Source organism: Notamacropus eugenii, chromosome 6 (assembly GCF_028372415.1).
Source record: "Notamacropus eugenii isolate mMacEug1 chromosome 6, mMacEug1.pri_v2, whole genome shotgun sequence".
Lineage (NCBI taxonomy): Eukaryota > Metazoa > Chordata > Mammalia > Diprotodontia > Macropodidae > Notamacropus > Notamacropus eugenii.
In genome coordinates, this window is record NC_092877.1 from 108,030,943 (window position 1) to 108,084,449 (window position 53,507).

At 40.9% G+C, this 53,507-nt stretch overlaps 1 protein-coding gene across 4 annotated transcripts; it reads right to left on the bottom strand.

Moving 5' to 3' along the window:
* Positions 1–4,211: 4,211 nt before the first annotated feature.
* Positions 4,212–42,090, bottom strand: HOPX (HOP homeobox). Of its 4 annotated transcripts, none has more exons than XM_072620844.1 (3): positions 42,000–42,090; positions 15,737–15,894; positions 4,212–4,969 (listed from the first exon to the last, which is right to left on the bottom strand). In XM_072620844.1, the coding sequence occupies exons 2-3, from the start codon at positions 15,878–15,880 to the stop codon at positions 4,892–4,894; spliced, it is 222 nt and encodes a 73-aa protein (XP_072476945.1). In that variant the 5' UTR covers positions 15,881–15,894; positions 42,000–42,090; the 3' UTR covers positions 4,212–4,891. The 4 variants fall into 4 exon arrangements, with proteins under 4 accessions (XP_072476945.1, XP_072476947.1, XP_072476943.1 ...); XM_072620846.1 differs by lacking the exon at positions 42,000–42,090 and adding an exon at positions 37,605–38,044; XM_072620842.1 differs by lacking the exon at positions 42,000–42,090 and adding an exon at positions 16,170–16,562.
* Between the last annotated feature and the right edge of the window lie 11,417 nt (positions 42,091–53,507).

Genomic DNA, 53,507 nt, shown 5'->3' on the forward strand with positions numbered 1-53,507 from the left:
AGATCTGGACTCCCCAATTCCCTTTTATTTGAGTGTAGAGAAAGTTAAAAGTTAAAAGAACCTCTTTGATTTTTTTTCAATTGTTACTTCCATGTGTATATATGACAATGTGTTCTCCTGGCTCTGTAGGGGAAGGGAGTGAAAGGCATGTGAGCAGGGTAAGGAGATGGGAGAAAGGGGATATGGGGAGGGGGATTGAGGGGCAGGGAACTATATTGTTGCTTAATAAGAGAAAAATATGGCACTTTATGTTTTGTAAAGTACTTTAGATATATATTTTCTTATTATAAAATCAATACTTTACTGCCATCCATGTATCCTTATCCCATGTAACTTTTTATTTGAGATAGTTTTCATATCTGGCTGAACCATTTGTACATCAGTGGCAATAAAAGTTAAATAAGGAAGAAGTTCAAGAAATTAGGACTCAGGAGCCTAGGATTGATGAAAGCGAGTCTTAAATGCACATGAACAAAACCAGAGCTCTGGAACATAAAGTAGGAATGTTGTCATCCACAAAGCCCCAAACAGCATTCATTTTAATGATGCCTTATTTGGGGGCCTCTGTCCCATTATCATTTCCTGTGGAAGGAGGAGGAGTGGAATTCCTAAGGCATATAAAGACACTGAATAATAACAATAATGATGATCAAAATAGCTAATATTTTATAATTTGCCTTTGCAAAGTCCTTTACACATTTCACCCTCTTGATCCTCATGACAACTCCATGAGTGAGGAGCTATTGTTATCTCTATTTTATAGATGTGAAGAATGTCTGAGAGAAGTTAAGTGATTGGCCCAGGGTGTCATGGCAAGATTAGAACACAAGTTTTTCTGATTTCATGTTCAATGTTATTCTTACCATAGCAAACCTGGTGAAATAGGTAGAGGACATCTCCATTTTTCTTCTAAAGAAAAATGAATTCACAATTTGGGGAATTAACTGGGAACCATCAATCTTTTGTGTTCACTTCTACTATTTGACCCCAGGAACATGTAGAAATTTCTACCCCAGACACCAATATGGAGAACATTTTGCTCCTCGAGTTTACTGACTCATTTTACAGCTTCTGTGAGAAGCAGTATGGAATGGATGTTGCTGTTTAGTTGTTTCACTTGCGTCCAACTCTTCATGACTCCATTTGAGGTTTTCTTGACAAAGAAACTAGAGTGATTTGCCATTTTCTTCTCCAGCTCATTTTATAGATGAGGAACTGAGGTAAATAGGGTTAAGTGACTTGTCCAAGGTCACACAGCTAGTAAGTGTCTGAGGCCAGATTTGAACTCAGGAAGATGAGTCTTGCTGACTCCAGGCATGGCACTTCATCCACTTTGCCACCTAGTTGCCCCCACAGTATGGCACAGTAGATAGGAATTCTGACCTTGGAATCAGGAAGACCTGGTTTTAAATCCTGCCTCTTCTATATACTAGCTGTGTGACTATGAGTGTCATTTAACCTCTCATAGCCCCATGCATCTCTCTAAGACTAAAATTTATAGGTGAGTTGTGAATCTGCATCAGTGGAGGAGTTTCCACACCAGGAATTCCCCTACACCAATAAAATCACAGTTTGGATCAAAAACAAAGAGTGTCTAATGCAGATTCCCATTCAGAAGCTGTTGGTCAGGGGATGCCAAATTTTCTCCATTAGACAATACATCTGGTCTCCAGGTGTGTGTTCTTAAGGAACTGTTCCAAGTGAGTCATGCATTTTTTTAAAGGCAGGTGTAGCAATTCCCTTGGCTTTGCTTGACAAGATTAATGCAATAGAAGTTTCATGTGAGCTGTTGGATGAGTTAGGGAGTTAGTTATGTGACTGGGTTGGGGTGCCATGCTGGGTTCCTAGTGCTCTCTATGACAAAATACAAAAACAAGGCAGTCCTTACCCTAAACGAGCTTTCATTCTCCAGGAAAGACAACACATATAGGAGAATGATAGCCTGCTAGATGATGCAGTGGATAGAATGCCGGGCCTGGAGTCAGCCTCAGGCACTTACTAGCTACATGAACCTGGGCAAGTCCCTTAACCCTGTTTGCCTCAGTTTCTTCATCTGTAAAAATGTGCTGCAGAAGGGAACCATCTCCAGTATCTTTGCTAAGAAAATCCAAATGGGGTCACAAAATGTCAGACACCACTGAAATGACTCAACAATGGCCAGGGAAGGAAGTCTGGGTCTGGGGAATCATGGGGATAGTGAGTTGATACTCAGGGCAGTTGATTAGCATGTCTTTATAGAAACAATAGTAGTAGTAATTTGATTTCAGTGCTCAAAGCAAGAGGTAGAAAGTGTGGGTGGTAGAAGGAAAATGGGGGGTGGCAGTAGGGAAGATGGAAAATTGGCCAACAGGCAACTGGACAAAATGTGAAGAATGCTCTTGTTAAGGGTTGGCTATCTAGAATGGGGTAGGTGAATTTATACTTACCCACTCACCAGTCAAGACAACTCAGCCCCGGGATGGGTGTTCCAAAGCTGAGTGGATTCCACTAAATCCCCAAGGCGTTTTCCACATAAACTCTTGTCTAGCCCTATCTCTCCCATCCTATCCTTGTGCAATTCATATTTTCTCAAGTATGACTGCTACCTTTATTCTACTAAATTTATTAGCATCAGCCAATCATTGTAATCTGTCAAAATTTTTTTAGAATGGTTTGCTCAAACAGCATAAGTTTTCCCTCCAAGCTTTGGGGCTTCTACAAATATGATATGTAAACTATATGTACCCTCCTCTAAGTTGTGATTTACTAACAATAGGACTTGGGACAGATCCCAGGAGCCCTCCACTATAGACTTCTCTCTGTTACAAAGGGCCTGCATTGAAGTGCTCCTTCCTTCCTCATCATGTGCCATCCCAGGGCATAATTCCCAGACCCTTCTACTCAAATTAACAAAGCAAGCAAAGATTTGGTGACAAAGGATGCCCTTCCTAAACTGTAATGCTCTGCCTAGCTTTCTCCTCTCCTCATTCCAAATGCACATCTGCACTCCCAACTAGAGGGCTGGACGGTGGTGGAAAGCATTCTGGCTTTTAGACCATGTCTTTGTGTGGCATTTGGCCAATCACTGAACCTGTATATACTTCTTTTTGCCACATGGGGATCATAAACTTTGCCCTCTATAACTCACAGGGTTGCCATGAGGCCAAGATATGTGAAAGTGCTTTGGAAATATTAGATGTTCTCTAAATACCAGGTGTTTGTTGGGTTCATTCTGTTCTTATCCACAACTCCATCACTCTCCTGTTTTCTGCAAAGGGCACGCCAGGGCCCAGCCCTGTGCACAGACAGATGGTCTGAATACCACTAATGGGGTTGCACAGGGAAACATGCCAGATCTGAGGTTCTATTCAATTTAAACCCCACTGCTCTGTACATTTGTTTATGGATGAATTACTTGAAGGCATACAAGCTAAAAGCACGCCAAGCATGCTTAATAAGGTCTTGTAAACATTTGTATTCTGTTTAAATGCAAATGTTTGGTATTTTCAGTTTTTTTAGTCTAAATAACTGGAAACACGGTCTGTGCATGCTAAATGGAGGTTCAGAGGTGTGCTGGGGGCTTCTTAAAACTCCACAACATAAAACAGGAATCCTCGTATGTGGGGTTCTTTCAGTTACGTTTGACTGAAAAACCTAGAAGTTGAACTGTCTCTTGGTCAGCACGTTAGTGGCAGATTAAACACCCAAAGACTCCCCAAAATTCCCAGGTAGAAAGATACATTGCCCCACCCCCCAAATTGACTGAACTAGCCGTGGAACTAGCTAGATAAAGAGTAAGCCCTCATCCTAAGAAAGTTCCTAGAAATGTCTTAAGGGTCAAGGAAATGGAGTGCTAAAGTCTGCATTTTTGTCAATTAATTTCAAGTCCAGGTTCTTGTGAAGTGTGCATTGTCTCACCCACAACACTGCTCTGGAACCCTCAGTTGTCAATCCTTTCTGGCCTCCCAGATTGTAGGATGGGACTTTAAGGGACAGCAGATTCTGATTTCTATACCACAAGTTCAGGACCATGAAAAGGAAAATTCTCCATTGAGATGGGCCCAGGTGAAGAACTTCATTTTGACCACCCTGAAAGGTCACCCTTTTCAATGATTCCAGTCTTCTCCTAGAGCTCCACAAACACATGTACTTAATTGTGCCATTAAAAATGCATACAATGCTACAAGACTCAAAGGTGTTCTCAACAAAAAGTTATGGTTTTACTAATAATATTATTTCAGGAAAAAAGTTTATTTTATTTAGCTAAATAAATCTAATCCATGCATTTAAATAAAATTAATTTGGGGCTACTCTCAGTTTCCTTCTAGTTATTTCTTTTAGACTGCTATGGGCTTTCTGGGCTCTTCCCACCTAACTGGGCCTTGTCCAAGTTAATGTAGCCAGTGTCCTGGAAGCTGCTTCATAATCTAGGTGCCTTGAGAATATTTAACTGTATCCACTTAGTTGAACTGAACATACGGAAAATTAATTTGTAAAGCAGAAGACTTGGAAGGCATTCCTCTCCCCAACCCCAGCTCTTTCTTTTCACCAGAGGCACTGGTGGGAGGCCAATGCTGGTGCTGTGAGGTATAAGTATAGCATAGACTGCAAACAGTGCACTGTGGGAATGATCTGTCCATGAGCTATGGAATTGGAGCCCACCTACAGCATTACTTTGCCAGCTAAGCCATTTGTTACATTTAAGTTGCAGAGAGCTTTATATGACTTTTTTTCTATTCTTATTATGTACATTTAAAAAATAAAAGATCATGTTAAATAGTAGGATGTCTAACATTTGAACATACAAAACTAAACTGCAAAACAAAAATAACTTGACTAAACCTAGGGGGGGAAATAATAGACAGTCTTCATGGTGTGTTCGGAGAAGACGGCAGCCTCCTATTCATCTTCCTTAGTCTGTAACAGAGCGGCATTCTGAGGGGAGTCCTTCTGACCTCCTCCACTGAGCCAAGCGCTGTTTGAACCATTCCTGGGGAGAAATGCACAAAACTATAGTTATCTTAAAGAAACGGGGAACTATTTAGAGTCATTTCCAAAAAGATGGTGACTATAGGTCTGGATGTGGTGGAGGGCTATATTGATAATGCATTTCTGTTTGTCGTTAATGTAATTTTGTTTCTTAAAGAGAAGATCTTTCCCATCCATTAACAGGCCCATGTGACCTAAATAAGTCACATGGAAGCCTAATTCACATGAGTCAAGTCACATGGAACAAGAAGGGGTAGAGCAGGAGGAGTGGAACGGGAAGAGGCAGAGTTAGAGCAGCTCTGAGAGGAAGTTAGAGAGCAATCAGGGCTGGGAAAGGCAGCAACATTAGTGAGGGAGCTTCTATGTGATTTGTTTAAAAGAGCTATTTGTGGGAAGCCTAATAGAGGGAAGACGTGGGGCTGGTCTTGCCCTCTGCACTGTTATTGTATATCGATTTTTGTTAGTATGAGGGATTTGGCTTTCTGGTGTCTGAATAAAAGTTTTGGTTCTGTCTTCCATGTGCAGAGTCTGCTGTATTTTGTGATTCAGAATTGTGCCGGGATATTCATGGCCACTGTAGACGCTGTGAATATTGCATTGGCACCAGAAGGGGGAATAAGTATTCATGGGGCAGCCTCCTTTCCCTTAACTACCAAAACATTTAAGATCTGTTATTTGCAGGCAGATCAATTTAATTCAATTAAATTTATCATGTGGCATTTGGCCAATCACTGAACCTGTATGTACTTCTTTCTTCTTTTTGCCACATGGAGATCATAAACTTTGTCCTCTATATCTCACAGGGTTGCTATGAGGCTAAGATATGTGAAAGTGCTTTGGAAATATTAGATGTTCTCTAAATGCCAGGTGTTTGTTGGGTTTATTCTGTTCTTAACTATGACTCCGTCACTCTCAATCAGGTGAAGGGCTAGGCAGCGATTTCCAGTGGGTTGAGTCCAGAGGGACAGAGGTGAAGTGACAGCTCAGGTATCCCTGGTCTTCACCAAGATAACAGCTTTAACCTGAAGCCGAAGGAAATTTGGGAGTGGAGCTGAGACCCTGACTAGGAAAACAAAAACAAACAAATAAAACACACCTTGGGGTCCCTAAGAATCTAGCCAAAAGAGAACTAGGCCTGAGCTTGGAGTGTAAGAAGGAAGTAGAAGAGTGACCCTTCAGTGGTAGAGAAGAGCCCTGGGAGCTGGAGGGATAGGCCAGGGGAAATGAGAAATGTGTGGAAGCAATTCTTGAATGCTATAAACCTGTGCCAAAGACTGACATGCTAGTTTCTGTTATGCAGAGCATATAAAAATTATGAACTGCTTTACATACGTCATCTTATTTAATCCTCATAAGAATACTGTTAGGTAGGTGCTAACATAATTCCCATTTAAAAAAGGGGAAACTAAGGATCTGAGAAGGCAGAGGAATTGGTATCACACAACTCATCAGTGCTCGAGGCAGGATTCAAACCCAGATCTTCCTGAGTCCAAAGTCATTCACTTCATCCACTGCAACTTTTATCAGAAATTTGTGCCCATCTAGTCTGTACCCCAAAATTCTAACAGTGTAGTAAAGATAGTTGTATTTGTGAACTCACTTTGTTGGCTAACCTACAAAATGGGGTAATAATGTAGGCAAAAGGCTCCATGAACTCAGGGCTTAGGACTTTGTCTCTGGAGTGGCTTGCCTCTTGGATATACAGATTTAAAAATAATCAGACACAAGAACAGCACAGACAGACTAGGTGGGGATGGGCTGCTATCTGCAGATACCTGGGGAGAGAAGTTGATCAGGAATCAGTGAAGTAACTGGAAAATGAACCACAGTAAATGACTCCAGTCCTCTGTTTTGGATTGCTATAGAGGGCTGCCCGATCTGTTCCATTCAGTTGAACAAACATTTATTAAATGCCTATTGCCTGGGCGGCATTGTACTAAGCCTGAGGGAAGTACAAAAGTAGATGAACACAGATGAGTCACTAATCTGAATGCCTGAAAGGGAAAAGCTCCTAATGAGACATCTCCCAACGCATTTCCCAACTCTTAACTAGAATTTCCATTGCCCAAGCGAATCCATAAGATACTTTCCTTCAAGAAAATGGGATGCCTTTATTAAATTATAACACCAAATGTTAAATTTTAATTAAATTAATTTAAAAATTAAATTTAAATGTTAACATTTCTTGCTCATTCCATGCCCTAATCTGAAACTAGAATAGCCCAGTTTCCTTGAAATAGCTTTTTTGTTTTTTCAGGAGTTTGGGGAAGGGTTCTTTAATAGAGAAGGCCTAATTAAATTAGACCTCAAGTAACTGAAGCTGAATAAAATGACCAAGTTTTACAGATGAAGAATGATACCTATGCACACACAGAATATTAAGTACTGGGGGGGCTGGAGGATCCTTTTTCATACCATGACCCACTTTAATACAATGAAGTTTAATTAGCCTTCTTGTAAAGAGCCACCCTCTAGGCTGTCAACCCTCTTACAGCAGACTATGACCGATTTGCATTAACTAGTAGCCACTTCAGTATGGGCCAGAGTTGCAGTTCTATTAGCTGGCCACTGACTGTACAAAAAAAAAATATTACAGAACATTTTTAGTTCAATACCAAAACTGTTATGATGGTGTATCTCGAAATCAAGTGAGTTTGAAATTTAGTAAGCTAGCTGTAGTCCCTCAAACTCTGTCCCTAGTAAAACACCCTGTGTGCTTCCCTTCCTCCCTGCCTAGAACAGATTCAAATTACTTGAATTACTCACTTACATTGATCCTGATTGTGGTTCCTGGCCTTACCAGACTATTCTGTGTTCCATCATCCCCTGGGTAAGGAAATCTATCCCTTGATTGTTCCTAAATGCATGTCCTCATTACCCTTAGCCATTGATAGGGATTTATTTACTCTAAGGAAGAGAATTAGAGAAGGAACTGTAAAGAACATTATTTTGTTTTCAGCTAGCATCTTACATCTCACTAGCTAACATCTTTTTTTTCCTAAAAGAAGAGCTTTGTTTCTCGGCTCTTGCATTGATGAAACTTCCAAATTCACTGAGCTCTGGGACTGGGCCCAAAAGTATTGAGAAGAGTTTTAAAAAAAAATACTGGGCCCTTCTCTAAAGGACAATGACAGCTACACTGGGTTTGAGTTGGTAATAAAAGAAAGATCAGATCTTTTCTACATCCCAAGGGTCTGCTAAGAATTCATTTCCTAGCTTTTTCTCCCCATACCTACTTGAAAAAAAGAGAAAGATTGGGTTACTGGATTTGGGATTTTGTGAAGTTCCACTTGATTTAATCCAGCAGGTTTTAACCTAGATGTTGGTGTTCTTATTGAGTGTACGTGTTGGATGGGGGGGATGGGTATCATCTGGACTTAGAATTCGTAGGGAAATCCCAGAGTAGAAACACCCCCGCCGATGCAGATGGACAACTCTTCTTAATTTGTAGACTTAAGAGTTTCAAGGGAGTAGTGCAAAGTTAACTGACTCACACCTACTTGTTGCTGTAGGCTGGGGACTCTGTGTCACACTGCCCTGTAGATAATCTAAGCAAAATACCTTTACAAAAGCCCTCTGACAAGAGGTAACCTTCAAATTCATCTAGAAAACAAAGCCTTTCTTATTTTCACGATGATAAAGTGGCTCTGATTTCTTAGAGTGAAATAAGGGCATCATTTCTTCCATGGAGATTATGTGGAAATGATAGTCCTAATTACGTAGTTAGGACCACTGAATTTTTAAGTAAAGACTCTTATGTAAGGCTCCTTTCTCCTCTTATCTCTCTCATCTCCCATCATGGTTCCTAGCTCTTCCCCTCACCCTGACATTCCTACAAGCAGTTGGAGGAAGCCTTTTGGAGAGATAACTCATGGGAACACAAAGTCCTTCCTTGCCCTCATTAAAGTAGTACTTCTGGCCCATGATGACGATGTAGCAAGGGACAGCTTTGCAAGAGAGGAAATAACATAGAAAAGGAGAGATAAAGAATAAGAAATCTGTAATTCGTCAGGGCAATTCTCAATCTTTTTTGTATCATATATCCTTTTGCCAGTTTGGTGAAGACTATGGACCCATTCCCAGAATAATGTTTCTAAAGTATGATATATAGGATTATAAAAGGGAACCAACTAGATCATAACATAGTTATTAAGCTTTTTTTAAGTGCATAGTTCCCAGGTTAAGAACCCCTGCTCTAGTGCTGATGACTCAGTCATAACCCAGTGTTCTGTTCTCTGGGATAGAATGGATCTGGGCTAAGAGCTGGTCCTATGGTTAAGCTGAGAGAGCAACTGCCTTTACGGTATTATTTGTAGACTCCCAAATGCTTGCTCTGTGCTCAAGGCCAGATCAGTAGATACTCAGTCACCTTAGCACTGTTTCCAGAAGCTACTTGTTTTAAAACTCAAGTGATAGGTGGAAGGGGATAACTCATGAAACCATGAGCCTGAATTAGTTTGTCAGACTAAATAGTTATCTGAAATAGCACTTCCTGAGGAAATGGGACCTACTACAGAAAGATGGCATGTGTTAAGTCATTCAGACGTGTCTCAGATTGGCTATTTTACTAAGAGTGTTTAAGATCCTGGGATTTATAATCTTTTCCCATCCTGAAAAGGAGCTGTTGTACATGTATATTGGGAAGGAAAACAAAGGAAAGGTAGATAGTATGGGGTGAGGAAAAAAGCATTGGCTTTGGAGTTAGAAGGTCTGGCACTGAATCTCAGCTGTGTACTTAGTCCCGAAAGACACTGGACAAGTTTTTCTTAACACTGCTGTTTTTCTGGGCTTTAGTTTACTCATCTGTAACATGGGATAGTGGTGGCATAGATCAAGAAGGTCCTTCACCTAAAACCCTGGAGGGAGTATGTTAAATTTGGTGTTAGAAGAACCTGAGTTCAAAATCTGCTTTAATGAATTCCAAGCTGTGTGATTCTGGGCAAGACAATTAATCTCTTTGTCTCAGTTTCTTCAACCTTAAAATGGGGATAATAATAGCACCTACTCCTCAGGGTTCTTGTGAAGATCAAATTGGATAACATATGTAAAGTGTTATTACCCCAGGAGAACAGCTGTTGACAGACCTGTCACCTTGGCCAGATTTTGCTCTGGGCTCACCTGTATCGGAAGCTTCCCTTGGAAAAGAGAACAATCAGATAGGGAGGGAGTCCTCCCTATCAACAATCAGCCTCCTTGTGCCCACTATCCTGCAGCAGCAGGAGCTAGAAATTCTTCCAGAAGGTAGTAGGAAGGGAGCCTGCCTAGGGTACTGGGCCTGAAGGAAGCCAATGACCAAAATGCTATGTTATCCTTACTTCTTAACAATAGCTAACGTTTCTATTGCACTTTAAGGTTTGAGAAGACCTTTAAAGACAAATACCATCTCATTTGAGCCTCACAACAATCTCTTAGTTAAGTGTTATTGTCATTCCTATTTCACAGTTGGGGAAACTGAGGCCCAGGGAAGTTAAATTACTTGCTCAGTAACACAGAGAAATATAACACATTTGGTGGCCCGTTACTCCTTTCTGGGACTGGGTCTCTTGAACCCATCCATACTCCTTCCCTCCCATTCCAATTCCTCTTCTCCCCTTTGAGTAGAAGGTAAAGAAGGAACAAAGACATTTCAGCCTGCCTAGACCAATGGAACTACTGTTTCCGATTTGGAGGCAGAGCAAGGCCAAGGCCTAGGAAGTGGAACGGTCTTTCAGCAGATACATACAATGTAGTAGTGTATGATGGACACAGACTTACTTCATAGCACATGTTTGTAAGTCGACCATTCATCTGGAACACAACAAAGCAAAGGAAAATGGAGGAGGGCTAAAAAAGAAGTGGGGTAGATGGCATTTGATATGGGGTCACACACACATATAGAGCTTAAACATTTGCAAAATTCTCCTGTGCATATATTAGGTTGTAAAGGGAGTAAAGGGGTTCTTGTTTGGGCAGGACTAGGGCTGCAGGACTTCGAGGTGCTTTCTAACTCTTAGATTCTGTGATTTTATACATTATCTTCCTGGGATATCTGATGAAAGAAATCATGCTCCCTCTCCTCTCTCTCGTTTCATTCCAACTCACCATTTTCAAGTATGTTTTGGGACTTTTTAATAGCCAGGGTTGCCAGTTATCCTACATGTAGGAGCTGTGAAGGAGAAAACTGTAGAATTTGCATGCAGCACGTGTTTGGGTGCAAATATCTGTTCTCCTTATTCTATGATGAGGACAAATGTTTCTTGGGCTGGTAGTAATCCTAGGTAGGAAGCTTTCAATTAAGCCTCCATTATCAAAGGAGAACGCCCCTCCCCCCACCTTTTTTTTTTTTTTTAATAACACACTTCTTCCTTTCAGTCAGTCGTAAACATTTGTTAAAGGCCTACTATGTGCCAGTCACTATGCTAAGCACTTTCTCCCTCATCCTTCTTGGGGAGCCAATTCACCAACCCTTCCAGATGACCATTTAACTATCTCATCTTTGGAGAATGTTTTCTATTACTCGGTCACTTATTGCCACCACTCCTCTGAGGGATAGGAAATGGTTAATTTATTTTTATCTTGCCAACCGGTTTACAGGGCAGGGGGTAGAGAAAGGGGGCCAGAAGATCCTCGTTCATTTCTATATAGCATATTCTTTTGACAATTAGTCTTCATCAAACTCCTTCCATTTTTCCCATACCAGGAAGCTGGGACACAAGAAAAGCTCACATTTACATAGCACCTTAAGTGCTTTGCCAAGTGTTACCCCAGTTAATGTTTATAAAACCCTCTGAGGTATGTTCTACAATTATGCCCACTTTTCAGATATACAAACTGAGGCTGAGAGAGATAAAATGACACCATAACTAGTGAATGTCTGAGAGAGATAATGAACTTACATCCGACTCTAGGTCTAGCATTCCTTCTACTATACCAACCTAGATGCTTCCAAACATCCTGTATCCTTTATAGATAAGGTAAGTGATGTCTAGGGAGGAGGTAATAGAAGAATGTAAACCTCTTAAGGCATGTGCCAGTGGGTCACTTACTTCATCTTAATATCTCCAGAACCTAGTGCAGGTCCTAAATAAATGTGTATTTGATTGAACTGACAGCCCAAAAGAATAAGTGTTTTGGGGGGAAGTAGCATAGACCATTTAATCTGAGTTTATTAGAGATGGGAAAGGTACCTCAATCATTACTCTGTACAGACACAGACCCAGAACCTATCTCTAGGAGAAAGGAAAGACCTTGACCCCACAGTAATCTTTTATTTCTAACCTGAGTTTATGATTGAAAAAGCTGCCTAATTTCATCAGGCTACTTCCCAGGAAAATACAAGCTTTTTAGCCTGTGTTATTATATCCCCAATGCTTGGCCTACAGTAGGGACTTAATAAATGTTTGTTGATTAAATTATCAAAAATCATTTTTAATCAATGTTGTAGCAAAACTATCTGCTAAAGGCAGATCCAAATAGTTTTCTTGTTGGCCTACATGTAAGAAAATAAACCACCAGATATGTCTTGGCAAATGAGTAAATTGTCTAATCCCAGCCTGGACTGACCAAATGTAGGCTTGATTCTGACAGAAATAAATTGATAGCTGTTGACAGAGTACCCATTAGGTATCTAGGATGAGTTGAACATTGATTAGTACGTGATATTGGGGAAATCACTGCCCTATTTAGTCTTCTGTATCCCCATATGTAAAATAGAATGAAATAGATCGGCCCATTTGAACTTCATCATGGAGATGAATCAGTATCTATAATAATAATATTATAATAAAATATAATAATAATAAATAATAATAATCTATTATTACTGGACCTGTAAACTTGACATAATGGATTGAGTGCTGGGCCTAAAGTCAGGTAGATCTGGGTAGGAATCCTGCCTCAAGCCTTCACTAGTCTTGGAGCCTCTCCTTATTTATAAAATTAGGATAATAATACTTATAACATATATCTAACAGGACTACTGTGAGGTTCAGGTCAGTCACCTAGAATTTTATTAAGCACCTACTATGTGCCAAGCACTGGGGATGTGTATTCGTCCTTCATTGCTGAAGAAGACTATGCCATCAGAGAAATAATGACATGCACTTGACTTTGCTTTGAGTGAGTGAGGGCTGTGCAGGTCACCAACCTCACTTTTCCTCCAGAGCCATCTGAATCCAGTGACCAGATATTCATCAGGATGACTGGAGATGACCCAGGATGAGGCAATTGGGGTTAAGTGACTTGCCCAAGGTCACACAGCTAGTGAGTGTCAAGTGTCTGAGGTGAGATTTGAACTCAGGTCATCCTGACTCCTGCACTGGTACTCTATCCACTGTACCACCTAACTACCCCAAGCACTGTGGATACAAAGAAAAGAAAGCAAAGGCAGACATTTTTGACATTAAATAAGTAAATCCTGCTCTCAGGAGCACACAGTCTAATTAATAGTGACCATAAAATGATTTATGATTGTTAAAGCTAATAGTTGGCCTATATATATAGCTCTTTACAAATGCCCTTTCATTTGAGCTTCATGAGATACAAGCTATTTTGCAGATGGAGAAACTGAAGATGGCAGAGATTAAGAAACTTGCCCAGAGACCTTCAAGTAGGAAGTAACTGAAACAGAATTTGAACTCAAGGCTTCCAGTGCTGGGCAGAGTTTTGCTCTGTCACCTAAACTGCCACCAGTTTACATAAATGTCAGCTGTTATCATCATTAATAACTAGCCATCCCTCAGTGCTGAAGGGGGAATGGAATCCGATATCAAGATAAGTAAACAACTCCCAGAAAAGTCACCCTATGGTCCCATGTTACTCTTCTTGTTTTACAGATGGATGAGTGGGGCACTGATTGTCACAGTCCTGGGTATCTCACAGGTGCCTACTCAATATTTTCAAATGATCGATTTAGAGGAGTCTCCTAAAAGGCAGGCCACAGCCACAAGGAGCTATCGACATCCTCTGAATTAAGCAACTTCCAGAAAGGCAGAGAGAGACTTTGTAAACGGATCATAGGACTTAAGGGGGAAACTAGTTGAGGGTCCGTCTCCCCACTGTTAGAATTCATCTAGAGCACCTAGAAACACAAAGGAATAAGATTGCCAAGGCTTCCATCCTCTCTCTGAACAACCCTGGGAGTCAGGTAACCCAATATGCAGGCTCCGCTCATCTCTTGGTGGTAGTTGGAGAAAAGTCAATCGTAAGCACTAGGTAAAATGTCACAGGGACTAGTTAGGTTCTCAGCAACGATGTTATAAAATATCTGTTCTATGACTGATGGGTCTTTGCAGCTTTATGGTTGGTCATAACATAAAAACAACATGCATGCATTAGCTCAAAACATCAGCCATGTCTAAAACACACTTCCTCCCTTTCTCTACTTTCCTTATCTTTCTTCAAGGCTCCAAGCAGGACTCCTCTCCTCCAGAGCTCTTTAGCAGTTAGTATTCTCTCTTTCCTCAAATATACCTAGAACATTTTGTCTGATCTCTCCTTGGTCTCTTTCACTCTCAATTACCTCATTCTGATATATATATATATATATATATATATATATATATATATATATATATATATATATATATACATATTTAAGTATATAAATTTATGTCCCCACCCTATTCTCAAATGCCTGTCCTGAGAGCAGAGAACATTCTGTTTTATCATTTTTATCCCCAATACCTACCCCAGTGTTTTAACATGTGCTTGATCTATGCTTGTTGGCCTGAACTGAATCACTTTTACTCATCTAACTATTCTTAGCCAGGAATATTTTCTTAATTTGAATCCAAACCTCCCTCCCTCTGTGTGTATGTAGGGGGGGACATATGTATGAGTGTAGGCACACACATACAATTTTGCATTTTTTAAAGTAAAGTATGGCAGTGTTGTGCTGAAAAGAATGAGGGAATAATTAGATTTTCCTAAGCAGTTGTGTGGCCCTGGACAAGTTATTTAACCCATCTGGGCTGAGCTTTCCTTAGGCCTAAAGGTTTTTTCCATCTCTATAACTCCCACTCTATGAACATCATGAGAAGTATGCTTAAAGACATCAGGGTCTGGAAATGGATGCAGCAGAAAGGGGCAGGGCGGCAGAGGGATTGTGCATCGAAGATGATGTAAATGGACAGAAGGATGAGGAAAGGAAAGGGAAGATCACTTAGCAGCTGCTGCTAAGAGAAACAGCTCCTGTCAGTAAAGCTGGCATCCCAAGGAAGGAAGGCACAGCTCTTGACTTTGGAACTCACAGGACAAAACAAAGATAAGAAGAAAAAGCGGAGACCACTGAGAGGGGGAAGACCGTAACGGGCAAGGAGATGACAGTTTACAAGGGGATGGGAGGAAAGGCTCGTCCTACAGGAAAATGTGGTACCCTCTGAGTAGCTCTTCTCAGAACCGGAGTTCTCGTACTTGGGCGCCTTGCTAGCAGGGAATGAATGCTTGGACTCGGGTCCCCAGTAGACGCCTGGCACAACTGGGTGCTTCAATGACTGGTTGACTTGGGTGGGAGGAAAGGCAAAGCGTTGGTGGCGGACAAGACCGGGGTTGGGGGACAAGCTCGCAGCCAGGGAGGGGATGACAAGGGATAGAGCCGGAGGGACTGGTTCTGGGTGCGGTGGTGCTGTGGGTCGGGGATCCCTGCACGGAGGAGATAAGGGAGCCAGTGACGTGGAACATGATAAGGTGACACCAGGCATCTGGGGAAGATAAACAAGCTAGGGAGGGAGGAAAAGGGGGTTGGCGGCCGTAGCCTGGACGGAGCAAGGGCACGGAGGCGGGACCTCACCTCGGTCTGCTCCTCGCTGAGCCCGATCTCGGCGGAGATAAGGAGCAGCGTGGTCGGGTCCGGGTGTTTGTTCCCCTGGTTGAAGGCGCACTCCAGGATCTCCACCTGTTCCTTCGTGAGGCCGTTCACTTTCTCCGTGGACATGGTCCCCGTGGTCACTAGGTGGGGGAGAAAAGTGGGGGACGGCGTGAGGTTGCAGCTGGAAGGCTGGCTCTGGGCGCCCCCAGGGTCCCGGGGAGGGGGCGCGGGCGGCCGGGCGCCTCTTAGACCTCCGAGAGCCCAGACCTCGGCTCACACCCGGGCACCAGATCGCAGCCCCAAGGCCGGCTCGGGGCGGAGCGGTTCCCCGTGGAGCCCAGCCCTCGGGGAGGTGGGAGGTCCCCCTCCCGCTCCCCACCCCACCCCATCCCGCCCCGTCCCCGCCCAGTCTCACTTCTGTGGGTCCAGCTGGGCAGCAAAGGGTTGTCCACACTGCCCTGGAGACCTCCCCGAGTCCTCTCCTCCGAGCCCTCTCCTGCCACCCGCTCACCTTCCCGGGCATTTATCCTAGACCCTGCCTTGGCCCTGGGGCAGCGGGCTGGAGATAAGAGGATGACTCAAATCTCCCTTCTCTTTAAGGAGCAGGGGTGAGGGGGGTTAGAGATCCGCCTTTCAGAGCCTTTTTCACCGAGGCAAGGAGGGGAATCATCCCCTAGGAAGGGAGGGCAGGCAGAAGGAAGAGGTCTGGGCTTGGGAACTAGGCAAGAAAAAAGGCACTAAAGTCGCTTCGTTGTAAGGAAGTGGTGGGTATTGCTCCAGGTCTCTACCGAGCCAAAGAAGTCAGCGTTGTGAGCCAGCAGGTTTCGCACCTGGGCAGTAGTCCAACCAACCAACGCTCATTAAATGGTTTGTTTTTCGGGATAGGTGACATACAGCACTTAAAGGCTAGCGGAAGTTGGAGGCGGGGAGTCTCGGACAGAACACCTTGGGGCTGGGACAGGAAGCTCCTAAAACCTTCAATTTGTATCTTTTCAGTGTAAACTTCCCTCAGCCGCTGCCACCTCTCCGGGTTTGTACATCCAGTAGTCGTCCTAGAAACTTTATCCCCTTGAATCAGTTTTCACTTCTGATCCATATGGGTTGTGTGTCTCTGGGCAAGTCACTTGACTTCCCAGTGACCTGGACTGCTCACTAGACTAAGAATTTGCTAAGCAGGTACTCATCTTGTAGGAGTTCCTATTGCAATGAAATCACGGATTTGCCCCTCCCCACAACCCCCCCCCCCCCAATAATTTCCTAGTCCACTTGATGGGACTGTTGAACAATGCTTACAATGCACAATGGTCAATAATCCTTCTTTTATGGAGGGCCAAATAGAAGTCTCTACAGACAGAGGGGCGAGGCAGTGTGTGTGAAGCAGCTGACCTTGAACCTTATGCTTATCTGAACTGGTCAAGAGAGAAGACTGCATGAACAAACACATTTCACTCAACGGAGAGAAAGAAGGGAAAGCGGGGAAGGGAGAAAGGGGAATTAGACTGAAGGTAGTTTGAGGAAGCGATTAGTAGGAAGAAAAACAAATGTGCAAAATTATTTATAGCTCTTTTTTTTTTTTTTGGTGTCAGAATTAGAAATAGAAGGAGTGTGCCCATTATTGGGGAATGTCTGAAGAAGTTATGGTTATGTAAATATGAGGAATACTATTGTGCTTTAAGAAGTAATGAAGGGGATGGTTTCAGAGAAAACTAGGAAGATTTTAAGGAACTGATCAAGAGTGATGAGAACAGAACCAGGAAAACGATTTATACACTGATAACAGTATCATAAAGACAAACAACTTTGAAGGATTTAGGAACTCTGATCAGTATAATGACCAATCGTGAGTCCAGTAGACTCATGAGGAAACATACTATCTAAATCCTGATAGAGAGGTAAATATGACTGAGTGCAGAAGATACACACATACAGACTTCTCTCTCTGTCTCTCACTCTCTCTCACTCTCATCTGTCTACATACACACATATTTACAATATGGTTAATGCAGAATTTTTTTCTTGATTTGATATGTTTGTAACAGCATTTTGTTTTTCTACTCCCCCCCTTAATTGGAGGAAAGGGAAAGAAGTGTATTTTTGCTTATTAAAAATAAAATTTAATTTAACCATCTTTACCACAATGGTTGTAACAGGGATTTCCCTCTCTCAATTCAACAAATACTTAAGTGCAAAGCATCACTTGCAAAGCATGGGGCATATAAAGACAAAATGAAACAGTTCCTGCCCTCTAGAAGCATACATTCAATCTGGGGCACACAACACTTATGTAATGTACAAGGAAGATGGACACAGAGGGCACTAATAACTGGGATGGTGAGAGAAGGCTTCGGGGTACAAGTGGCACCTGGACTAAGCTTCCCAGAAAAACAAAGCTTCTGAGAGATGAAAAGGTTGTAATGAATTCTAAGCCTGAGGTAGAGCTTATGGAAATACAGGGAGAAGAAAGATGAGTCTTGAATTTGATGAATAACTGGAACTTCAGTTGGGCTGGAATATAGAGTTCATGAAGGGGAGAAGTATAAAATAAAGCTGGAAATATCCTTCCCCCCAAACAATATTAAAAAGGTCAGTGAGAATGATTCTTAACTGGCACCACAGGGGCCCTGAGAATCTGCTGTAGCTCTGAGTTGGAATGTCCCCAATTCCTCTTTGATCACTCTCCTCCTCTTCTAGGAGCCTTAAACTCCTGAATTCATGGAGCCCTTCCACTGGTAAGATTATGACTAGCTAACAAAGCTATTCAGGAATATAAACAGTTCCTGAATTCATAGTATTTTGGATCTGGAAAAGCCGTTAGGGATCGTCTCAAAGTCAGATACATTCTCCCATTTTGCTAAGACATTCAGTTTAAATAAAATGCGCTGTAGCTCTTAAAGTAAGGATAAAAACCAATAGTTTGGTCCACATAAGAAGGTGAAGAAATGCTAAACCCCTTTCCAAGGTGGGGTAGATGATACTCTGCAGTAGCTGTGTGTGTGTGTGTGCGTGCTTGTGTGTGTGTGTGTGTATGTGTGCTTTTCTTGCAGAGATGACAGCTGTGTGGCATGTATTCCAGCCCTTTGTTGTAGAATAAATCACCTAACCTGTCAGGACTACAGGAGTCTTTGAAGAATCCTTGATCCTTTAGGGATGTTCAATGTGCTCAAGAAATCCAGGACAGCCATTTCTAAATCTAGCTGCTTTTCTTGCTCAAAACTGTGTTATAATGATGTGCCCTTCTGCTCTAGATTTGTCCTTTTTTGTCATTTGACTCCAGTTTATAAGCAAAAGACCACTGATGTTCTTAAATCTGATCAGGTGCATTATATTGCATTAGCCTTCTCTGTTTCCTGTTTCAGTACTTTGTACTGTATTTCGTGAGGGAGGCCCTGGTTCTTTCAAGAGGACTCATCCACTTAGCTGGACTAGCACGGTTGATCTGATCAGGATGGCCCAAGGTGGAATCAATTCCAGACATCCAATTTGACCAGCTCCCCTTTTGGACAAGGTTTATTATTGATTAAAAAAGATCAAGAAGGAGGAAAGAAGAGGGAAAAAAAACTGTCACAGGAAATGGGTGTGAACATTCTAAACTCTAAAATCTGTTCCACCTTTTACCACAGCCCAAGCTCTCTCCTTGCAGACTATATTTGACGATCAAATGTTTGCTTTTTCTTTTCTTTTTCCCCCTTTTAAGATGAAACAAATAAAACAAATAAGTCCAGTAACCTTGACCCCATAAAGCAAACAATGAGAGTGTATATCAAAGAGATAAAATCACCAGCAAGAAAACAGTTTAAAAGTTTGGTTTTTAGGAGGTAGTACAAACAATTTGGGCTGAAAAGAATATTTTTAAAACCAGCTTTAAAGAAACAGTTTTTATTGTAGAATGGATACTGCTAGGCATTTTTAAAAGATGAATTTTTATAATATAACACTAATATAATGATTAAATGTTAACAAAGTACAACTAATAATGCAGCTGGGGGTAGTATTAGGTAAGGTTGAGAGGATTCCTATTACCTTCCCAAGAAAGCCAAAATTTAAAGTGCAGTTTATGAAATATATTTAACTGATTCTTATACCCAGGTATTCAATCAATTAACAAACATTTATTAAGCACCTTTTATGTGTCAGGCATTGTGCTAAGCTCTGAAGATACAAAAAGGGGCAAAATACAGTCCCTGCTCTCAAGTAGTTCACAATCTGATGAGGGAGAGGACAAACAGGCTGTCCATAAAATAAATAGGAAATAATTATGAAGGAGAGCACTGGAATGAAGAGGGTTGGGAAAGGCTTTCTGTAGAAGATGGGATTAACTGGGACTTAAAGAAAGCTGGGGATGGCAGTAGAGAGAATTGAGGAGAGGGGCATTCCAGGCATGGGGTGCAGCCAGAGACAATGCTCAGAGATACCAGATGGAATGTCTTTTTTTGTGCAACAGCAAAGTGGCCAGTGTCACAGGATCAGAGTATGCTCTTGGGAACTAAGGTGTAAGAGGATTCAATATAGGAGGGGGATAAGTTATGAAGGACAGTGAACACCAAACAGAATCTTTTATTTGACCTGGAGGTGATAGGGAGTCACGGAAGTTTATTGAGGGGAGGGGGGTTAAAATGATTACCCTGGTGCTTTAGGGAGACCACTTTAGTGGATGAATGGAGGAAAGGTTGAACTGAGGAGAGACTTGCAGCTGGCCAACCCACCAGCAGGCTATTGCAATTATTCAGGTGTGAGCCGATGAGGGCCCAAAGTAGTGGCAGAATCAGAGGAGAGAAGGGGGTATATAGGAGAGACGTTAAGAAGGTGAAATCATCAGACCTGGGAAACAGATTGGATATGAGGGGGTGAGAAATAGTGAGGAGTTGAGAGTGACTCCTAGGTTACAGAACTAAGGGACTGGGTGTAAAATGTTGCCCTCTACGGTAACAAAGGAAGGTAGGAGAAGGGGAAGATTTAGAAAGATAATGAGTTCACTTTGGACAGGTTGAGTTTAAGACGTCTGCTGCAATCCAGTTTGAGGTGTCTGAAAGGCAGTTGGAGATGTGAGATTAAAGGTGAGTAGAAAGGCTGGAGTCCTCAACAAAAAGATAGTAATTAAGTCCATGGGAACTGATGAGATCTCCAAGTGAAGTAGTGTAGAGGGAGAAGAAAAGAGGGCCTAGCCCAGAACCCTGAGGGACACCCCCAGTTAGAGAGTATGATATGGATAAGGATCGAACAAAGGAGACTGAGAAGGAGCAGGTAGGAGGAGAACCAGGAGAGAGGGATGTTCTGAAAACCTAAAGATGAGAGAGTTTGAAGGAGGAGAGAGCGATCCATAGTGTTAATGACTGCAGAGAGGTCAAGGAGAATGGATAACCTGAAAAACTTTATTCAACTTATTGGTGAAAACTATTGGTGAAAACCAATACAAATAGTTTTTTTAATTTTGTTTTGCTTCTTGAAAGATAAAACTACCTGTATTATTATTTAATCCATATATCCCTATCTTATCTACAAGAAAAACATGATAGATGCTGTTAAAAGCTTTGCAAAAATCTAAGCAAACTATATCTATGACATTATTCTGATCTACCAGTCTAATAATTCTATCCAAAAAAGATGTTAGTCTGTCACATAAAGAGGCGATATTGCCTCTTTATGATCACTGCTTTCTTTTCTCATTGTTCATGAGCCATCCTTTACATACAAACAGTACATTCTAGAGACAAGTTCACTGCCTAAAATTTGCATGTTCCATTTTCTTTTCTCTTTATTGAAAAATGGGGCATTTGCCCTCTTTAATCCTGTGTTACTTCTCATGTTCTCCACCATTTCTTTTAGTAATAAGGATAAAGCTCATCTGGGTCCCCTGAATTCATCAAAGGCAGTCTCTTGCTTTACCTCTCCTAAGCCTGAGTTTCAGCTCCCTCTTGGCCATTCTCCCTGATGCCCATTATGAAGACTTTCCATACTTAGCAGCAGTATCTAGAGTACAATGGAAAGAAGGAAGGAAAGAAGAGAGGAAGAAAAGGAAGGCAGGGAGGAGAAGAGGAAAGAAGGGAGGAAGGATAGGAGAAAGGGAAGAAAAGAGGGGAGGATAGAAGGAACAGAGAAAGAAAGGAAGGAAAGAAGAATGGAAGAAAACAGGCGTTTAGTAAATGTCCCAGGCATTATGTCATTTGATCCTCATGAAAAAACTGGGAAGTAGGTGCTATTATTATCTTCATTTTACAGTTGAAGAAACTGAGGCAGACAGATTAACTGACTTGCCCAGGGTCACACAGTAAGTGTTTGAGGCTGAATTTGAGCCCAATTCTTACTGACTCCAGGACCAAGAAGATTTTATTCTCCTTAATAGTCTGGAGAGTAGAGAGATGTTCTTGAGTTTCTTTAACTTCTCTTCAAGGAGAGACAGCAGTTTGAGTAGTCACTTGACTGTCACAATCATGGAAACTTCACCCACTCTGCATGGAACAGTCCTATCTAGGTTTGGTCTGGCTACCAGCTGAGGGGGCCTCAGGTACTAAGGCCCTTGGAGTTGTATTTCTCCCCAGTTCAGGAAAAGAGAAAACTTTTCCAGGATCAGAAGTGGAGGGTGAAGTTTTCTGCCAACAAAGTATTTTTCTAAAATGCTCAAGAGAAAGAATCCAGAGAGATGAAGGGTTTCATCCCAGCCACATTCAGCAGCCAGGAGGCAGCAGCAGTGGCAAAGGGGGTGGCTAGCAGAGTGGTTTTGTAATGCCAGTTTGGTGGTTTCCTCTGTCTAATCCATGCCTCTAGATACTGGAGAAGTGAAAACTCAAGAAAGGAGCAAGTGCCAAAGGACAGGGTTTTCTTTTTTTCTTTTTAAATCAAGAGCTTTTGCTCAGTAACGTACAGATGTAGGAAATGTGGAGGAACTAATCCATCTGCATGTGATTGGCACCCAGTCCCAAGTGAGTTCCTCTAGTCTGATCAACACTGCATCTGTCCACTCATTTCTCATAAATACCTGTGGTTGACCCACCCTGTGCATTTCCTTGTGTTTATGGGTTCATAGCAGAAGGGGATGGAAAAGCTCTGTGAGCCACACAGGAGAGAGTAAACTTTCCATATGCAGATTAGGACCCCAACCCAAATCCTTTGTTGGCCTGACATTAAGTGCTCTTTTCATTTTTCCCAACTCTTGAGTCTTGAGACTTGGATCCACATTTGTAAGATGTGATTAACTACACCAAATATGGAGCTATTGGCTAGAGGCAAAACCCAGTGAATGCCAGGATTCCCAACGGAAAACACGGAATTAATACAAATGACTGAGTAAGGAAGAGGAGAAAAGGAAAATATTTCAGACTGTGTGTTGGATTTCAAATACAGTGTTAATGCTGAATCAAATACCCTTCAATAATGTTCCTTAGTGGGTGAACTGAGTTCCCATGCCATGGAGCATGTCAGCTCAAAGCATTTTCACAGAGACAATTTTCCTTTCCCTTCACAGCATTATTGTCAGGTTGGGCAAGGGTAGGATTGATACTATTTTGCAAATGGAGAAAAGGAGGCACAGAAAAATGAATTGATTTTTCCAAAGTATACAGGCAGAGACAGACCAGGATTAGGAATAGGGAATTGTGGTATGATGTCAGGGGGCAAAATCTCCTCTAATCCCCTACATCTTTCACTCTCTTGCTTTAGGGATGCTTGAAATTCTGCCAAGATGGTTCATTGCTTTAGCTTAAGATTTAATCCCTGTTAAAATGCAGCCTCTCTCCTTCCTTCCCCAAGTGAGACTGCATTATCTGTTATTGACATTTTAGTATGAAAGTGAAGAAATAGCTGTGAATTAAGGTAGGAGAAGGGGGTGAGTAGCACCCATTTTAACCACCATCCATTTCAGTTTGACCAAGGGCCATAATTGATCTTGGTGATTCTTTCCCATAGTCTATGCTACCTTCATCAATTCTCCCACCTAGACCTTTAGCCAGTGTCTCAAAAGAGCTTTCTTGCTGTCTTTCTCAGTGAGGTTTTCTTCACTATGGAAGCAAAAAGAAAGAGAATTCATCCCCCTTTTCAAACTTCATTTTACATATGAAGGACTTTGAGGCCACTATATGACATTTGTATATCCTAGGCAAGATCTAAAAGTAGTATTCCCTGTATATCTACTTTGAGGCTTTACTGTAACAGATCCAATTTGACATCTCATAAAACACATATATGTGTGTGTGTATATATATATACATATATATATGTTTTCAATGTATTGATCAGTTGTGCTGATTTTTTTCTCTCCTTTTTCTTTCTTTTTTTTTGTCTCTAAAATGCTATTTATTACATGTGATGTCTCTCTGGGAGAGGGAGAAAGAAAGATACTTGAGAAAACTCCAAAGATATAAAAAATAAGAAAAATAAGACATCAGTAAACACTATATATGTGTGTGTGTGTGTATACATGCATATATGTATACACACATATATACACATACACTATATATACATATAAATAGATAAATGGGTGTATATATGTGTATATATACATACATACATACATACACACACACACACACACACACACACACACACACACACACACACACACACACACACACACACACACACACACCCTCCATCCAAAGGCAGAGTTTTCTGGCTCTAAAGTCTGTATTTAAGAACTATCACATCATCCCTTGTGACCTCCTTCCCAATAACCCTAACCCTAATCCTGGCTTTGGTTAAGGCACACACGTTTCAGCAGGTTTGTTCAAGCTCACAAGGTGAGGTCAGAAGCCAACAGAATCGTAACTCCGCCCATTTTGCCTGGTATTATAGAAACAAGAATACACAACATTGGCTGCTAATACAGAAGTGAGTCAGGTACACTCTGTCCTCACAGAACATGTTGTGTATTGCTTGACAAAGAAAGAAGGAAAAGAAATGTCAATGTGTAAATGAAGAGGAGCACATGCCATTCCCCTTGGTCATCGGTAACTATATCATCTCTTGTTCCCACAACTTGTCAAGCAAACATGTCAGACTCAATTATGACTCCACACAGTGTTAGAAGTGCACAACACTTAGGAATAAATCCCTTTGGTTCAGCCTCTTGAAGTTCTAGGGAGCTTGGCTGCTTGACTCAATTAGTATTAATCTTGTATGTTCCATTTATTTACTTGTGTCCTTTCCGCATGTACTGACCACTGGACTGTAAATTCAGACTGACTGCCACTTTGCTGTGCCCTCTTTAATCAATCATCCAATCCTCCAACTAGCATTTATTAAGTGCTTGCATGGCCCTTGGCCTCAGGAAACTCAGATTCTAATGGGCCAGATGATATGCAAACACTATGTGCATACAAGATATATATAGAATAAATGGAAGTTATCTTCCCCTCAGAGGAGAAGGCACCAACAGAGAGAGAGAGAGACAGAGACAGAGAAAATGTGTGTGTGTGTGTGTGTGTGTGTGTGTGTGTGTGTGTGTGTGTGTGTGTGTGTAGGGAGAGGTGGGGCAAGGAACAGGGATACCTGGAAAGACCTCTTGCTGAGGTTTAAGATTTGATCTGGGTCTTGAAGAAACCCATGAAGCAAGGGGAAAGAAAGAAGACATTTAGTAGCTTGGCTGCAGTCTAACTATAAACTCAGCAGAACTGAGGATTCTTCACTGAAACTTGGGGAAAAAAATAACTTTGACTAGGAGTTGGAGGATAAAAGTTCTAGGCCCAGCTCCTGCACTTACTAGGAATCTTGGGCAAGTCACTGAATTTTGCTGTACTTTGCCTCACCTGTAAAATGGATGTAGTCATACCTGACTTGTCTGTCCCAATCAATCAAAATAGCATTTTTAAGGGTCTGCTATGTGCCAAGGACTGTGCTAAGGGCTTTACAATCGTTACTTCATTTGATCCTCGCAACAACCCTGGGAGACAGGTGTTATTATTCCCATTTTACAGCTGAGGAAACTGAGGAAAACAGAGGTTAAATGATTTGCCCAAGGTCACACCGTTCGTAAAGATCTGAGGCTGGTCCAGCCACCACAAGTGACTCATAGTAGGCACTTGATAAATATTTATTGAATTGAATTGATTTGAACTCATGTCTTCCTGAACTCTATCCTATCCCTTTCTCCACCTAGCTATCTCACAACATTGATGTAAGGTGGGATTAAAAATACCTATCATGTGCTACATGGTGATTCCTAGTGACAAACTCATAAATCCTCTTGAGTAAAGGACTGGATTGATGGTTAATTTATATTTGTGGGTTCAATTATATGGGTATGGATAATAATAATGGTTGACATACACACACACACACACATATATATAATATACATCTTTAAAGTTTGCACAGTGATTAACACAATCTCCAAATGAGCCTTCCTCCTACCAGCTGCTGTGTGTACTGTCACCATTTTAGAGATGATGAAATAAAGTCTCAGTGGAATAAAATGACCTTCCCAGCTCTTGTTAGAGGCTCCGAGGATATGAACCTAGGTCATCTTGACTTCCAGTCTAGCATCATCTACTAAGTCACTCTGTCAACTCAAGTGTTTGCTATTCAGTTCTACCAAATGCACCATTGTCTCTATTTGCTGCTCTCTGGCATTTGAGTGGAAGGATCCAATGAGTTGGTTTGAATCAACAGTAAACTTGATCACAGGATCACAGACTTGGAACTAAAAAGGGATCGTGGGATTTAAAACCAGAAGAGACTTTAGAGATCACCGAGTTCTGATATCTTCTTGTTTTGCAGTTAAAGAAACTGAGTCCCAGGGACTTAAACTGATTTATCCAAGGTCAAATAGGTGTACAGAGTTAATTTTCTTAGGTATAGGTGTATATATGTAAATATAATGTATATATATCCCATATATATTTGTCTACTACATAAGCAGCTTTCATTAGTATATCTTCCAGGTCCTAATTGGGGGGGGGGGGTCTTTTTTATAATTTAATTTTAAATTTTTATTATTTGTTTAAAATGAGCTTTTATTGCTGTCTTTTGTCTTTTATATCAACATTATTTCCTCCAGGATCCTTCCTCCTTTCTCTCCCAGAAAGTCATCCCAAGTAACAAATAGTACTTTTTAAGACAAAAAAGAGGGAAAAGTCAGCACAATCAATACACTAAAAACAGTCCAAAAATATGCGTAATGTACAAACCTGTGGATCTTCCACTTCCATAAAGGATGGGTTAGGAGTGTGGGAGGGTCATATTTTAAGTAAAATTCCTTGTCAGGCTTAGGTATTCATATATAACGCAAAGTGGTCAAAAAAAGAATATTTCTTTGAAGGTGAGTGTCGATGCTACTGATAGCTCATCTTTCTCCACTCCCCAGTTTCTCCCATTTCTCACCTATTAATTGACAGAGAAAGAAGAGAAGCCACACCACAGCTGTCAAACCATTCTGTGTGTGTAGTGAGGGGCCAATGACGGTCATCGTCATGAACTGGTTTAGAAAAGTTCCTCCGTGATGGCCGCTTTGTTCCTTATCACAGCCAGGGTTAAGCATGTTCAAACCAAAAAGTGAAATGTGGAGAAATAACTTAGGTCCCTTCTCTGCCTCCTGGAGTGTTGTGTTGTCTTGTTGTTTTAACCCATGAATTATCCTGCCAAAGCACATGCCTTGTAAATAGGAGCAACAGAGGCTCTATTTAGTTTACAGCTGAATCGCACACAGTAAATCTCATCCCCATATTTAAGAGCAGAGAAAGAATGCACAGATGGGACAAAGAAGGCAGAGAAGGGTGGAGATATCTTGGCGAAGGGCCAGGGATGTAGAATACTGATGCTTAGCTAGGCTGAGACTGGGGCCTGTGGTAGGTTTCACTACTGTTTCTGGCCTAGCTGAAGAGACTAACCACTTGTTTCAATTAATACCAGACAGGCCAGGTTGCCCATCTCTTGCCTCATGCTCTTTTTTAGTTGATCGAGAACTGGTTCATAATAACACTCAAAGTGAAACTGTTCTATAAGAATGGAGAAAGCTGAATAATACCTACCTCTCAGTTCAGTGCACCTGCTGTCAGATTTATGCAGCTTACCTAAGTGGTTGGTTTATTGTTTCAATATATCTTCATAGATTACTTGTAGGAACATAGATTTAGAACTACAAAGGACTTTAGAAACCATGAGTCCAGCCCCCCTCATTTTACAGATAAGAAAACAGAGTCAGAGAGATTACATGACTTGCCCAAAATCACACGATGAAAAAGTATCTAAAGGAGAATTTTGAAGCTATATATCTTCCCGATTCCAAGTCCGGTAACCTTTCCACCACCCCCTATTCCCTCTTCACAGAAACTGCTGTTAGAAGAGTCTTTTCTCCACCCCACTCCTCACCCCTGCCCTACTAGGGCCAGACCATTTACAGTTACTTAGAGACAATAATAAGACACTTCTGGAAAGCTGTTATAAATAGAGCTTTACATAAATCCCAGCAATGAATTACTCATTCGTTGAACCTAGGGTATTAAATGCTTTGTATAAAAGCTGATCCCTTTTCATGGACAGTTCAACTTCTGTGTTAGTCCAGAGTCTTACATGTGGAAACCTGTGTAAATCTCAAAGACAGTAACTAACTTTGTGTATCTTTGCTGGTGTACGGTATAAATTAAGTGATGATACTGCATTTAGCTTGTTAGGAAACATGGGTGGATTAAAGGATGAATGGTGAACTCTTGGCTGAAAATACCATTTCCATCATCTGTTTTTAGAAAATTCCAAACTTATGAAGGGGCTGTGGCCAAAGCAGTTTAGGTTAAGGTATGGGGGCTGATGCGAGTGAATGTGTGTGTGTATGTGCATGTGTGTGTTTATAATGGGCATTTGTAAATAAGGTGTCTAAACTGTGGCAATGCCTAGGTTGTGTCCTTTGTTAGAGTGATGTCTTGACTTGCACAGAGTCAGCCTTGCTCTCCCTTCCAGAGTCACTGAAGTCCAGTGGCAAAGTAAAAGACAAGATGGCTAGTGATGGCCTGGGATGCAGTGAATAAGCTTGGCCTCTTGATGTCTGCCCAAGCTATGGGCATTCCACAGCATCTGCTTCAGTCACCTTAATGGCTTCTTGACCAGTTGGAACAAATTGTTCTCATCTCCCATTCCTCCAGGGGAGGTTTTCACACCCTTAGGGTAGGCATTCCCTAACTCATTGCTTACCTTCTGCTTTATTTACCTGACGGCTAGTATACATGCTAGAGCTTCTTAGAATCACAGATGAGAGTTGGATACCAACTCTCATGGGCAGCCCTGAGAAAGGCTCGAAAGTGCTCACACCAGAGGTGCTAGTCCTCCCTGCACACCTCATACACCCCAAATGCCTGTGTAGCAATAATGTAATACTATCACATTCTGCGCTATGGAGTCAGGGAGAACAGAACTATTTTAAGCTATAACAATAGCTAGAAGGAATAAAAGCACCAAGACTTAGGCCAGAAAAATGTTGGGAGCAAATTAGGTGACTTGGGGCTCTAAAATCCTATTTTTCCATTAATGTCTGAAGTGACCTAGGTTTAAATCATCCCAGCAATCAAGAGACATGTATTAAAGTCATTCAGAGATTCAAGGTATGTCTCTTGCACTGTCTTGGGGTTGCTGGGAACAGCAAATGAGCAAATGCCTTTAGTTGGGATGATTGACTTGGCACAATATTTCCATCTGCCAAGCAGGGCATAGTTTTTTCTCCTTGTAACATGTCTCCGAGCACGGTGAGACAGTGACAATGCTGGGGAAATGTTCTGAGCTTGAGTGTTGCAACCCGTGATTAGGTGTGAAAGAAGAGGTTTGTCCGTTGTGTGCTTTAAAGCCAAGATGTTCCTGCCATGCTCAGTGAGCCTTCACAGTCAGCAAACAAGTAGGTTTGTGTATTATCTCAATAGGAAGTCTGCAGAAGAGGCTACAGCCTTCAGAGATATGAGGAGGCTATATTTTGCTTCTTAAGAGGTGGTATTGCCTTGTAGTTAAGTGTTAGAAGACATAACTTCAAATGATTTTTATTTGGAGAGTGGAGGGTTGGGGAGAAGACATGGTTTTTATGGCAGCTTGAATAGAAATGAGGGAAATTTGCCCTGTGGAATTTTCCATTTTCCACCAATCCAATCCAACAAGTACTTTTAAAGAACTTACTGGTTGGTTGGTGTTCAAAGACCAAAATGGCATCACCATGTTGGGGTCAGTGTGTCTGACTGTGGCTGATCAGATCCAGGAGAGCTAAGAAGGCTCTATCACAGGTTGAGCATAAATGGCCTGTGTGAACATCTGGAGTGAAAAGACTCTAAATTCTACTATGTAGACTCTAGGTGGTGGATGTGCAAAGACAAAATGAAAAGAGAGTCTCCGTCCCTAAGAAGCTTACGTTGTACCAGTGGGATGCTGTCTTCCAGCATTTGGGTGCCTGCCTGTTTCAAGTACTGTTCGTGATTGCTGTGTTGTTGGCTAACCATTCACTTTACATCCTCTGGGAAATTTATTCCTCTGAGTGTTCACAGCTCAAACTGTTATGGCAACAATAGGGATGCTATACTGATTGCTACAACGCAGAGCGATGTGCTTAGGGCTTTTTAAGATAGGTAACCTGGGTGGGGTTAAGCTGATGAAGTTAAGGAATCCCAGGCCTTCTAAGAATAAAATCTCTGAAGCTTAAATGTGCTAAAATATTAGAAAAAAGATTTCCACTGTGGGAAAATCTCTATACTTACCTAAGGAGAACTGTTCAGTTGAATGAGAAATTTGGATTACGCAGGCAAATATTAAGGTTATAAAATCAGCTTTCTCTCTTGCTTGAGTAGGGGAGCCAAGTAATTCAAACAGCCACAGCTCATTAGCAAATCTGCTCTAATTTTTGTTGAGCTTGGGAATATATCATATGATTTTTGGGTTACCCAATTATCTTCCTCATTCTATTTTATTGAGGCCAATATTACTTGCTTTCTATCCCCTGAATACACATGAATTGACAGCAGGAGAGGTGGTCCAAAAGCATGCTTGCCAGCAACGGAAATCAGTCTAGTATTTTAAATCTGATTTGGCTAATCCACAAATAGATAATTGAAAGCTGACTGTAAAATACTGTCATCCTATTGTTTTGTGTGTGTCCATTCTGACAAAAATTTCTTGAAATGCTTCCTGCACGTGACTCTGTGGAAGGCCCATTCATTTCAAGGTCTAGGAAATTAGCATGATTAAGTTTTGTTTTTTTTAATGTATTTATTTCTTCAGGATATTTGAATGCACAGAAATGATATGATCATTACATAGGTAAAACAAGATAGTCACATTTTTTTCCTGCTCTAGCAAATCTAATTAAACATCTCTTCCATCCTTATGAATTTCCTTTTTGACCTTGCATAAAACAAACAGGTGCAACCTTTTCAGGTTGTGCTTACCCTTTGGAAAATTCAGAAAAAATTCTTTGTATTGCTAGGAATATGCTTTTATAAGGGACAATAGTAAACCATCAACGTTAAGATCCACTAAGGATCTGGGATCCCATTGATAAAAGTATCTCCTCCAGTGATGGTCACCACACATTCAAACCCTTTTATGAGGTTCAACTCCTATCTATGTCCTCATGTAATGAGGGGAGTCTACCCAGTGTTTTTGAGGTTTCCTCTGGATCAGAGATTCTTAACCGTTTTGTGTCATAGATCTTTTTGGCAATCTGGTAAAGTGTATAGGCCCTTTTTCATAATAATAATTTTAAATGCATAAAATAAAATCTACAAGATAAAGAAAACCAATTGTATTGAAATACAATTATCAAAAAACATATTTTTGGGAGCAGCTAAGTGGCATAGCAGATAGAGCACTGGTCCTGTAGTTAGGTGGACCTGAGTTCAAATATGACTTCAGACACTTACTAAGTGACCCTGAGTAACACATATGTATGTATATACACAATATACATGTATACACATATACATATATGTATATATGCATATGTATGTATATATGTGTATGTATGCATATGTGCATATATATGTATACAGACAGATAGATATGCCAAATTCAAAGACCCTAGGTTAAAAGTCCCCTGCTCTAGACCTCTTGGCTTTCATGAGATGTCCAAGAGAACATGTGAACCATCCATAGATGATTGCTTCCATTTTCATCCCTAGGCATACTTCTCTTTGATTCACCACTTTTTCTGTATAACTCTTTATCTGTAATTTATTGCAGTTTACTGAACTCACCATGTGCCTATTGTGGCAATAAACAATCTTCAGAACATAAAACATCCAGTTGTGATAAGTAGTTTCTAACCCCAGGACAATGGAGAGTTTTAGCACTAGCTGCCATACACCTGCTGTCCCTTGGCACACACATCGAATCAAAGTCCAACACAACATAGTGCTGCTTGTCTCCTTGTCACCTTTTGACTTTGTTGTTATCATGCTAGTTTTTTACCCGGGGTGAGGTGAATGTGTATTCATTTTCCCTCTTGGTTTAGCTCAAGGGCTAAATCAGGGCAGAATGCTCACTCTCTGCCTCCTGTCTCAAAGCACACTGGGAAAATGTCCTGAGTCCAGGTAAAGCCTAGGCAGATGTCACTGGATCATCTGTCATTGTCATAAAGCAAGCCCTTGGGCTCAGAAGAAAATCAAATTCATGGTAAGGCCATGACCTTGTGAACAGGCACTAAACTGGCAGCTGTAAATCAGAGTTCCAATGCCAGTTCTTTCACTGCCAAACCATGATGTCTGGCAGTCTGCTTCATGCTCACTAAGAGACCTCTGTCTCTCAAGTCTCAAAAGGAAGTTACCCTGCAATTTCTACAGGAATTGCAGTAGAACATTCCAGTTAATTAGGTTCCAATGTCAGTGATTGCTGAGTAAGTTTAATTGTTCATACTGAGGTTCAATGTCAAGTTTCTAATGAAATACTTAATAAGAATAAGAAAGAAACTAGGGAAGTTTCTTTCCAATGATTTCAGCCTCCCTATAGCAATTTTATTCTCTTCTCTTGGCACTAACAATTAGAATAATCAACGTTTAGATGTCACTTTAAGGTTTGCAAAGTATTTCACAAATCTCTTATTGGATCAACAACCCGAGGAGGTAGGTGCTATTATTATCCTCATTTTACTGATGAGGAAACTGAGGCAGGCAGTGGTTAAGTGACTGTTCAGATAGCTAGTAAGTATCTGAACTTAGATTTGAACTTGGATCTTCCTAGCTCCAAGTCCAGTGCTCTATGCACTACATTGGAGGCCTTTGATTGGGGGTAATTCTATTCAGGTGGCATGTAGATGAATGAATCGATATGAAACGACACCAGAAAATAACCCTCTATAACTGACTCTATTTTGTTGTCACTTGTTAACGTTTAAATATTTTGAAATTTATGCAAACAAGGTGTACAGAATTATTGTAAAATGCAAGGTGGTTCCCCTTCTGCTTTCTCTTTTTCTTTCTCCCCCCTTTATTTCCTCTTCCCTTCATTCTGACACTAGTTATATGTTGTCTACTTCTATTAGAATGTAAATCCTTTAGGGCAAGGACTTTCTTGCTTGTTTAAATTTGGATTCCCATCCCTTAGCCCAGTGCCTGTCCTATTGCAAGTACTTAATAGATGCTTTTTCATCAATTTGTTATTCCTTCCAGTAATCAACAAATATATCTACCACTTCAGGTTTCTTGGAACATGTTATTTGGAAAGATACTATTCTCTTTTCCTGAAGAATCAGTGTCTCAGGTGTAGAAAAGATCAACACTCTGTAACTTGAGTTTTAAGAAAATGGCACCTAGAAGAGATGATGTGGTGGTTTACCAATGCAATTTGGAAATGAAAACTGACAGAAGGAATTGTCATATCATATTATTGGGGTTCAATGACTAGAATACTAGCTGGAGACCAAGAATTTCATACACACCTCCCTTCCTCATGAAATATACTGGTTTTGGGAAGGGATCTCAGGAGGTCATCTGATCTCATTTTTTTCACATTTAAAATACGCTGGGCTACCGTATTTCTTAAACTCACCAGAAGAAGAAGCTCCATTCCTCACCAGGGCTTAGCACAGTGACCAATACATAATAGGCGCTTAATAAACACTAGTGGACTTGACTCAACTCACTCCCTCATTCCAACCTTTCATAATATGAGCTTCTTCATAAAAAGCTGAAATGCCAAATACTACAACTTAGGTCCATTTTTCACCCTGTTTTCTCTCCAAAAGAGATGGAAAACAGCCGATCACCTATATGTGCTTTATACATTGGAAACCCTTTTATTGTCTACCTTCAGGCTTTTACTTTCCAAGCTAAATAATCTTGGTTCCTTTAGCCTTTCGTCTTGGATCTTACTTTATAGCCCTTTAAGCATCTTTCGGGGTTCTCCTCTGAATCCTTTCCAAGCCTTCTTTTTAAATGGTGGGGCCGAGGACCAGGAGGAGCACTCTACCAAGGACTTGATCAGAGTGGTGTATAATGAAAGGATTACCTCATGGTTCCTATCTATTAAATGCTTGCTTTATGAATCCCATAGTTTACTAATAAGGCTACCCTACATTATATGGAAATTGTGAAGAATCAATAAATAATAAAATGGTGGGCACTTTCCAACCTTAACTTACTGAATTATAAATGTAAGAGAGTGGAAATATTATATTGCTGGACACAGTATAAGCATCTAATAGAAAAGAAATCTGGAAAAAGCTGGATGGTGGTAGTGGTGGTATATGCATTATTGTATTTTATGTGCATATGGAATATAGTATGCCTAATAAATTAATTATATATAGTTATTATATTAGCTAAAGGAGCTAATACAGAGAAGAGAGCAGAAGGGAAGGGAAAAAGGGAACAATCATTTTATTAAATACCTACTATGAACTAGGCCCAGTGCTAAGCTCTTCCTGAATGTTATCTCATTTGAGAAGGGAACAGTATGCATATTATCCATATTACTCTACCTATCTATTGAGCTAAATTTAATATAGATTTTACAAAAATTATTGTTGTTTAGTAATATCTGACTCTTTGTGATCCACTTTGGAGTTTTCTTGGCAAAGATACTAGAATGGTTTGCCATGTCCTTCTCCAGCTTATTTTACAGGAAACTGAGGCAAACAAGGTTAAGTGACTCACCCAGGATCATTCAAGTAGTAACTATCTGTTCTTGGATTTGACCTCAGGTCTTTCTTACTCCAGGCCTAGCGCTCCATCTACTGCGCTGTCTATCTGTCTTTTTATAAAAATAAGTTGCATGTAATCAAGATGCATGGTTTTATATTTAAAAAAAGATACTGCTAAACTGATCAAGTAACAGTATAAGTTGGAAATCAAAAAAAAATCAATAGAGTAGATTAGCTAAACTAATCTCACTGAGTGAAATAGTGTTCAAAGCTCCAGGAAGCTTCAGTTTTACAATAAGAACTAGTACAACATTCATTACACTTTTATTGTACATTGGACAGAAAACCAGGACCTGTTAAATTCATTTGGAGGCTATTCAGTGTAGATGAGTGTAGACTCTGGCTACTTAACATATGGAGAGACTTTGAAGTTTCCATCGTATTAGCTACCCTTTCTAAACTATCAGAAACAAGTTATAAGTAATTAGATGGAGGTGGGCAGGAATTCATCTTTAATTCTAAAAGAAACCAGATCTCTGCCTCCCATGGTTGTTTGTTGACAAGGAAAGAAATTCTATTCTGAGAAACTGAAGGAAGAATTGGGAAGAGCTTGAAGGTGAGATCCATGCTCAACCCTTGTCCTGGTTCTTTATCTCTTACACTGTGCCTTTTTCCAAGGAATCTACAAAGTCATAATAACGTGGGAGAAGGGTGGGCACCATGGCACAATGGAACCAGTATTGGCTTTGAAACTAGAGGCATTAGGTCCTAATTCTGCCTGGATGTTTCTTCCATATGGGATTTGGGCAAGTCACTAAATCTCATTTTCTTCATCTCTAAAATGTAGGACTAGAAGGGATAGGGAATCTGTGGTCCCAAAGTCACAGGTGGCCCTCTGGGTCCTTAAGTGTGGTCCTTCTATGAAGCTTGGATTCAGTCAAAGAACCAGACGTGAGTAGACTTGGATCTTGTCTCTTGGTAGTCTTGTCTCTGAAACTAACAGTATGACCATGAGCAAATCATTTAACCTCTCAGGGGCCTAGGCAACCCTGCAAGTTAACAGAGCAGTTATCAAAATGCTTCAGTGGAGGGAATTTCCACATGCAAGAATCCACAGATAAAATTGCAAATCTGGATAAAAAAATTTTGCTTGTCTGAGGTGCAGCTGAAAATGGGTTCTGGTTCACATGACAACCAATGCAAGGCTCAGTCTACTAGACTGGTTTGCCTTACCAGTGAGTGGTAGGAGAAGCACATCTTGCAATTCTGGGGAACATGGCAGCAAGAAAGGGTCTATCTTGTCATACACTCATCCTAGATCACAACTCAAAAACTCAAATAAGGCCCCTGCCCATCTCCCACTGCTCTGTCTAGACTATTGCCTGACCTTGGAATCCCAAGTCAGAGAGTTTGTGACGCCCTGAGAGGAAACCTTTGGTTTGATAGACTACATAGAGTATATACATAGAGTACAGCTATCTCTCTCATATACATTGAATATATACATACATAGATATACATATACATAGTGCGCAAGTGAAGTTGTACCTCAGAACAACTGACTCATCTTCCTTCCAAGCCTTCAGCCTACTATCACTGTGAACCAAGTATGAACTCTTTATTTGGAGGCAATTCACTGGACATAAGTGCTGACCTTGGTTACATACAATCTTAAGGGACTTTGAAGTTCCCATTTTATTAGCTACTCTTTCTAAACTATCAGAAACCAGTTACAAACAATTAGATGGGGGTGGGCAGGGATTCATCTCTAATTCTAAAAGAAACCAGTGTTCTGCCTACAATAGCCATTTGTTAGCAAGAAAAGAAATTATAACGTATATGTAGAACCCATATCAGATTGCATACTGTCTTGGGGAGGGGGAGTGGGAGGGGAAGGAGAGAGGGGGAGAAAATTTAGAGCTCAAAATCTTAGGCAAGTGAATGTTGAAAACTAAAAACACATAATTAATTTTTTAAAATCCTATTTTGAGAAACTGAAGCAAGAATTGGAGCAGCTTGGGTGTGTGACTTGGGCTCCGTCCCTGGTTCCTCATCTCTTATGCTGTGCCTTTTTCCAAGGAATCTACAAAGCCATAATAAGGTTGGGGAGGTACTCTGGTACAATGGAAAGAGTATTGGCTTTGGAGTTAGAGACCTCAAGTTCTAATTCTGCCTTCTCCCTATGTGAGCTGAGGAAGTCACTAAACCTCAGTTTTTTCACCTCTAAGATGTTGGACCAGATGATCTCTGAGGTCTCTAGCTCTAGACTTATGATACTATCACCTGAGAGGTGACCTAGTCCAAGAGTCTCATTTTATACCCGAAGAAACTGAGACACAGAGAGGACAGATATAGTGAAGACCCAGACGGTTGTTTTGTTTTAAATGGTGAAATTTGGGTCCACAGATGTCTTTTGAAAAGAATTGTGTCATTTGGAAGAACAATTCACCCATCCTAATCATTAGGAGAAGAGGAAGAGGAGGAGAGAGACAGAGAGACAGAGACAGGTAACAGAGAGAGAGAAAAGAGACAGAGATCTAGTGATCCCTTCAGCTAAACCATCCCTCCAGCAGGATCTGAAGGGACCCTCATGAAAAGCATTTTAAGGAGGTAAGAAAGAAATCCACCAAATTTTTCATAACCACATTTTCCCAGCAACCTGACACCCCTTTAACAAATCCTTCAGGTAGCGGCTCTGTCCAGCACAGAACAGAACTATTTTAGTGCCTGGCAGGATTAAAGTGACTACAACCTACCAGAGCGCTAAGGGTGGGTGCATCACTACCAAGCTCCCAAGGATCCTCTAGCACAGTGACTCACCTTGCCCCAGAAGGACTTCTTTGGCTGCGGCGCTGAGAAGGGCGGCGAGAAGCGTGCCAGCTGGTCCAGCCCCTCCTCTGTATGCCCAACCCGGGTGCCCGCGCTGTCAGCTCAGGGCTCACTGCGCTGCCCTTGACTCTGATAGGGGCTTTGACTCAGCCCTGTGGCTGATAGGAGCGGAGTGCCGCCGTATGACTGCTTTCAGGCTGGAGCTGACGAGGTGCCCCCTTTTCAGGGGTGGAAAGCACCAGACACAGCTGCCTCTATTGGCACTTGCTGGGCTCAAAACCAGAGTGTTCTAGATTTTTCAAAAGGGGAAAAGGGACTTAAACGCTGGGTTTTGCTCCAGATGTGGTATTCTTGGGAGTGAGTCCTTCCCTTTTTTTCCCTCCCTCTTCCCATGATTTAAGAAGATATTTCGGGAGTGACAGAAGTATAGTGGAAAGTCCAAAGGTTCGTGGTATGGTCTCAACACTGGCACAAACCACTTTGGCTTTTTGTGTCTCCATTGCCTCCGCTAAAAAATGAGAATTATACCAGTCTCTTCCCATCCCCAGGGAAGAAACCCATTATATAAGCCTTATATTACAAAGGACTCTTGTTCTTGGCACGATTACAGATAGAGGCTGTAACTGAAATATGACTTTGTATGGTCTCTCTGCTCCCCAGCAATCTGGAAATCATTTCCAGTTTAAATAGTGGACCCCCCCAGAGGCAGCCACCTCTAAGGGACAATAGCGTACCCCAAGAACAGTCATAACCAGGAAGAAGGGAACTAGTTGTCTGCTCTAGCCTGATCCTGAAATTGCCTCTAAATCCCATATCTTCCTCTAATTTGCCATAACATCCCCACCATTATAAATCAATATTTTTGGATATGAAATTTGCTCTTCCAGCTTTTCTTTTTCCTAGCTTTTAACTTGTGAATATTCTAGCAGGGACAACACATTATTTTAGCTATTAATAACCTAGGTTTTAATTCATTCATCAGATTTTTTTTCTTTTTTTTTTTTTTTCAAAGAATCATCTGCTAAGTTTTTGAGAGGATGAAACACAGGCCAAGACGTTTTAAGTTAAAGGAATTCTGAATTAAAGGAAAGAAAGGCTCGGGGCTTGATGTGTTGTCCTAGAGAAGAGGCCTGGGTGGGGCATCATAAAGGTGAAAGACGAATAGTGTGGGGTGTGGGGAGGGCTGATAAGGAGGAAAGAGCCTTGGAAAAGTTCAGAGGGAGGGCATGAAGATAAACTGTACTTAATACATAATTTGGCCTAGGACTGGCCCTGATAATAGTGATGATTTTTTTTTTTAAAGAACCTACTATGGCAGAGAAATTCATCAATTGGATCCTTGTAGTTTATTTCCCAAGGGAGTAACTGATACAACATAACATCTATTTTGTTCCTTTTTTCTATTCAGTAACCATAATCCACCTGCTTATACCAGATATTGTAATAAGAACAAAAGGAAGCTTTAATTTTGAAACATTCCTACTGAAGCATTAACACAATCCTTAAATAACACCCGTTGGAGCACCCTGAGTAATTCCTCTGACATAGAGCCCATGGAACCAGAATCTGCCCCAAGAATGCACTTGAGAAACAGCCCTGACTCCTTACCCAATGTCAAAGTGGGTTTTGAGGAGCCAGGAGTACCAAGTGGGTCTCCAATGCATTTGTATTTTCTCCACCAAAGGACTACGCAACTCTTGTTTGAATAACTCATTCCTGCGGTTAATCCTCTACTGCCTTGTTTTATTTCTTAATGTTTTAGGGAGAGCTGTGTAACCTGAGGCAAGACAACTTATTGTTCTGGGCCTCCATTTCTTCATCTGGAAAAAGAAAGTAATTGGAATAGAAGTTCTTAACACAGAATCTATGAACTTAAACAAAATTCATAACTATTTCAATATGATTGGTTTCTTTTGTAATCCTGTGTATATTGTTTTTATGAATTTAAAAGCATTATTCTGAGAAGGGCCAGTAGGCTTCACCCAACTATCAAAGGGGTCCAAGAGACAAAAAATGTTAAGAACCCCTGGACCCAAGGTTACTTACAGATCTTTTGGTTCTAAAGAAGTCAGTGATTCTCTCTATATGTCTTCACTCTTCAACTAGAACGGTAGCTCCCTCCTTAGAGGGTCTATATCACACTTCATTTCTCTCTCCCAGAGTGGTTTGCAGATTTTAGTTGCTTAATCATTTTTCAGTCATGTCTGACTCTTTGTGACCCCATTTGGGTTTATTATTTGTTGTCTGGGTTTTCTTTGACAGAGGTACTGGAGTGCTTTGCCATTTCCTTTACCATCTCATTTTACAGATGAGGAAACTGAGGCAAACAGGAGTTAAGTGACTTTCCCAGGGTCAAACAACTAGTAAGTGTCTGAGGCCAAATTTGAACTCAGGAAGACTCCAGGTCTGACACTCTGTGCCACTTGGTGGCCTTATATCTGCTTTGCAGATAGTAGGAATTTAATAAATGCTTTGATTTTAAAAAGGGTCATTCTCAGCCAACAGCTGTATTCCCTTAAAGAAAAAAATAGCTAAATGCTAGAAGAGTTGATTTTGCTGTACTGCCGCAGGTAGATGATGGTGCAGTGAATAATATTGAACATGGAGTCAGAAAAAGAAAATACTGAGTTCAAATTCTACCCCCTTTCCTTCCTAACTTTGTGTTCTGAGGAAGTTACTTAACTTCTGCCTGACTCAGTTTCCTCATCTCTAAAATAAGGAATAATAGAACCTTACCTCCCAGAGTTGTGAGTAGAAAATGAGATCATATTGGTAAAGCACTTTGCAAACCTTAAAATGCCACAGAGATGCTAGCCATTATAATTTTTCTTCTTTTTAATCTTTGTGACAAAGGAAGATGTTCTGAGTAAGATCAGAGGAGAGGGTTATGTTTGAAAATGAATGTGATGTAAAAAATAAAAAGCATGCATTTTTAAATGCTAGGTGAAGAATTTTATCTCCCTGTTATCTTTTTGATATACATTTGCTGAATGTGATGGCTGACTATGAAGGTGGCCTCCCTTTTGAGTCTCTGCCTTTCTCCGAAAAGGTCAATTTTAACTCTGCACAAATGAATGAACAGCTGGGCTCCATCAGTCTCTCTGCCACTTCTTTTTATAGCTTACTTGATAAGACCTTCTCATTTAGACCTGAGGGTTACATAGGCTCTGGATGTCCCTGGCTTCTACTCCATTTTCCTTTTCTCAGCAGTTTGCATAGCTAAGCCTGATTGGCATTGTGTTGAAATATTAAGACCACACATTTTCTCAATGTACCAGAATACAGGGATTCCCTTAAATCTAAAACAAACAACTACTGGATGCAATGAAATAAATTTATCTGAGTAAAAGTGAACTGAGGAAAAAAATTTAATCCCGTGTCACAAAGCCTCCACCATACTTGATCAACATATAGATCAACTCCTCTTGATATCAACACACTGAAAATGACTGTATTAAAATAATATTGTACTAGATCATATAATATTAACTAAAATTTACAAAGTTTACACTTTAAACAGAGATTATCTCATTTGAGCCTCATGATGACCTGTGAGGTAAGTGTTATAATTGTTGTCACCGATTTACAGATGAGGAAAATAAGGCTCAGAAAATGAGGTATGTCCATGGTCATACCATCATTAAATGCCAGAAATAGAATTTGAAACTAGATTTTTCCTGACTTCAAGTCCAGTACTTTTTTCATTCTACCCTGGACAGATCTTCTGTAAAACATCAGACTGCAGAATAGGATATTAAACAACTAAAAAGCATATGATTCTGGCATGACAATTTGAGTACTCATTCTAAGACATTTTTCAAAAATAGGACAGATGCCAAGGTGAGCTCAACAGCTGCCAAGAAAACCAAATGAAATTTCCCTTGTACAAAGTTTCCAGTTCAGCCCTATTAAAATTCTCAAATCTCTGACAGTCTTTTCTAACAGCCCTTTGCCATCTCCCTGCATGTGTACCCAGCCTCAGGCTCTAATCTTCCTTTACTTTTCATCTTTTTTTCTTTCTTTTTTCTTTTTCTTCTTTCCTCTTTTTCTTCCCTTATTTCCTTCCTTCTTTCCTTCCTTCCTTCCTCTCTCTCTTTCTTTCTTCCTTCTTTCCTTCCTTCTTTCCTTCCTTCCTTCCTTCCTCCCTCCCTCCCTCCCTCCCTTTCTTTCTTTCTTTCTTTCTTTCTTTCTTTCTTTCTTTCTTTCTTTCTTTCTTTCTTTCTTTCTTTCTTTCTTTCTTTCTTTCTTTCTTTCTTTCTTTCTTTCTTTCTTTCTTTCTTTCTTTCTGCAGAGGGGTCCAGTTGAATAACCATTAGATTTTTGTCTGAGTTTCTAAGTTTATCTACTTCTGTTCATCAAAGTCAGACCCATGTGAGAGGTACTTACATGAGAGTTATTGTAGCTCGTTCTTGATCTGAAGAAACCCTGTTCTTGGATGAAGAGCTCTTTAAATAGTTGTGCTTACTCACTCCTTGGATAGCACGTTTCCTTACGTGTGTGTGTGTATGTGTGTGTGCACGTTCATGCAAGTACCTGAAAAACCTGCAGCGTGGGGTAGATGAAAATGACAGAAAAGTATGTGGATGCTAAATCTGTCCTGGTTATTCAGGTTTGCTGGGCAGTCCATTCAGGCAACGGCATCTGAGATGGCCAGGAAGTTTTCTTGCTATTCCAGTCTCCTCTTCTTTCTCTGTCCACTAAAGGATGGACTTGTCCCAAGGTTAGAAGGAGCAGGTCAGAAACAGAGGAGGGTTCTGAGACTCTTCTAACTCTCATGCTTTGAATGGGACTTTTGGTTAGACAAAACATCTGCCCTGTGAAGTTGATTTCTTGAGTTCCACTGGTCATATGCCAACTGAGTGCCAGCCCACGGTTATCTAATTAACAAGAAGTTGCTTTCCTACTGGAACTGAATGTATAGAATAGAGTGGCTAAGGGAAAGAGCCAGGCGGGATGATACTATTTTCATTCAACATCAAAAACTGTTTTAATCTGATCTCTCAAATCCCCAGTGGTATTTCTCTCCTGATTTCCTGCTCCCTTATAAGACAATTCCAAACACAGGAACTGAAAGACACTGCACAGGAGTTACATCAAAAGACTGGATGTGTTTGAGTGTGCATCTATGAGCCTGTGCATATACACAGTCTGTTGCCATTGGTGGAAATGTTACTGACTGTGCTTGAGATATATTAGGCAGGTGTTGAGGCACTGGCTTGTTACCCTTTATACTTATTAGCTGCATACAATAGTCATTGATTGTTTGCAGCATGTTAAACCCATTAGGTGAGATTAATTGTGTGAGTGAGAGAAGGAAGATGTTAGCCTTGGGGTGAGACTGGGTATGGGAGTGTCTGTGTGTATTTATTTCAGCACATACCATAAGAAAGTAAGTGCTGACCTATTTCGCTCAAAAGGCCCACATGATTCTCATAGAAACAGTGACCACATGTGAAAGAAAGAAAAAAAATGGCATGCCATATTCCTTCCTCTTGATAAAAAAATTAAAAAGTGAAGGAAGATAAGTCACAATTTAATAATAGAATTATTTGGATTTCAACTTAAGCTTTTAAAAATTCCAAGTCCAGCTGGTTTTGTGTTCCAGTTCTTGCTTAAGAAATGATTAATGATATATCATATTTGTATGCCTTAAAACCGGCATGCTCCTTTCTTTTCTTCTCACCACCCCTGAACAGACAGCAATTCTAAGTCTCTTCACTTTGCAAATGAGGAAACTGAGACCCAGGAAACTATGTAAGCCCAAGGTCATACAGATGACCATAAACTGGTGCCAAAGCCAGGGGTGTGAAAGAACTCACTAGAACTGGCTCACAAGATAATTGTTCAATTTTCAGTGTGAGTATATACATCTCATACATCTGCAGATGCAAAAATCAGGGCTTGGTTTCTTGTTTTGTTAGTTGTCATGACTTCAGAAAGTGATGGAGAAATATTAATAATGCAGGTTAGATTTAAAAGTAGGTCCTGTGAACATTTATTTTTAAGCTAAAGAACTAGTTGTTAAACGTTTATCATCACACCCCTGTCCCAAACCAAAATCCAAATCAGGGTAGAGTTTGTGAGGGATACCTTTGTGAGACTAGCTGCCTTCCTGGGAAGGAAGGATCAAAGAAATGAATTGGGTACTAGGAAAAAGAGACACCAGACCTAACTCCCCTCCTGTGCAGCAAGGTATAATTAGTTGATAGACTGATGGATTTGGCCTTGGAGAATTTGATCTCTGCCTTCACCATCCTCCTCCTCTCCCTTCCCCTCCACATATGTGACATAGCAATCACTTTCTCTGGGCCTGAGTTTCCTTATATAAAAAGAAAAAAATGACATGAAACAAACAAACAAACAAGGGAATCGTATTAGATGATCTCTGTGTTGCCTTTAACTAGATCTATTCATTTTTCTCTCGCTTTTGTTAAGGCCAGTAAAACCCAGCAGCCAATGCCAAATCTCTTGGAGGATGTGAGGCAGGAGGAGGCAACTACCTCTGTTCTCTTGGGATGTTTTGTGGGCCTCAAGCTGCTTTCTGCCCACTCCAGTGAAACCTTACAGACTTACCTGCTGTAGTGCTTGGTCATTCTTGCTGCCCTGCAGTGATTAGTGAGGTCATCCCATGTCTGCCTACTGGTTTCAGGTTTCCCCTGTCCCTTGTTTCTTTACCTGCCTTCACCACTCGGGAAGAAGGATTGCCTCAGTTCTCAGAAAAACAGAAACAACTTACACAAAGGTGCACAGATTTAAAGCTGTAAGCAGCCTTGGAGACTCCCTAGTCTAGACGTTTTCACTCTGCAGATGAGAAATTGAGAACCGTAGAGTTTTCCCAAGATCACCCAGCAGCTAGGAGCAAAGTCAGCATCTGAACCTCCAAATCTAGCACTTTTTCTATTGCTTCATCCTGCCTCCAAATAAGACATGGCAATCTTGGGCGCATGGATGGATCTTAGGTCATTTTTCACAATTGACTGTAAGATTTCAGGAATGTTCCATTAATTTCTCTGAACTCAGAGTCATGGAACTAGAAGTGACTTTAGATTTTGTTAAGTCCACCACTCTATTTTATGGATAAGGAAACTGAGTCACAGAGAACACAATTATAAAGTTATATGAATATGACAATAATATATTAACATGACATGATCAAATAATATTGTCTAATACAATATAATGTTATATGTAGTGTTTATGCATTATATTATATATATTACATAGTATATATATTATAGTATTAATATAATGTTATATATATAGCTTTATATAATGCATCATACTATAATACTATCATATAAAATAATATCCTATCATGTATTAAATCATATTATGTTATAATAGTAACTAGCATTTACATAGTGCTTTTAAGGCTTACAAAATGTTATACAAATATTATTTAATTTGATCCTTACAGAAAACCTGAGAGGTAGGTGCTTATTATTATCCCCATTTTACAGATGAGGAAACTGAAGCAGGCAGAGGTTAAGCTCTTTGCCCAGGGGTTACACAGCTAGTAAGTGTCTTAAGCAAGATTTGAACTTGTATCTTCTTTACTGGCATGCCCATTGCACTGTGCCACTTTGCTACCTCAACCTTCTGGCTTCTCTTTCCTTCTCTCTGATTTTAGACTGATCATACTGTCCTGCTAGGAATGCTGGGAAAAGCATTGCAGAAAATTAAGAAAAATAAACTGCAAGTATTCTATAAATACGTGACACTAATGTCCCTCATCACTCCTCAAATCTGATTTATTACAGTGGAATTTGATGTCCCCATTCTCTTCCTGTCTTCTGATATTCCCATTTGCTGCCTTCAGCAAAAGCCTGGGAAATGCACACTGCTCTCTTGCAGCTGCTTTAGCCACAGGGCCCCTGCCAGTTTTGATGTTCTCTCATTTTTTTTCATCAATTCTCCCTCCCCTCCAGGCTGTTGGGGATTTAAATTTACACCTTCCACCGATGTCACTGTCCCTTCCTTTTGATATTCTAGACCAGAAGTTCTTAATATGGTGTCTGTAAACTTGTTTTTTAAAATTACTTGATAACTGTATTTCAGTATAATTATCATCCTTTGTAATTCTACTTATTTTATTTTATGTATCTAAAAACATTCTGAAAAGGGATCCATTCCAGACTTCTAAATGGCTCCATAAGACAAACCCTCTCCACAGTCACAGGATCCTGGGAACTACTTCAGCGAGAAGGTTAAGCCCTAACATTTCTGTCTTTCCTCATTTCTTCTCTAGACCATTATCTAGGTCAGAATGCTCCTCCTACCTCTTCTCTCATTGCCACCTTCAAAGAGCAATGCTTTGACTTTGTCTTCTCTCTCCACTTGGACCTTGGGGATTTTCTCCTCCATTAGCAATAAGACTTCTTCTACCTTCTGTTTTGGAACTATACATGCTCTTAATTCATCTGGCGCTTTGCCCCAGGCTTAAATCAAGCGAGAACTTTCAGGACCTTAATCTTTAAATCCTGACTCTTCAAATGAATGAGAGTCAGAGAGAGAGGCCTAGGGAGGAAGCGAAGATTTGTGGGAAAGTGATAGAAGCATTAAAAGCCATCATACAGTGACTATCTTTGACTTTAGAGGACTGATGGTGACCTATTGTTAGGGATATGGTAGATTTTAGGTACAGAATGAGGAATATGTTGTCAGATTTGGCCAACATATTGGTTTGTTTTGCTTAGAGCATCTTTTGTGTTATGAGAGAGGTTCTCTGCGGGGATAGAGGGGAAGGTTGAGGAATGTCATAGGAAAGTGACAGCACTCACTTTTTAAAGTACTAAAAATGTTTATTTACACCAAATAGGCTTTTTAAAGTGCTAGGTAGAATAATTTTTCCCCAACCTTCTATGTCTTGCTCGTTTCTGACACTAGCATGACTTTTGAAACTGCTGGAGTGCTGGTATTCTGTCTCATTCTTCTAAGGACTGGGTGTGGAGCCTGACTTCTTAAGAGAATATTTCTAGCATGAATGATAGGGAGTTAGAAGCTGGCCACCCAGGTGTCTGTCTAATTAACAGAGCTCACTAACCTCCTTTCTGCTTTCCCTTTGTTGTTGAATTCTCACCCTGCCTAGTTCTCAAAATCACTGTAAAATGCGGGAGGGGTGTTGAAGGGAACTCTAAAACTCCATACCTCAAACTAAACTTGAGTATGAGGATGGAAAGTAGAGTTTTCTTTATCCACTAATGCAAATTAATTCAAGGACCCGCCTACCCTCATAAAGTAGATGCCTGGGTGATACATGGAGATTATAGGATTTAGAGATGGAAGGGTTCTTGACAGAACCCAAACTTCACAGAACAAAGGGTCACACCTGAGGCCCTAGAGGGTCACATGTGGTCCCAAGCCTGCAAGTTCCCCACCCCTGATGATGTCTAAGTTTTCTTCATTCTCTTACATTCTAGGATTCTGCAATGGGGAAATAGCACAGGTACTGACGGAGGGTGTAGGGATTGGAAGTGGAGAACAGAGCAGTTTGCTTGAGGAGTTACCAAAAGTGGGAGGGGAAGCTCACTACCTCTATACATCATTGTGGCTTTCATAATATACTGGTTGGGAAACAGTACCCTACAAACAACCAGTCCTGACAGAATAAATGTTTTGGTCTCTTGCGTTGGGCAAAGATATCCTCTTATTGGGTTTTGTTACTCAACTTTTGTCCTGCCATGCATTTCTGTAAAAGTAAACCTGTCCTTAAACATTTTATGTATAGGGGCATTCAATGTGTCTCCTCTACTCGGTTTCTATACCGAAAAGCAAGACTGGGCAGTAGTTGCTCATACAAACATTGCTGCTGCTGATTTAATGTTGCCTATAAAATACCTTCTGATGTGGGATATTACATAAACCAAGGTGGTTGCTATTGCATCTGACTTTCAGTCTGACTGTGGAGTCAGTCCTGAGACTGGTCTTTCCAGTGTGTGCTGTTGTACCTGCAGGAGAGTCTGGTGTCCTGGGTTGGTCTCACATGGCTGTATCTGCTGCCTTTGTTTTTTGTTTTTCTGACCTACTGTGAAAGACATTCATGTGTTGGCTGCTTCTCCAGTGCCTGACTTGGACAGAGGTGACACTAAGATAAGTCTCTGACAAGTTTTGGGTCCTGGAAGGGTTAGGAAGGAAAGAGAAGAGAGATGAGGTGAAAAAAATCTTGCCTTGGTTCCAAGTGGGAGCTGCAGATTTTTCTCCATATAAAAATGTCAGCCTTTCCTAGAGTAGGATGGTTCCTGATAAATTCAGGATTACTGGCAGATCCCAATTGACCAAATGGTTGAGTTCTAAAATCCACTTATAAATCAATGGCTTGGAAGCAAGTACACATAGTGTTTAACCAATCAATGAACAGGCATCTAATAAGTTCTTGCTGTATTCCAGGCACCATGATAAGCTTTGGGGATACAAAGGAAAACAAAAATAATCCTTTACCTATGGAGATTACCTCTGTCCTCTGACTAACTCACAAAAGTTTATTTAATCCATGACATATCTGAAGTATCATATTATATAGCAAATCACTTTGTTCTTCTTCTTTGTATAATGAAAGGTTCGTGTGGATGTTTAAGTTTGCAAGAAAAGAGAAAATAAATCAAAATAGAACTGAGCTGCTACGTTTAAATCAGAAAATGTGCTCAAAGTTCCAGCTTAGGAAATAAGAACCATATTCCCCCTCTCCCTCCTAGGAGACTCTGACATTAAACCAACAGGAAGTAGGAACAGGCATGGGGCACTGACGGGGAGGGGCCACCAGGGTTTATATGTGGAGGACAGAAATGAGGATTGGGGAGGGGGGGAGCTCTGAGGAACTGGGTCCAGCTCTCCAGGGTCATCCCTTTTCCTAGGGTCCTAGGTTTTGATCTGCTGGCTTTCTTTTACATTGTTCCCATCTGTTGCTTCCAACCAAGGTTTGTCCTCCTTCTTGACCTGCCCTGGAACTCAGGATCATAAATTTAGAGCTAGAAGAACCTTAGAGACCATTCAGTTCAATTCCGCCATTTTACAGGTGAAGGAACTTGAAGCACAGAGAAATTAAATTACTTCCCTGGAGTCAGATAGCTAGTAAGTGTTTGAGGCAGGATTTGAACCCAGATATTCCCAGCTCCAAGCCTCGTGCTCTGTCCTACACAGCACGTTCCCTCTCTTGAGCAAAAAGAAATCTCCTAGTTTGTTCCCTACTAACTTCCTGTCTCTGAGACAGGTCCGCATCCCTTTGGAGATTAAAAAAAAAGATTATTACTGCTAAGAAGAACAATAGTCTAACAATCTTGGAGGGACACTTGTGATTTCTTCTTGCCTCTTCTCTGCCTTCAAGTTTATTTCATCCTCATTGCAGTCTGTATGCAATCCCTCACGGGATTTAGAGTGAGTGCTCTGAAGATCTGAGCAGGACTTTGGATAAAGAGTTGTGATTGGATCCTATGGGCTAGTACTGCTGGCCAGGAGTACAGTCCTAGAGGGGAGAGAGATGGGGGAAGGAGGGGGGGAGGGGAGGAGGAGAGGGGGAGAAGGAGAGAGACAAAGACAGAGACAGAGACGGAGAGAGGAAGACAGAGACAAAGAGAGGAAGAGAGATAGGGACAGAGAGAAAGAGAGAAACTGAGAGAGAGAAGAAAAGAGAGAGAGACAAAGAGAGAGAGAGAGAGAGAGAGAGAGAGAGAGAGAGAGAGAGAGAGAGAGAGAGAGAGAGAGAGAGAGAGAGGGGGAGGGAGCAGTCATGTAGGGTATGAAGGGCTGCCTTCTCCTCCTCTCTTCTCTCCTCTCCACTACTGCAAGTCTTACCACTAAAGACCCTATTCTGAACCAGAACTGGGGCAAGGTGAGAAATAGGACTGTGGATAGAAGGCTCAGGAAGCCACATAATCAGCAGGGAACAGGGGATGGGAGGGTAGCATGGGGGGAGGCTACAGAGACAAATACCAAGGGACGCAGATGATTTGGGAAGGGGAGCTCTTGTAGGCATCCAGTCTCCTGGAGAGGAAAGTTCCTCTCCCGAGGTTATTTCTACATCAGAAAGAGCTATTTGTAAATCAAAACACTATATTTCTTAATAATTTTTTAAAATTAACAAGCATTTATTTTCTCTCCCTTCTACCTTGCCCCTCCACCACTGGGGGAAAAAATGAAAAAGAAAACAAAACCTTACTATATATATGCATAGTCAAAACAAATTCCCACATAACTATGCCCCCAAATGCATGTCTAGGTCTTCATCTTGAGTCCATCCCCTTTCTGTCAGGAAGTGAGTAGCCTGTTTCATCAGGAGGCCTCTGGAATCTTGCTTGGCCTTTGAACTGATCAGCTTTCTTTAGGGTTTTGAAGTTATCTATCTTTACAGTATTATTATTATAAGCAACATTCTGATTCTGCTCCTTTCCTTTTGCATCAGTTCATCCAAATCTTCCCAAGGTTTTCTGAAACCACCCCTTCCATCATTTCTTATGGCACAATAGCAATAAGACAAAAAAAAAAGAAATTGAGGAAAATAAGTGTAGGCAAAGACGAAACAAAAATATCCATTTTTGTAGACAATGTTATGGTTTGCTAAGAGAACCCTCCAGGGTCAATTGCATTAGTTACAGCAATAACTACATCAGAGTTGCAGGATATAAACTAAATCCCCATAAGTCAGGAACACTTAATCTTTTTTTGTCACACAGAACATTTTGGCAGCCTGGTAAAATCCAAAGATCTCTTGTCAGAATGTTTTAAAGGGACAGAGGAAGAAACCCCAAAGATGTTCAAAAACTGTTAACAGGAAAGCTAAGCTACCTTGTTGGAGTAAGACCAGCAAGGAGAAAGGAGTGTTGGTGATGAATATATCAAACAGCCTCCATTTCCCCAGGAGTCTTCTTTCTCTCTCTCTACTAGCAAAAGTCAACATCAATCACCAGGTCCAGGTTCCTTGTTTTCTTTCCCCAATGCCTGGTCTGAATAGGCCCAGATTTAAAAAAGTACAATAGCCTTTACCGGCTGGAGAAAAGTACCTTTTTCCCACTGGGGCTCCACTGGGGCTCCCAATTCTGCCCAGGGTCCCATCGTTCTTCCTGATGTACCTCCTCCCAATAAAGCTGACTCGCTTTACTGTCTTGTGAATTCCATATTTCCTTGTATGGGCTTTAGGTACTCAGAACCTTCCAAAGTCTGTCTTAAAACAAAAAGAAGTCAGTTATACAGTTATCAAAATAACCTTTTAAAAGAAGTTCACTGACCCCCATGGTTAAAAATGCCTGTCATAAATCAATCAATATTCTATATTTTACAATATTACGATAATAACAACTCACTGTTTAAGGTTAAGAATCTTCATAGGCAACAGCAGAGGTGGGGAAGGTGGATTATCAGGCCCTTCTAGCCCTATGATTACCTGATTAAATTTAAATAACTGAGCTACAGTCTGCAGGATGGGAGCCCCTTTGACCAACAAACAGAAGCCACAAATAAGGGATAGCTGCAGTCTTTTCTTTAAAGCTGCTTCATCGAGTGTTGTCTGGCAAAGATTCTGGACTAGTAACCAGGCTCTAAATATCTTTTCCTGTAACTAATACGTCAGAACTAGAAAAGGGAAAGGAGTCAGTGTTGCAGAGGGGCTCTCTTTCAGGGGGCATCAGCAGTGCCAGGGTGATTTTCCAAGGCATCAAAATGACTAGCAACTATGGAGGAGGAATGGAATGTCTTGGAGACCAAAAGTGGCAGGCAAGAATTCCCATAACAAAAGGGGGCAAAATTACCCATGCAAATGCCTTGGTAGACCAAGACATCTCTCAAAGGCACCACTAAAAAAAGAGTCAGCAGGCAGACTGGGTGAGTTTGGAATATTAGGGTATCCAAAAGAGATCAGGCTTTCTCTGGAAGGAGAGAAGTGGTTCTTCATAATGGAATAGAACTGTTTTAGAGCTAAATACAGGAGGAGGCTTTCATTAGGAAGGATGTCCAACAAGCAGTGGAGATTCAACAGACAACTCCAACCATCAGTATCCTCCTCTACAGCAGACATTCTCAACCTGGGGTACATGGGTAGAGTTCAGGGGATTCATGATTTAGACAAGGAAAAAAAATTACATCGTTCTAGCCTTTCCATCAATTATCTGAAACCATTATTCTGAGAAGGGGTCCCTAGCACACAAAAAGTTAAGAACTCTTGCTCTATATGTGTTTCCAAAGTCATAATTATAATAATTCATGCAACATTCAGTTCATTTTTGACTAAGTCCTCAAATGTTGGAAATGCCAAGTATAAGATTCTAGCACTCTTGATAATTCTAGTAATTGAAGCCTTTACTTTTGGAGTATAAAGACATGAAGTTGGAGCCCCACTTATACAAGTTTGAGTTATACTAATTCACACATGCAAGTTTCATGTAGCATAACTAATGGTTCTATTTACACGGTACTGTGGGCATCACCCATGTGGAAGGTTGCCAAAGGCAGAGCTGTAGGGAATTTCAGGGGCACTTGGCTGTCCACTAGGGTATTACACAAAATTCCAAAATAATTACTTATCCCCTTACCTCATATATCCAGGTCCTCCCTTGCCCCAGTCCCCCAGGGATCCAATGATACCTCTACACTCTCCTTTGTCCAATGGTCACCCTGTAGCTCCCCCAATATCCGTTTTACATTAATAATAATAATAACTCTGACCATTTTATCTAGGTGTTAAGTTAGCTAATGAGCTAGGTGGCACAGTGGATAGAGTACTGATCCTGGAGTCCAGTCAAACTGGCCTAAGACAATTGCTAGCTGTGTGACCCTGGGCAAGTCACTTAGCTCTGCTTACCTCAGTTTCCTCACCTGTAAAATGAGTTGGAGAAGAAAATGGAAAACTACTCCAGTGTCTTTGCCACAAAAATCCCAAATGGAGTCACAGAGAGTTGGATATGACTGAACAACAATAAAAAGGAAAGTGTAAGTGACTACCAATTTTAAACTCCCCCTCCAAAAAAATTGATAGTTTAAAAGAGAGCCTTTAAAACAAATTAATTTCTAATTGGTAGGACCTCATGGTTTTTTTTAAAGTCTGAAATCTTCCCACTTCATTCTGCTATTTTCCAGATTATAGGGTAGGGTGTGGTTAGAGGTATTTTCTAAAATGTAAAGTTTGGGAGGCAGTGTGGCATAGTGGAAAGAATGCTGGATTTGGAGTCAGAAGATCATGGCCATTTGACAAATACTTTACCTCTCTGGGTTTACATCTGTAAAATGGAGGAGTAAAACTAAATTTCTAAAATCCCTTCACCATGATCACAGATTTGGCTTTGGAAAAGACCTGAGAGGTTAACAAATTCAGCTCTACCCTCATTTTACAGATTAGGAAACTGAGGACCAGAGAAATTGTGACTTACTCAAGGTCGCTCAGCCAGTTATTGTCTGAGGGTGGACTTGACTTGGGTTTTCCTCTATCCACTCTACCATACAGACTCTCTCAGAGGACGTAGGACCATCATCCAGGATAATTTCCAAGGTAGGAGAAGATTCTCTTTTTGCCCTTCCCAGTTCCCTTTCCTATATACCTCTCATATCTCCCCCAACTTTTTGGTCTTTCTTTCATCTCTTGGTGCTCAGTTGTTCAGTCACGTCCAACTCTTTGTAACTTCATTTGGGGTTTTCTTGGTAAAGATACTGCTGGAGTGCTTTGCTATTTCCTTCTCCAGCTCATTTTAGAGATAAGTAAATAGAGACAAATAGGGTTAAGTGCTTGCCCAGGGTCACATGCTAGTAAGTGTCTGACGTCAGTTTTGAACTCAGGAAGATGAGTCTTCTTTAATTCAGGCCCAGCACTCTATTCGCTAAGCCACCTAGCTGCCCCATTTCCTGAAGCCCCTTGTCTAATTTGTAAATAATGAACTTAATAACTTCATTCCTTCCATTACGGTACTTTTGTCTTTA

Bases quoted from the DNA above. Each gene is read 5' to 3' on its own strand.
- HOPX (XM_072620842.1), bottom strand. The intron at 4,970-15,736 runs GTGAGGTCCCGC...ATTTCTCCCCAG, and splicing joins TCAGCGAGGAGCAGACCGAG to GAATGGTTCAAACAGCGCTT.